The sequence below is a fragment of the Capricornis sumatraensis genome, chromosome 2 (genome assembly GCF_032405125.1).
Source record: "Capricornis sumatraensis isolate serow.1 chromosome 2, serow.2, whole genome shotgun sequence".
Lineage (NCBI taxonomy): Eukaryota > Metazoa > Chordata > Mammalia > Artiodactyla > Bovidae > Capricornis > Capricornis sumatraensis.
Genome location: NC_091070.1, coordinates 143023710 through 143095798, shown reverse-complemented (window position 1 = coordinate 143095798; position 72089 = coordinate 143023710).

Sequence of the window (72089 nt, the reverse complement as noted above, 5' to 3'; positions counted from 1 at the left end):
GTCCTCAGGCACAGCTGCCTGCCCCCTGGCTCTCCAGGCTGCTGTCCCATCCACTTGGGCTGCTGGCCCTGTGAGTGTTTGTGGCCGACTTTGGTGGGTGTGACCTATGGTTGATCTCCGCCTGGTCAAAGTCTGGTGTGAGCTCTAGCTGACCTGCTCTCATTTCAGTTTCCCTGCTCCTAGAGGGCCCTTTGAAGTCTTGCTGACTTTTTGCCTGCCTCTGAGGAGCAGAAGGGCCTGAGGTTTCTGCATCTCTGCATCTCTCTGTCTGGCTGTCCTGCCTGGATGGGGGCAGGCTGGGTCCCTGCGCTTGTCTAGGGATTTCTCACATGCAGGACTGCCTCATTCAGGGTCCGTAGAGGGGGATCTGTTCAAGAGTAACCTCTGCTCAGCCTTCAGAAGTGACTAACCTTCCCTTCCCTGCCTGAGCCAACCTTGAAAGAACTGCAGAAGGGGAGATGAGGACCACTTTGGCCATTTCACTCCTCTCTCCTCCTCCCTTGCTACCTCCCACAACTCCCCACATCAGCAAAGACCAGATATCTTTTTTCCTGACTTCATTCACCGGACAAACAGGTTACTTTTTTTTTTTTCTTCTTATTGTGGTAGACCTCTATGATCTGAAACCTCCATGCCTGGTGGCTAAACTACTCAGGCCTCACAAAGGATAGAGTGAATTCCTTTTTAAGAGGCTTGCATAACCCGATTTTTTTGAATGACAGAAACAGAACATGACTCTGTCTTGTTCTCCTTGTATAGTTAAGTTCTAATCTTCCTTCTGGGCACAACATTACCTCAGGCAGACCAGTGCAAAGATTTCCACTCGGGAAGATAAAAAGAGAAAAACACATCAAAAATGTAAAAATTTACCCTTGTCACAGAATCATGACTGTGGCAGTGAAGGAACCCACTGTTTATTGGCTTTGTGGTTCAGGTGACTAGCCTGCACTCAGATGCTGATGGTCCTGCAAAGGTCGCTCACTACATTGATTTGGAGTCAGTGGCAAATTACATGCTTCTAAGTCACACTTCTCCTCCACCCAACTGAGTCTTTCTTCTTCCTCTTCATTATCCTTTTCTTGCTGTTGGTGTTTTTCTCTTTGCTCTCATACTGGACACACTTCCAGGAATGCACACCCTTTCTCTTGTCCACGTGCCCACACTGACAGCCTGTTCCCTTCAGCTCTTCTTCCAGGCCTTTGTCCTTCTATGTGTGTGAACATTGATTCCTTAATGTGCTGATAATCACTGCTATACTTTATCCCGAATCTTTTACTTAGTAGAGGTGAGAAAGCTCCTATTATTTGGCTCCCCCATTTAATCCTAAGAATCCCCATTGTGTGCAGGAAGAAAGTGAGGCTCAAAGAGGTTAAAACATTTTTGTTCAAGACAATAGAACCATCCTTTCTCTAGTTCTCCATTTTATCCAAAACTAACTTCCAGGCACATTTCAAATAATCTCTGCCTTTTTTAAAGCTTCATACATTTTGGCAGATTTATTTTCTCTGTGTTCTCATAGAGATCTGTTTAAATCTCTTTTATAGCATGTGTTAGAGTCTGGCTTGCTTGATATTTAATTGTATGAATTTCTCCTCTACCATATTATAAATCTTTGAAGGCAAGGATTAGCTTTTACTCATCCATCCCTTGCTCCAAGAACATAATAATATAGTAGCATTGAACATAATGAACACATTAATACTTTTAAAAAACTCAAATATCAGGTGAAAAAAATGAATAGATCATCCATTCATTTGTTAAACGTTATGTAGTACTTACTCTGTGTTAACCACTATTAAACAAATGACAAATGAATGAAAAGCATGATTAGAAATTATCTCTGCCCTTGAAGAAACTTCATTTACTGGGCAAGGCAGACTATCAAATAATCAACTCAATAAATTGAAATAAGGAAAAAAAAATACTGCTGAAACAATAACTGGAAGAGCTAGACCCCGAACCCAGATTTCAGTGGCCTCAAAACCCACTCCACTAAGGCAAACTGCTCTGAAAAAATTATTTAGGCTTTAGGTGAAGATTTTATATAAATTGAATTATCCTACAATAACTCTGAAATGGAACTCAAAAATTATCTTATGATAACTAGCCTAAAAATCATTACAGCTGGCCCTCCATATCCATGGGATCTGCGTAAACCACAGATAGAAAATATTTGGAGAAAAAAAAAATTTCCAGGAAGTTCCAAAAACCAAAACTTGAATTTGCTATACACTGGTGACTATTTCTTTACATAGCATTTACCTTGTATGTACAACTACATAGTATTTACATTGTATCTCGTACTATAAGTAATTCAGAGATGACTTAAAGTATAGTGGAGAATGTGAGTGAGTGAGTGAGTGAAAGTCGTTCAGTCGTATCCGACTCTTTTCTACCCCATGGACTGTAGCCAACCAGGCTCCAGGCAAGAATACTGGAGTGGGTTGCCATTTCCTTCTCCAGGGGATCTTCCTGACCCAGGGATCAAACCCAGGTCTCCCGCACTGGAGGCAGACTCTTTAACCTCTGAGCCACCAGGGTTATATGCAAATACTACACCATTTTCTTTAAGGCACTGGAGCATCTGTGGATTTGGGTATCTGTGGGGGAGTCCTGGAACCAATCTCTTGTGTATACCAAAGGGTAACTGTACTTTGAAGGGAAGAATGGGGAACTCCTTTTCAGAGATGATTAATCGTTGATGCAATTCTGTTAGAAGTGCTGACTAATGGTCTGATGACTCCTTATTTTGCTCTTGGTGTTGGTAAAGAGGGCAGTAAAGTCAGGAAATGAAAAGAACTCACAGATTTCAGCCACGCAAAACTGCTAACAGTGGAGATCTCCTTATTATTTTGGTTCCATCGGGCTTTTTTTTTCCTCTGGGCTAATTTAACCACTTCCTCTTCCATCCTTCTGTTTTGTCCTTGAAGGCCAAATTACTTTTCCCTCTTCTGTTAAGGTTATTATTAATTTTTAAAATCATGTTCAATTTCCCATTTTTAGCATTTTTTACCACTCTTATTTTTTCCTTTTCTTTATGTTTTCTTGCTTCATTTCTTATATCTTTCCTCACATACTCTGCCCATTAAGTTATTGAAAATAAGATACACTGAAATCCTAATCTCTAAAATCCTGGCTACCACAAGAAGGGCCCTTTGAACTTTGCTTTCAACCTCTGTTCATGGATGGCCAACTCACTCACCAATTATAATTGTGCTGTTATAGCATTTGGAGGTGGTGTGTGGAGCCGTGCCAGTATATTTTTTTATTCTCTGAGGTTTTGCTAAAACTAATGGATGGCTCAATAAAAAACAAAACAAAAACCTGTATGTGTGTGTCTTCGGGAATGAGAAGAAAGGTGGGTTCTATCTAAAAATGCATAGCTATTTGCTATGAGTTCTTTCTTAGCATCCTCTTGAATCTAGGAAGAATTTAGTATTAAATCAAAATGGAGTGGTTAAGTGTTTGACATCTTAAACATTAGGGAAGGGAGGGAAACGAAAGGAGTGCTTTCGAAAAGAGTATGTACACTAAAACTGAAGCATATTTCATCTCTTTCCTCTCCTGCTGCCATTCCTTTTCCCTTCTGATTTCCTCAATTGGCTTGTTCTTAAGGGAAATGAGGAGGATTCCTAATGAGCTCTCTGTCTCAGAGCAAAGAAAGATCTCCAGGTTCCTGTTTCAGAGGAAAGGGTTGGGGGTGCAGAGCCTTTATAGCTTGGGAGAAGTCAAGGCTAGTTCCTCAAGTTTCTCTATTATTTTGAGATACATGATTCTTTGTCCTCAAGATGCTGTGCCCTTTCAGGAAAAGTCACTCCTAGTGATGTCAGAGGCACTTGGAAGGAATAACTGGTTACTGATGGGCATGAGGTGTTAGTGAAGACCAACTTCAATGTGTAATGTTTCTTCACTGTTAAATTTTAAGAAATGTTAAGAAAATTTTAAGAAATTATTTGTATAAACAGGGATATTGGTGAGTCACATAACATCTATATCCATGAGTTTTGTGTCCATGTCATTTAATAACAGGGCCCCTGCAAAACTGCACGTACATTTAGAGCCATCCATGATATACAACCTGAGGTGACAGACAGTGGTGTGTGTATCTGGCTGAGACTGTTTACTTTCTCTCTCTCTTTTTTTAAAAAATAACTTTATTTGTTTATTTATTTGGCTGTGCCATTTATCTGCTGCATGTGGGGTCTTTCAGTTGCAGCATGCAGGTTCTAACTCCCTGATCGGGGATTGAACCTGTGCCCCCCACATGGGAGCCCGGAGTCTCAGCCATTGGACCACCAGGGAAGTCCCTTACTCTATTTTTAATTGAAGTATAGTTGATGTACAACATTATGTAAGTTATGGGTGTATAGTATAGTGTCACAATTTTTGAAGATTACCCTTTTAATTCCTACGAAGAATTGAGCAGAGAAGAGGTGTGTTCAGTGGGGATCTGCTTCTGGCGGGCTCACCAATGCTCCATTTTACTTGCTTTGAGAGATGCCAGAACTGATGGCGGGGCAGGAAGGCAGAATGCAGTGAATATGCCGAGCTTCACAAAGAAGCAGTCATCAATCCCCTTGGAAAAGGGCTTGCATTCTGAGTCATGTTTCTAGCTGTGACCAAGGTTTAGTAGGCTCCTTTACCAGGTCCAGCCCTGCCCTTCTTAACCAGAAAATGGACTTTCGGATTGAAGAGGAGGAACACTAGTTGACTAATAGGAGTAATCAGTCAGACAATCGCCGGGAAATCAGTAATCAGAAGCAAACAGGGATACAGAGGAGGTACCAGGGAGCAAATAAAAAACAATTTAGCCTCTCTGTGTTTTCTTGTACTTTTTTTCTTTTTCCTTTTCAGTTCAAATTAGCGTTTTATTCAAAGGACTTAAGGGACCAAGAGTCACTTCCCAAAAGAAAATTTAGACTTCTTTTCCTATAAGTCAAATAAGCATAATCATTTCAGGAAAATAACTCCCTGGGAACCATGGCAAATAGCATCATATTAGGAAGATCAGCCAAGAGGGTGGTCCAAAAACCTACTGGACAAATCAGGAAACATGGTTCTAGTGGTTCTCTGGGCCTTTCTTTTCTGGCAAGGATTACAAACACTCCCTCTCTTTAAAATGTCACCTTCAGGGATGTGTTGCCAGCCCTTTCAGTTGTGATCTCCAGAGGAAAACAGGGAAACAATAGGAGCTGTGGGATGCCAATATTCAGATAAATCTCAACTTCTGAAGAGAAAAATAGAACAAAGATTTCCAGCAATTTTAACAATATGCCCGTCAGTGTCAGCAGCCTTCACTGAATCATGCGGTTCTCAACATTTAGGAGGCAGGCCAACTCTATAAGAGGAAACTAAATTTATAGAAAACAGAGGTTAAAAAAAAATTTCCAAAACCAAAACCTCTGCTGTTATTTGGTTGCCAGGATAACTTTTTCTGATTGGAATAAGACTCCTGCCAAGGCAGGAGATCCTAGAGATGTGGGTTCAGTCCCTCGGTTGGGAAGATCCCCTGGAGAAGGAAATGGCAACCCATTGAAGAATCTAAGCTACTCCATTTTGTTAACAGAAAAACTCCATTTTGTAAGGTTCTGGGAAAGGAGCCTTTGGAAATCCCCTGACCTCACCCCACCACCCACGAGCCGATCGGACCCCAGACCAGAATCTCCTGACTTAACGTTCAAGAGCTTGTGGTCTACCTAGGTAACAGGGACCAATCAAAAACCAACACACAACCCTGCGAAAGAAAGTGACCAATCAGACGTCCCCCTACCTAGAAATTCTTTTTTCTTTTTTGAACACTCCCTATATAAGCAATGTAATCCAAAACCCGGGGCTCCTCCCTATAGCCACTGCGACGGTAATGGCGGGAGCCCCAGCTCCAACTTGGTAATAAAAACTCTCTTGCTTTTGCATCAGATATAGGCTCCCTAGTGGTCATTGGGAGATTTCGCGACTTGGGCATAACACCATTCCAGTATTCTTGTCTGGAAAATTCCATGGATAGAGGGGCCTGGTGGGCTACAGTTCCTGGAGTCACAAAGAGTTTGTCATGACTGAGCACACACACACACACACACACACACACACACACACACACACACACACCACACACTGTTGCTCTGCTTGTGAGATTGGTTGTTAGTAATATACCCAGGAGATATTCAGCTTCTATGGGACATTCCAAACTCAGCCCCAAAGCAATGACACATGTTAAAAAGAGCAGAGCAAAGTCGCACTAATGCAGGAAAAGGAAAGAACTCCTAAACTTTATGTCTGATACAAGTATAATTTGCAAGCAGAGAAAAGAGGAACCACAAAATTTGTATGTAAATGATAGGGTTTACCAGGGACTCGATATTGGCCCTAAAATGAACTTCTAGTTATTTTTTTATTTACAAAAGTAATGGATATAGAAAACAATAACTACTGATAAAATTTTGAAATGAAAACATCACCTTCATTTTAAATACTCAGAGCTAACTTTATATCTAGATCATAATAATCACTCAATATATGCTAGCCATTTAAAGATACATAAATGTTTCCATACATATGTATCTATTGACCTACATTTAAAAATTCTGCATCTATTGCTAAATAATGTATTAGGACTATTTCCCATGTCTATAAACACATTTTATAGTTATATTTTATATCCTTTGTCTTACCACAAATATCTGTATGCTTTACAATGTAACAAGATAGAATGTAGACCAATTTGGCTATATCTGGAAACCAACAGACCTTATCTGTAAATGCAGTGAAATCCCCTCTAGTCAGGAAAGAGATGATAAAACCAACAGAATCTCAAAGGAAAAAATTTGTCAGAGATTGAAGTGTGAACTAAAGAAAGGAAGATCCATTTTGAGCCCAGACAAGAGAGAGGAGCCCCTCCCTTCCTTGCTACGGGACTCCTCCCTCTTCTCCTTCCCCTCCCTCCCTTCTTTGTCACCCCACAAGTGCTCTTGCTGACTTGGTCACTCCAGGATTTCCTGATTAAATGAAGAAACGCAGCTGATCAAGCCAATGAGTTCAGATTGAGATCTGTCACCTTTCGACCTTTAGCCCCACCCTCTGTTTACCAATCTGAGAGTTGGCACAGATGACTCTAAATGGAAGAAAAAAGAGAAGGCAGAAAAGCAAAGTGACATGTGCCCAGGGCTACCAGCTTTGTAAGCCACACCTTATTCTCTCTTCCTGTGTAGTGATAAGAAGCAGAGCCTTGGGCCATTATATTGATGGTTTAAGGTAGGAAGAGAGCTGCAAGTGCAAGCATATTATTTACCCTGAAGGCAGTTATATTTTATTCAGAGAATATAAGGCAACATTTATTGTCTCCCCATCAAATCACTACTTCTGCTCATATCTTTCCCCATCTTCTTTTCTCCTGGTACTGCTGTTCTTGGCAGAATCTCTCTAGTCTCTCCAATTCTGCCCTGGGACCCACTGCCTCTGCCCACTAGACTTTGGCTCTATTTCTTCTCTTACCTGTTCTCTAATATCATCCATCTCTTCCCTCAACATGGAAACATCCTATAGTAGCTATCGAATGAAAAAGCAAGCACAAATTAAAAACACACAAAAATCCTCTTTGAACTGTTATCTCCTTCCAGCTACTACCCCCCACATATTTTTGTTTCCTTTGCCAGTAAAACTCAAAAAACGTTTTGCCTAATATTCTGTTTCTCCTGCTTGAACTGCATTTTATCCTTCAGACACTCTAATCTGGCCTCTGTCTCCACTGGCCACTAGAAGAGATTTGGTCATAGTTAACAATGATCTCCCGGCTTCCCTGGTGGCTTAGTGGGTAAAGCATCTGCTTGCAGTGCAGGAGACCCAAGTTCAATCCCTGGGTTGGGAAGATCCCCTGGAGAAGACAATGGCACCCCATTCCAGTACTCTTGCCTGGAAAATCCCATGGACGGAGGAGCCTGGTAGGCTGCAGTCCATGGGGTCACAAAGAGTGGGACACGACTGAGTGACGACACCTTAACAATGATCTCCACGCTGACGAGGCAATGGGCACGCTGTGTCTTATATGTTCAGCCTCTCAGTATCACTCCACATGGTGAACCATTCCGTTCGTCTTAGTTTTAGTAACATTTTTTTCTTTTCCTCTTTTTTTCTTTGTGTCATTTATTTATTTATTTAAATGGAAGTATAGTTGGTGTTCAATATTATGTTAGTTTCAAGTGTACCAAATAGTGATTTGACATTTGCATACATTATGAAATGGTCACCATGATAAGTCAAGTATCCACTTATACAAAATTATTACAATATTATTTACCATATCCTTATGCTGTGTATTACATCCCCGTGGCTTACTTATTTCATAACTGGAGGCTTGTGCCTCTTAATCCCCTTCACCTATTTTGCACCTTCCACCCCTACCTGCTGGGTTTTCTTCTACCATACTGGCTGCTCTTTCTCCATTTTTTTTCACCAGCTCTCTAGCTAGCTCTTAATAGTTTGACTTAGGGCTAGGTCTTGACTCCTTTTTATTTCACTCTCTGCTTTTTCTCCCCAGTGAGCCCATCCATGGTCTAAATGATCATCTACATGCTGATGACTTTTATTATGGAGACTGTGGTTCACCACCCAGATATTCCCTTCAGGACTAAGGCACTCATTTCCCTAGCTGAGCGGCTGGCAGCTTGCAGTTCATTCCCTCCTTGAGTATTGTCCTCAGCCCAAGATTATACCCTTTTCCCCAGGACACCTGCCTCCAATGATGGTTGAAGCAAGGGTACAAAGGCCATCAGTTCAGGCCAACTCCGAAGGGCCACGCCAGTTGCAGAGCTCCCTGTAGAATTGGCAGAGCTCTCTGTTACAACTTAACACAGTTCAACTTCTCCTTCTGCCCAGTCATACTTCCCCTACTCCCTTACCAACATGGTTTCCAAGAGCATTTCTGTGGTAGACACTGTGATGTACCACCCAAATGTTCCTTCAAGAACAGAGGATTGCATGTACTTGTATAAGTTCCCTTCAGGGCAGCTTGCATCCAGTCACTAATCAACATGGGGACAAACTGGCTTGACCCCCTTACCCCAGCTTGGGATAGCACCGAAGAATCAGCTTAATTCAGGAGCTCCCTAGGGAAATGCAGTATCTCATCACTGCAGGGAATAGAGTCTGTGATGATACTCAGAGACCCAGGGAGTGTTATCCTGGTGGCCCCACCATTAGAGTAGAGATTTATAAGAGCTAGGGAACAAACAATTTCCTGGCTAAATTCCAGCGACAGGGGATCCACTAGGTCCCCAGACCCACCCATTCATTTCTCAAATCCCCAAGTAGATTGACACACCAGCAATTAAAGGCGTATTGAGTCATTGGCCTGTGGAGAAAGAAATACCACAGTAAAGAAAGACAAGTGGAAACCTCTGAAATTGCCCCAGACCTCACCAACAAAAATAGCAAGCAAAGGAAAATCGCATCTTGGGAGTGGAAGGAGGGCAGAGATTCATGCCACCGGTAAAGGCCCAAAGGATGCAGGGGTGATGGTCACTACTTACTATCACATCTTTATTTAAATCACCAGGCCCTGCAAAAGCTGGGTGTTTCTGGGAGTGATTGCAGAAAACCACAAGCTCATACAAGGGTACCCTGATTGCAGCTACTAGGCTGGATGAGGTTTTATTGCTAGATAAAGAAGACAAAATAGGTCAATAAGGCCTTAGATAAATGGCGTATGGAAATCGGTTTAGGAAATATGCTTTTAAAAATTCCAGTTAGAAAGAGGATCAGAAACAGTTTTTACTTATGTGACATAATATTCAATTGCAGCTTTCATCCAGGACTATGCTGACTCTCTTCTTTCTCTAGTTCTGTAGTCTGAAGATGCTTGGAGAACTGGGAAATCCCACTGAAAAAGATAAGGTTTCATTCTGTCAATTACATCATGCTGATTGAAGTGTGCGCTGCTGTACTGTGCTTAGTCCCTCAGTTGTATCTGACTCTTTGCAACCCATGGACTGTAGCTCGCCAGGCTTCTCCAGGCAAGAATCCTAGGGTGCATTACCATGCCCTCCCCAGGGGATCTTCCCAACCCAGGGATTGAATCCAAGTCTCCCAAATTGCAGGCAGATTCTTTACCTTCTGAGCCACTAGGGAAAACCAAAGAGTATGCTAGAAGACTTCATAAGACACATGGAAGATAAATATGCGCTATGAAGATTCAAGGGACTTCCCAGGTGGTACAGTGATTACAAACCGTCCTGCCAATCTAGGGGAAATGGGTTTGACCCCTGGCCTGGAGGATCTTACCTGCTGCAGTGCCATGCACCACCGCTAATGATCCCATGTGGTGCAACTACTGCAGTCTAGTGCCTAGAGCCTGTGCTCTGCAACAAGAGAGGCCACCACGATGAGGAGCCTTGCACCACAGCAAAGAGGAGCCCTCCTCCCTGCAACTAGGGAAAGTCCACACACAGCAATGAAGACCCAGCACAGCCAAAAATGAATAAATGTATATGTATGGTGTATATATATATATATATATATATATATATATATATATATATGTGTGTGTGTACATAGGTGTTGCTGGTGCTGCTGCTAAGTTGCTTTAGTCCTGTCCGACTCTGTGCGACCCCATAGACGGCAGCCCACCAGGCTCCCCCGTCCCTGGGATTCTCCAGGCAAGAACACTGGAGTGGGTTGCCATTTCCCTCTGCAATGCATGAAAGTGAAAAGTGAAAGTGAAGTCGCTCAGTTGTGCCTGACTCTTAGTGACCCCATGGACTGCAGCCCACCAGGCTCCTCTGTCCATGGGATTTTCCAGGCAAGAGTACTGGAGTGGGGTGCCATTGCCTTCTCCTGTACGTCGGTGTATGTATATACAAATGAATATATGTGTATATACATATATAGATAATACCAATAACTTCAAGGTCTACAATTTAAAATACTTTAGAAAAGGGTTTTAAGGACCTGATGCTCCAGTGATGCTTTCATGGCTCCAGTGATCAGGAGTGTGCTGGACTATCCCCTCCAAAGTAAAAGACACATCTTGTACCTTCTACAACAAAGGAGGAGATATAGTGCCTTCTTTAGGTTCTGGGGGCACAGTAGGTATCTTTGGGTTTTGAGGGCAGTGTGTTATACACCTAGGAATACCCCTAGCTTTGAATAGGGCCCAGAGCAGGAAAGAGCACTTCAATAGGTCAAAGTTATGGTGCCAGTAACTTTGTCATTGGGCCAAATGGTTGACACCTAACTACACTGGGAATGTCAGTCATGGGACTCATGAAATCATAAATTGGGCCCAGACCAGCAGCAGTCTGTCAAAACGGTTCATCTGTGATCAAGCCAGAGTGCGACCAGAGGGCATGAGTACACAGCATTGTCGCTCTGTAGAGTGCATAGGTGCTCCTGCTTCAGCTCACAAGTATGACCTTATTAGGGATCTCCCGTCAGCTGAGGGAGGATGAAAACGCCTGAGCTTCCTCTGTCAACAGTTGGTCTTGGTTACGTGTGCAAGCTAAAAATAAACAGCAGTTGCATTATAGCTCGGAGAAGCCAGTGGCACCCCACTCCAGTACTCTTGCCTGGAAAATCCCATGGACGGAGGAGCCTGGTAGGCTGCAGTCCATGGGGTCACTAAGAGTCAGGCACAACTGAACGACTTCACTTTCACTTTTCACTTTCATGCATTGGAGAAGGACATGGCAACCCACTCCAGTATTCTTGCCTGGAGAATCCCAGGGACAGAGGAGCCTAGTGGGCTGCCGTCTATGGGGTCGCACAGAGTCGGACACGACTGAAGCGATTTAGTAGCAGCAGCATTATAGCTACAATCGGAGTTGCCCTTGAAAGATAGTGAAGAAGAAAAATCTTCCCAATGGAAAAAGTTGCTAGAGATACATCAAGTAATCCACATTGCATGAAAAAAGAAGTAGCCTAGCTAGTTTCAAGGACAAGTTCTGTCAAATTAAAGCAGAAATAAGACAAACTACTTCAAAATACAGTTTGATTAATGGATATAATGCAATTCCAGTCAAAATCTGAAAAGATTTTTTTGTCTTGAATATTCATGTGGAAATGCATATTGAATAACCAAGAGAAACTTGACACAAAGAGAGAACAAATACATTACCTGATTTGAAGACTTATTATAGTTACAATAATAAACCCACTGGGATGTTGAAACTGAGTGGGGCTCTGTGGGGCTCCCAGGCACTGGGGTCTTTTTAGTCCCCCATTCCTTGTGGGCAAGACTCCAGCCTCCATGACCTTCCGTGAGATCTGAAGGACAAACAGGAACAGTTGCTAATCAAGGGAGGAGCAGCCAAGAAAACACCTGAGGCAAGATTAAAGAAACCAGAGATGCTCATAAAGATTAGGAGACTGACCACCTGAGATTAAAGGAGTGTAGACTCTATTCTGTCTCCTCTGGAGGTATGGGTCAGCAGTGGACTGCCGAAGGGGCATGGGCTCTGGGTGTAGCAGACCTGGGTATGGCATAAGCCCCCTTGGTGGAGGTCACCATCAACCCCACCATAGAGCCGCCAGAACTTACACAGGACTGGGAAACAAACGCTTGGCAAGCACAAACGGAACCTTGTGTGCACCAGGACGCAAGAGAAAAGAGCAGTAACCCCACAAGAGACTGACCCAGACTTGCTCCTGAGTGCCCAGTAGTCTCTAGCGGAGGTATCAGTTGGCCGTAGCCTGCTGCAGGGTTGGGGGCACTGAGTGTAGCAGTGGGACCTTTTGGAAGAGGTTGCCATTATCTTCACTACCTCCATCATAGTTTGGCCCCAGGTAAATAACAGGGCTGAAGAATTGATTTTTTATTTTGGGGGGGCTCCAAAATCACTGCAGATGGTGACTGTAGCCACGATATTAAAAGACACTCCTTGGCAGGAAAGTTATGACCAGCCGAGACAAAATTAAAAATAAATAAATAATAAATAAAAATAAATAAATAAAATGCAAAGACATTACTTTGCCAACAAAGGTCCATTTAGTCAAGGCTATGGTTTTTCCAGTAGTCAGTCATGTATGGATGTGAGAGTTGGACTGTGAAGAAAGCTGAGTGCCAAAGAATTGATGCTTTTGAACTGTGGTGTTGGAGAAGACTCTTGAGAGTCCCTTCGACTGCAAGGAGGTCCAACCAGTCCATCCTAAAGGAGATCAGTCCTGAGTGTTCATTGGAAGGACTGATGTTGAAGCTGAAGCTCCAATACTTTGGCCTCCTGATGAGAAGAGCTGACTAATTTGAAAAGACCCCGATGCTGGGAAAGATTGAAGGTGGGAGAAGGGGATGACAGACAATGAGATGGTTGGATGGCATCACTGACTCAATGGACATGAGTTTGAGTAAACTCCGGGAGTTGGTGATGGACAGGGAGGCTTGTCATGCTGCAGTCCAAGGCAAAGAGTCAGACACAAATGAACTGAACTGAACTGAAATAACAGGGAGGGAACACAGCCCCATCCATCAACAGAAAATTGGATTAAAGCTTTAATGGGCCTCGCCCATTAGAACAAGACCCAATTTCCCCCTCTGTCAGTCTATCCCATCAGGAAGCTTCCATAAGCCTCTTACCCTTCTTCATCAGAGGACAGACAGACTGAAAACCACAATCACAGGAAACTAATCAATCTGATCACATGGATCACAGCCTTGTCTAACTCAATGAAACTATGAACCATGCCGTGTGGGGCCACTCAAGACAGATGGGTCATGGTGGAGAGTTCTGACAAAACGTGGTCCACTGGAGAAGGGAATGGCAAACCAGTTCAGTATTCTTGTCTTGAGAACCCCATGAACAGTATGAAAAGGTAAAAAGATAAGACACTGAAAGATGAAATCCCAAGGTTGGTAGGTGCCTAAGATGCTACTGGAGATCAGTGGAGAAATCACTCCAGAAAGAATGAAGAGATGGAGCCAAAGCAAAAACAACCCAGTTGTGGATGTGACTGGTGATGGAAGTAAAGTCCAATGCAGTAAAGAACACTATTGCATAGGAACCTTGAATGTTAGGTCCATGAATCAAGGTAAATTGGAAGTGATCAAACTGGAGATGGCAAGAGTGAACATCGACATTTTAGGAGTCAGTGAACTAAAATGGACTGGAATGGGTGAATTCAACTCAGATGACCATTATATCTACTACTGTGGGCAAGAATCCCTTTGAAGAAATGGAGTAGCCCTCATAGTCAACAAAACACTCCGAAATATAGTACTTGGATACAATCTCAAAAACAACAGAATGATTTCTGTTCATTTCCAAGGCAAACCATTCAATATCATAGTAATCCAAATCGAAGCTCCAACCAGTAATACTGAAGAAGCTGAAGTTGAATGGTTCTATGAAGACCTACAAGACTTTCTAGAACTAACACCCAGAAAAGATGTCCTTTTCATTATAGGGGATTGAAATGCAGAAGTAGGAACTCAAGAAACACCTGGAGTAACAGGCAAATTTGGCCTTGGAATACAAAATGAAGCAGGGCAAGGCTAATAGAATTCTGCCAAGAGAATGCACCAGTCATAGCAAATACCTTCTTCCCACAACACAAGAGAATTCTCTACAAATGGACATCACCAGATGGCCAATACCAAAATCAGACTTACTGATTATATTCTTTGCAGCCAAAAATGGAGAAGAGACTGGGAGCTGACTGTGGCAAAGACCATGAACTCCTTATTGCCAAATTCAGGCTTAAATTGAAGAAAGTAGGGAAAACCACTAGACCATTCAGGTATCAGTCAGTTCAGTTCAGTCGCTCAGTCATGTCCGACTCTTTGCGACCCCATTAATTGCAGCACGTCAGGCCTCCCTGTCCATCACCAACTCCCAGAGTTCACTCACACTCACGTCCATTGAGTCGGTGATGCCATCTAGCCATCTCATCCTCTGTCAACCCCTTCTCCTCCTGCCCCCAATCCCTCCCAGCATCAGAGTCTTTTCCAATGAGTCAACTCTTTGCATGAGGTGGCCGAAGTACTGGAGTTTCAGCTTTAGGATCATTCCTTCCAAAGAACACCCAGGACCGATCTCCTTTAGAATAGACTGGTTGGATCTCCTTGTAGTCCAAGGGACTCTCAAGAGTCTTCTCCAACACCACAGTTCAAAAGCATCAATTCTTTGGCACTCAGCTTTCTTCGCAGTCCAACTCTCACATCCATGCATGACCACTGGAAAAATCATAGCCTTGACTAGACGGACTTTTGTTGGCAAAGTAATGTCTCTGCTTTTCAATATGCTATCTAGGTTGGTCATAACTTTCCTTCCAAGGAGTAAGTGTCTTTTAATTTCATGGCTGCAGTCACCATCTGCAATGATTTTGGAGCCCCCAAAAATAAAGTCTGACACTCTTTCCATTGTTTCCCCATCTATTTCCCAAGAAGTGATGGGACCAGATGCCATGATCTTCGTTTTCTGAATGTTGAGCTTTAAACCAACTTTTTCACTCTCCTCTTTCACTTTCATCAAGAGGCTTTTTAGTTCCTCTTCACTTTCTGCCATAAAGGTGGTGTCATCGGCATATCTGAGGTGATTGATATTTCTCCTGGCAATCTTGATTCCAGCTTGTGCTTCTTCCAACCCAGCATTTCTCATGATGTATTCTGCATATAAGTTAAATAAGCAGAGTGACAACATACAGCCTTGATGTACTCCTTTTCCTATTTGGAACCAGTCTGTTGTTCCAGGTCCAGTTCTAACTGTTGCTTCCTGACCTGCATATAGGTTTCTCAAGAGGCAGGTCAGGTGATCTGGTATTCCCATCTCTTTCATAATTTTCCACAGTTTATTGTGATCCACACAGTCAAAGGCTTTGGCATAGTCAAAGCAGAAATAGATGTTTTTCTGGAACTCTCTTGTTTTTTGATGATCCAGCGGATGTTGACAATTTAATCTCTGGTTCCTCTGCCTTTTATAAAACCAGCTTGAACATCTGGTTCAAATCAAATCCCTTATGATTATACAGTGGAAGTGAGAAATAGATTCAAGGGATTAGATCTGATAGAGTGCCTGAAGAAATATGGATGGAGGTTTGTGACATTGTACAGGAGGCAAGGATCAAGACCATTCCCAAGGAAAAGAAATGCAAAAAGGCAAAATGGTTGTCTGAGGAGGCCTTACAAATAGCTGTGATTAGAAGAGAATCAAGAGGCAAAGGAAAAAAGGAAAGATATACCCATTTGAAGCAAAGTTCCAAAGACTCGCAAGGAGAGATAAGAAAGCTTCTTCAGTGATCAATGCAAAGAAACAGAGGAAAATAATAGAATGGGAAGAGATCTAGAGATCTCTTCAAGAAAATTAGAGATACCAAGGGAACATTTCATGCAAAGATAAGCTCGATAAAGGACAGAAATTGTATGGACCTAGCAGAAACAGAAGATATTAAGAAGAGGTGTCAAGAATACACAGAAGAACTATACAAAAAAGATGTTCATGATCCAGATAATCATGCTAGTGTGATGGCTCTGGTCTCACCTAGAGCCAGACATCCTGGAATGAGAAGTCAGGTGGGCCTTAGGAAGCATAAGTACGAACAAAGCTAGCGGAGGTGATGAAATTCCAGTTTTGCTATTTCAAATCCTAAAGGATGATGCTCTGAAAGTGCTGCACCTAATATGCCAGCCAATTTGGAAAACTCAGCAGTGGCCACAGGACTGGAAAAGGTCAGTTTTCATTCCAATCCCAAAGAAAGGCAATGCCAAAGAATGCTCAAACTACCACACAACTGCAGTCATCTCACATGCTAGCAAAGTAATGTTCAAAATTCTCCAAGCCAGCCTTCAGTAATACATGAACCATGAACTTCCAGATGTTCAAGCTGGTTTTAGAAAAGGCAGAGGAACCAGAGATCAAATTGCCAACATCTGCTATATCATCGAAAAAGCAAGAGAGTTCCAGAAAAACATCTGCTTTATTGACTATGCCAAAGCCTTTGACTCTGTGAAGCACAGCAAATTCTGGAGAATTCTTAAAGAAATGGGACTACCAGACCAGCTGACAAGCCTCCTGAGAAATCTGTATGCAGGTTAAGAAGCAACAGTCAGAACTGGACATGGAATAACAGACTAGTTCCAAATAGGGAAAGGGGTATATCAAGGCTGTATATTGTCACCCTGCTTACTTAACTTATATGCAGAGTACATCATGGGAAATGCTGGGTTGGATGAAGCACAAGCTGGAATCAAGATTGCCAGGAGAAATATCAAAAACCTCAGATATGCAGATGACACCAGCCTTATGGCAGAAAGTGAAGAAGAACTAAAGAAGCTGATACTCCAATACTTTGGCCACCTGATGTGAAGAGCTGACTCATTTGAAAAGACCCTGATGCTGGGAAAGATTGAGGGCAGGAGGAGAAAGGGATGACAGAGGATGAGATGGTTGGATGACTCAAAGGACATGGGTTTGGGTGGACTCCAGGAACTGGTGATGGACAGGGAGGCCTGGTGTGCTGTGTTTCATGGGGTCACAAATAGTAGAACATGACTGAATGACTGAACTGAACTGATGTCCTCTAGTCTAGCAAAACCATTCCTAGGAATCTGTCTCACAGAGGTGAAAGCCTCACAATGTAAGGAGGTTGCAACAATAATGCTTACTGAGGCAGTGTTAATAATAGTAAATGGATCGGGAACAAATTAATGTCCATCAATTAGGGAACAGCTGAATGATTTATGATGCATCTGTTTCCATGGACCATGATAGAGTGATGAATATGATGAATTAGACTTGTACCAGTTATATTAAAGGGATTTCTACAAGACAGTCTTGGTTGAGAACAACATGTATATAATATGATTTAGTTCTTCTAAGACAAAGACAAAAGCAAATCATGTTTATGTATATGTCCATAAATCCAAGTGTGCCTCTTTAGGATGGTGTCGTAGGAAACAGTGAATTGCTCCCACATGTTATCTTAGGCAGGACAAGTTAGCAGTGTGAGTCAAGAAAGATAAAGAATCAAGAAGAAAGCAAAAATACTTAACTAAAAGAAAAATGTGTTTTTTTTCTATTGCATTCTGCCTTTATTTTATGATGTATTTGTCTCGATATATGAGTAAAGACATCTATTGTATGTGTGCATGGTCAGTCTTTTCAGACTTTTTGCAATCCTATGGACTGTACCCTGCTAGGCTCCTTTGTCCGTGGGATTCTTCAAGCAAGAATACTGGAGTGGGTTGCCGTTTCTCTTCAAGGGATTTTCTCGATCCAAGTTTGAACTCGTGTCTCCTGCATTGCAGGTGCTCTTTTCCATTGTGCCACCTTCAAAGTCTCAAAGACATCTATTAATCTTTATTTATTCATTTAAAAAACCAATGTGTTCATTCAGTTCAGTTCAGTCGCTCAGTCGTGTCTGACTCTCTGCGACCCCATGAATCGCAGCACGCCAGGCCTCCCTGTCCATCACTAACTCCCGGAGTTCACTCAGACTCACATCCATCGAGTCGGTGATGCCATTCAGCCACCTCATCCTCTGTCGTCCCCTTCTCCTCCTGCCCTCAATCCCTCCCAGCATCAGAGTCTTTTCCAATGAGTCAACTCTTTGCATGAGGCGGCCAAAGTACTGGAGCTTCAGCTTTAGCATCATTCCTTCCAAAGAAATCCCAGGGCTGATCTTCAGAATGGACTGGTTGGATCTCCTTGTAGTCCAAGGTACTCTCAAGAGTCTTCTCCAACACCACAGTTCAAAAGCATCAATTCTTCAGCACTCAGCCTTCTTCACAGTCCAACTCTCACATCCATACATGACCACAGGAAAAACCATAGCCTTGACTAGATGGACTTTTGTTGGCAAAGTAGTGTCTCTGCTTTTGAATATGCTATCTAGGTTGGTCATAACTTTTCTTCCAAGGAGTAAGTGTCTTTTAATTTCATGGCTGCAATCACCATCTGCAGTGATTTTGGAGCCACCCAAAATAAAGTCTGAGACTGTTTCCACTGTTCCCCATCTATTTCCCATGAAGTGATGGGACTGGATGCCATGATCTTCATTTTCTGAATGTTGAGCTTTAAGCCAACTTTTTCACTCTCCTTTTTCACTTTCATCAAGAGGCTTTTTAGTTCCTCTTCACTTTGTGCCATAAAGGTGGTGTCATCGGCATATCTGAGGTGATTGAGATTTCTCCCGGCAATCTTGATTCCAGCTTGTGTTTCTTCCAGTCCAACATTTCTCATGATGTACTCTGCATATAAGTGAAATAAGCAGGGTGACAATATACAGCCTTGATGTACTCCTTTCCTATTTGGAACCAGTCTGTTGTTCCATGTCCAGTTCTAACTGTTGCTTCCTGACCTGCATACAGATTTCTCAGAGGCAGGTCAGGTGGTCTGGTATTCACATCTCTTTCAGACTTTTCCACAGTTTATTGGGATCCACATAGTCAAAGGCTTTGGCATAGTCAATAAAGCAGAAATAGATGTTTTTCTGGAACTCTCTTGCTTTTTCCATGATCCAGGGGTTGTTGGCTATTTGATCTCTGGTTCCTCTGGCTTTTCTAAAACCAGCTTGAACATCAGGAAGTTCACAGTTCACATATTGCTGAAGCCTGGCTTGGAGAATTTTGAGCATTACTTTACTAGCATGTGAGATGAGTGCAATTGTGTGGTAGTTTGAGCATTCTTTGGCATTGCCTTTCTTTGGGATTGGAATGAAAACTGACCTTTTCCAGTCCTGTGGCCACTGCTGAGTTTTCCAAATTGGCTGGCATATTGAGTGCAGCACTTTCACAGTATCATCCTTCAGGATTTGAAACAGCTCAGCTGGAATTCCATCACCTCCTCTAGCTTTGTTCATAGTGATGCTTTCTAAGGCCCACTTGACTTCACATTCCAGGATCTCTGGCTCTAGATGAGTGATCACACCATCATGATTATCTGGGTCGTGAAGATCTTTTTTGTACAGTTCTTCTGTGTATTCTTGCCACCTTTTCCTAATATCTTCTGCTTCTGTGAGGTCCATACCATTTCTGTCCTTTATTGTCCCATCTTTGCATGAAATGTTCCCTTGGTATCTCTGATTTTCTTGAAGAGATCTCTAGTCTTTCCCATTCTGTTGTTCTCCTCAATTTCTTTGCATTGATCACTGAAGAAGGCTTTCTTATCTCTTCTGACTATTCTTTGGAACTCTGCATTCAGATGCTTATATCTTTCCTTTTCTCCTTTGCTTTTCACCTCTCTTCTTTTCACAGCTATTTGTGAGGCCTCCCCAGACAGCTGTTTTGCTTTTTGCATTTCTTTTCCATGGGGATGGTCTTGATCCCTGTCTCCTGTACAATGTCACGAACCTCAGTCCATAGTTCATCAGGCACTCTATCTATCAGATCTAGGCCCTTAAATCTATTTCTCATTTCCACTGTAAAATCATAAGGGATTTGATTTAGGTCATACCTGAATGGTCTAGCGGTTTTCCTTACTTTCTTCAATTTAAATCTGAATTTGGTAATAAGGAGTTCATGATCTGAGCTACAGTCAGCTCCTGGTCTTGTTTTTGTTGACTGTATAGAGCTTCTCCATCTTTGGCTGCAAAGAATATAATCAATCTGATTTCAGTGTTGACCATCTGGTGATGTCCATGTGTAGAGTCTTCTCTTGTGTTGTTGGAAGAGGGTGTTTGCTCTGACCAGTGCACTAATAGGCAAAACTCTATTAGTCTTTGCCCTGCTTCATTCCGCATTCCAAGGCCAAATTTGTCTGTTACTCCAGGTGTTTCTTGACTTCCTACTTTTGCATTACAGTCCCCTATAATGCAAAGGACATCTTTTTTGGGTGTTAGTTCTACAAGGTCTTGTAGGTCTTCATAAAACCATTCAACTTCAGCTTCTTCATCATTACTGGTTGGGGCATAGACTTGGATTACCGTGATATTGAATGGTTTGCCTTGGAAATGAACAGAGATCATTCTGTCGTTTTTGAGATTGCATCCAAGTACTGCATTTTGGACTCTTTTGTTGACCATGATGGCTACTCCATTTCTTCTGAGGTATTCCTGCCCACAGTAGTAGATATAATGGCCATCTGAGTTAAATTCACCCATTCCAGTCCATTTTAGTTCACTGATTCCTAGAATGTCGATGTTCACTCTTGCCATCTCCTGTTTGATCACTTCCAATTTGCCTTGATTCATGGACCTGACATTCCAGGTTCCTATGCAATAGTGCTCTTTACAGCATTGGACCTTGCTTCTCTCACCAGTCACATCCACAGTTGGGTATTGTTTTTGCTTTGGCTCCATCCCTTCTTTCTTCCTGGAGTTATTTCTCCACTGATCTCCAGTAGCATATTGGGCACTTACTGACCTGGGGAGTTCCTCTTTCAGTATCTTATCATTTTGCCTTTTCATACTGTTCATGGGGTTCTCAAGGCAAGAATAATGAAGTGGTTTGCCATTCCCTTCTCCAGTGGACCACATTTTGTCAGACCTCTCCACCATGACCCACCCATCTTGGGTTGCCCCATGGGCATGGCTTGGTTTCATTGAGTTAGACCAGGCTGTGGTCCTAGTGTGATTAGATTGACTAGTTTTCTGAGTATGGTTTCAGTGTGTCTGCCCTCTGATGCCCTCTTGCTACACGTACCATCTTACTTGGGTTTCTCTTACCTTGGCCGTGGGGTATCTCTTCACAGCTGCTCCAGCAAAGCACAGCCGCTGCTCCTTACCTTGGAAGAGAGGTATCTCCTTACTTCCGCCCTTCCTGACCTTCAACATGGGATAGCTCCTCTAGGCCCTCCTGTGCCTGTGCAGCCACAGCTCATACAAAGTACCATTTTAAGTGCTTTCCAGATAATAACTCACCTAATCCTTTTAATAACACTCTGAGGCAGGTACTGTTGTGTGTGTTAGTTGCTCAGTTGTGTCAAAGTCTTTGCGACCCCATGGATGGGAGACTGCCAGGCTCCTCTGTCTGTGGAATTCTCCAGGTAAGAATATTGGAGTGGGTTACCATTTACTTCTCCAGAGGATCTTCCCACCCCAGAGATTGAACCAAGGTCTCCTACACTGCAGGCAGATTCTTTACCATCTGAACCACCAGGGATGCCCCATGGTACTGTCAATTTCTGCTTTTATTAAATTTTGATTTTGATTTTATTAAAAAAAAACCAACACATTTATTTATTTATTTGGCTACACCAGGTCTCAGGTGTAGCATGTGGGATCTTCAGTATTCATTGCACGTGGGTTCTTTAGTTGCACCATGTGGACTCTTAGTTTCTGCATATGGGTTCTAGTTCCCTGACCAGAGATTGAACCTGGGCCCCTTGTATTAAGAGTGTTGAGTCTTAGCCAGTAGGGAATTCCCAGTTTCTGCATTTTAGAAATAAAGAAGCTGAGGCATGGTGAGTTTGCCCACAGTCACATAGCTAGTAAACTATCGGTCAGGATTTGAACACAGCCATCTTGGTTTCAGGGCTTCCCTGGTGGCTCAGAGGTTAAAGCGTCTGCCTGGAATGCGGGAGACCAGTGTTTGATCCCTGGGTCGGGAAGATTCCCTGGAGAAGGAAATGGCAACCCACTCCAGTACTCTTGCCTGGAGCATTCCATGGAGGGAGGAGCCTGGTAGGCTACAGTCCATGGGGTCGCAAAGAGTCGGTACTGTTGCGACTTCTAATTACCACTCTATGCTTTCTCTATTTTTAAATTAAAAGCAAATCTACTTAGCTCTACTTCTCGACAACCTCCAATAGCTTTCCATGGCATTTAGAAGACAATTCTAACTCTTTTGATGGGATTTACAAAGCTTCTTCATCTTGTTTGGGGAGGCGCACTGACTGAAACCCCCCTCCACCGCCCCTGGCCAGGCACCATAGTAACCATCTGCATGAGTTGTTTTATGACCAGAGGTCCTGGTAAGGAACTAATAAACCACCACCAACCAGAAGAGTTCAGGAAAGGTCAAAAGGTGACACCATGTGTCCAACCGCCTCCCAGAATCCTTCTCGCTGGCATCCATCTTGGCTGAGCAATGTGTGTTCCAAAGGGAAGGACTCTGAGTTAGAATGATTGGGCAAAGACAACCTGGAAACTAATCCCGTCACCATAAAACCCAAGACTTCGAGCCACTCGGCAGAGCAGTCCTCCTCAGTTCCCCTCACCCTACTGCTCTCTGCGCAGAATCCCTTCCCAATAAAGCCTATCGCTTTGTCGGCACATGTGTCTCCTTGGACAATTCATTTCCGAGTGTTAGACAAGAGTCCACTTTCAGGTCCTGGAAGGAGTTCCCCTCCCTGCAACCATCTGGTCCCTGCCACTCTCTCCATAGACACTCAGTCACACTGAGCTCATCTCTTCATTGAAAGATCTGTTCTGGTCACGCTGCTCCCTTGCCTCTTCCTCAGGTCACCTCACGGCTGGCTCTGTCACATTTTTCAGATCTCAGTGTAATGAGGGACCTTCTCTGACCATCAGTGTATGAGGTCTCTTCTATGCGTCTCTCCTATAACATTGCATTTATCTTTTTAAAATGCATTTAATGCAAACTGTACTTATTTTTGTGGAGTATTTGCTGTTCATCTACCTCCTCTGTGGGGTGGAAGCTCCATGGGGCTCCATGTATCTGCACGCAGTGCAGTGCTTGGTTAACCATGGGTTTTCAGATGCATTTGATGAAGAAATAAATACATTAGTGAATGACAATACTGAAAGGTAAGCAAGAACTTGAGTCTAGTATCAGACACACAAGCGTCTGACTTAATCGTCTGATTTTGAGACTTGTGAACCTTCATCTGTAAAAGGGAGATAATAATAGTATCTACCTCAGAGAGCTGTTGTGAGGATTAAATGAGATAACCTATCTACCAGCACACTGTAAGCCCTCAAGGCGTCAGAGCTGTCATTGTTGCCATCATCATTGTCATCACTCTTGGGTAGCATCACAGGTCACTGTCCAACCTGGGTTGACAGCCCTTGAGTCAGATTCTATCCCCGTTTTAACCAGCTCAGGTTGGCAGTGAGGGACAGCCTGTGGGGATACCTTCTAGCTGAGCCCACGGGGAGGCCAGGCACATGGCATTAGGCCCACAGTCATGCTCAAAGCCAGTGATATTTCCCATAGAGCCTCCTCCCCGCTCCTCCCTGGCATGTCTCATCAGCCTTTCCCCCAGTCCCTTCCCTGTCTGTGCTGCCCTTCATATTGGCTGAATGTAGCCAGTCCCTTGTGTGGCTCCAGGTCTGCCGCTGGAAAGCATCTTTGGGAAGTAAAGGATTCTGTTCCCTCAGTGAAGAGGCTGTGCTTAGCAGAGACAGGTATCTGATGTTTTGCTGAGATAAGTTAACCAGACTTCTAAGGAAACTCATAGTGGCTTAATCATAGTGCAGAGCAATTACCTCTTGTTTTCTCTTCTTCCTGGGCCAACAGGAAACCCTGACTACTCCACCCTTCCCAGTGGTTATCAGCAGCAAACACTGATGTGGATTCATAGGTAGGGTAAGTACAGAAGACGGGTGAAAAAGAACATGCCAGGAGGGGTTAAAATATCTCCATCAATGGAAAGCATTGGAAATTGGAAAATAAAAGAGAAAGAGTAGGAAGCCTTGGTTGCTTTATGTTTATTCAAAGTGAGAGAACCAAAGCTATTGCTTCTCTAGGGATAAGATGAAGAAAACTTCCTGGAAAAGTACCGAATTATCCAGGCTCATGTTTGCCAACTCCCAAATAACTTCCTGTCTCCAGCCCTTCTGAACTAACTTGTAGTTATCTGAGCATTTGTTTTCTTCAGTGTGTGATGCTATTCTCTCTTCCAGGAATGACTTTTAAAAATTCCCTGTTCCGCTAATGAGCTCAAGTACTCCTCTGGTAACTGTTCCATTATTAACTTCAGCCTGCAGTACAGTGACTGATGCACTCACCATCTATAGGCATCTTGTAAATTGCTTGTTGAATGAATGATGGATATTCAGAAGTTTCTTGATGCACATAGAGATTGTGCTAAGTCAATTCAGTCATGTCTGACTCTTTGCCACCCTATGGACTGTAGCCCGCCAGGCTTCTCTGTCCATGGGACTTCCCAGAGAAGAATACTGGAGTGCAGTGCCATTTCCTTCTCCAGGGGATTGTCCCACTCAGGGATCAAACTTGTGTCCTTTACATCTCCTGCACTGGCAAGCAGGTTCTTTATCACCAGTGCCACCTGGGAAGCCTGAAGAAAAAATGGGATCCTCTGGACCAGCTACCCTGTCAGCCACCTGGTGTCCCCAAAGTGCAGCAGGTGTTCACTCAAAGTGTGCTCAGAGTCACTCAGTCGTGTCTGACTCTTTGCCAGGCTCCTCTGTCTGTGGGATTCTCCAGGCAAGAATACTGGAGTGGGTAGCCATTCCCTTCTCCAGGGGATCCTCCCAACCCAGGGACTGAACCAAAGTCTCCTGCACTGCAGACAGCTTCTTTACCATCTGAGCCACAGGGAAGCCACAGTGGGGTTGAGTCTTGAGAATTAATTATCCCAGAAAGTGATATAAGCTAAGAAAGGAAATATGTCAGACAAAAGGTTAGGCATAGTCTTGGAGGATAATTGCATTCAGGGTGACAGAGGAGAGCTTGAGCTGGCAGAGGCTTGGGCAGGGAGTTGGGGAGCGGGGTTGCAGTGACTGGAGATTGTGCTCTGCCTGAGAGTCTGGCAGAGGATAAGAAGGTGAGGCTGACATTCAGCCCTCTTTCAGCTGGTTAAGTGGTCAAGCTGTGTGCCACAGAGGGGAGACTGTGACAGCTCTGAGGATGGGACATCTTTTCTAAAGGACCCGTTGGAATAGCTGAGTTTTTGTGATTTGCACAAAGTCCCAAGTTAGCCTTGGCCCTGGAGGGGCCACAGTTTGATACCTTTAATGCTGATGTTGTTGAAAAACAACAACAACAACAACAACCAAAATAGAAACCCTTGCCCCTTTTCAGATAAGTGTCATCATCAGAAACAGTATGGGACCACAGACTCTCCTGGCTGTTTTTTTTTCTCTGTGTTATTGAGGGGTGAAGAGTTACTTGGTGGGTGAAGAAAAAGGGACAGATTCTCCGTAGTGAGCTAGGTAGTGGCATTCTACAAATCTCTTTTTCTCTCGTCCCTCTATCATGGGTAGGTGTTAAAATCATTATGTGAAGAAGCTCTTGGACTTTCATTAGAGATCATTAAAAGGAGCGCAGATTGTAATCTTTTCTAAGATGGTTTCCATAACGCTAGGCATGACTTTAAAGGGATATACTGACCACTTCATATCTCTTACAACCTTGTGTTGTTATCTGATTCTAGGATTTCAAATTTACATGTACTGAATATTCATATATTCATCAGCTTTGATTATTCTGGGGCAGAGTACGCATATTGGTTGGGTTAGTGACCAATTCATAACCACTTTTGATTTCAAGTTCTTATTAAGATAATCAGACTCTGCTTAATTAATCCTTCTTGACATTATTGCTCTTGGTGTTTATTCCTACATGGGAGTTAATGCAAGGATGCTTTTCTCATGCAAAACAGTGTTTCCTCTGCCCTTTCCTCTCACTGCCATTTCAGGGGAAAGAAGAAGGCAAATAAGACCTTTATATTTGACTGAGGGGGTTGTTGTTTATGAGAGGCGTATGATGCAGTAGAGAGCAGACCAGGTAGGAGTCATTCATTCACCTATTGAGAGCAACTATTGCAGTACTAAGGAGAAGGAAATGCAACCCACTCCAGTATTCCTGCCTAGAGAATCCCACGGACAGAAGAGCTTGGTGGGCTGCTGTCTATGGGGTCACACAGAGTTGGGCATGACTGAAGTGATTTAGCAGCAGCAGCATTATAGTACTAGGGCTTCCCTGGTGGCTTAGACAGTAGAGTCTGCTGCAGTGCGGGACACCTGGATTTGATCTCTGGGTCGGGAAGATCCCCTGGAGGAGGGCATGGCAACCCACTCCAGTATTCTTGCCTAGAGAGTCCCCACGGACAGAGGAGCCTGGCATTGCAGAGTCAGACACAACAGCAACTAAGCACCGTATAGTACTAGGTTAGGTGCCTTGGTTGCAAATCCTATTGACAGCTCAGTCTCTTACTAGCTATGTGACCTAGCCTGGCTAACCATCCAGTTTTCCCAGGACTGTCCTATTTTGGGCTTCCCAGCTGGTGCAGTGGTAAAAGATCTGCCTGCCTATGAGGAGACATGGATTCAACCCCTGGGTTGGGAAGATCCCCTGGAGAAGGAAATGGTAACGCACTCCAGTTTTCTTGCCTGGAGAATCCCATGGATAGAGTTGCCTGGCAAGCTACAGTTGATAGGGTTTCAGAGTCAGACATGACTGAGCTGGCATGTATGTCCTGGTTTCAGTGCTGGAAGTCCTGCATGCCAGGAAACCTCTTAATCCTGGGTACGCTGGGACAGTTGGTCATCCTGACTAAGTCACTTGCACTAATCTATAAAATAGGGATGTTGATTCTTTTTTACATCATGACTTTAGTGTGAAGGTCAAATGAGATAATGCAAAAGATCTTCGTAAATTGTTAACTGTCATAGAAACATAAAGTATTGCTTTACCTCAAGAAAACAAGAAAAATCTCTAGTAAACTACTTAACCCTCACCTAAGACAACTAAAGAGAGAAGAAGAAAAACCTAAAGTTAGTAGAAGGCAAGAAGTCATAAAGCAGAAATTAATGAAATAGACATGGAGAAAGCAATAGAAAAGATCAGTGAAACTAAAAACAGGTTCTTTGAAAGATAAGCAAAATTGATAAACCTTTAGCCAAACTCATCAACAACAAAAAAATTCATTTATTCAAATGAATAAAAATAGAAATGAAAAAGGAGAAGTTGCAACTGACATCACAGAAAAGCAAAAGATCATGAGACTACTACAAGCACGCTTTTTTTCATCCCAGGTACTTGTAGCAAAGGACTTGGATCTAGAATGGGATTGTCACACTAGGGGTGAGGCAAGTTCCAAGGGAAGGGGGGACCCCAGAGTCATCAGGTACTGGGATAAGTTTCCATCTGACCACAGAGTTTGGTGCCCAACAGCTATGGCAATACTACATCAGAGTCCTGTAGGCAAACTGTAAAGAGGCCCAAACAAGGTGGCGATGGGTTCTGGTTGTTCTCCAGGGCATCTGTCTGCAAGTAGGTTTCAGGTAACAGCCATGGGGCAAGGAGTTTGGGAGTCTCCCCACCAGAGGAAATTGGCCAGAGGTGCCCAGGTGGTCTAGCAGAGGGACCTGGGGTATTGGGTGAGTACCTCCCACATGAACAGGACCAAAGGGGCACCAAAGAGAGCCCTATTATCAGATGAAGATCCAAGGCTGGGGATGGACCCCGGACAGTGAGGATGACTCGTAGGCTGGGGTCACAGAGTGTGGGACTGAGGCTGGAGTTAGAAGGAATATAGACTTTACTATTCTGCTGGGGACAGAGTTCATGATTTTACTCTTTTCACAGAGTTTGATATTCCAGACTAGCTAACCTACGTACTCCCAACTCTGTCCTTATTCATATTACTCTCTCTTTTTTTTAAATAGTCTTCTCATCACCTTTGAGCTTATTTTTTTATTTTATTTTTTAAAATAAACATGGGTCATTAAGATAAGTATTTAATTAATTAATTAATTTTGGCTGTCCTGGGTCCTCGCGGCACAATGCGGCACAAGGCTGTTTCTAGTTGTGGCAGTCAGACATAATTTTGGCATACAAACTTTTAGCTGTGGCAGGTGGGATCTAGCTCCTTGACCAGGAATTGAACTTGGGTCCCCTGCGTTGGAAGCATGGAGTCAGTCACTGGAGAACCAGGCGAGCACCAGAGCTGATTATTTTTTTTTTTAATGATACGCAACACATTTTCAATAAGTGCTTGTTCTGTACCAGCTCTTGGGATTGATTAGCAAGCACCTGCCATGTGCTGTGTTGTGGGCATTGAGTCCCTGTGCAGCGGGTGTTATTCCGTCCACTTTACTTACAGGGAAGTGAGGTTCAGAGAGGTCAGCTAACAAGTTTGCACTGTATATCTGGACATTGGCATTTGAACTCAGTTCTGCTTTACTCAAAGCCATGGTCAATTCCACTCTAGGATTTGGCATCTTAACTTGAGCCCTCAGAGATTTAATTCATGTGCCGCCCCTTCTCACTTTGCATTACTGGTCTTTTTTTAGAAGCATCATCTTGTCTCTCTCCCTTTCCTAACCCATCATGACTTCGAGCTTCTCACTCTGACCCAAATCACCATTGGTTTGGAAAGTACCCCGAGTTAGTGTTGCTCACATCCCGGGTCTGCGAACTCTTTGTTATGGGTCTACAAAGATAAAGTACTTGGGCCAGAATATAAATCAGCTACATCACTAAGCACACTGTTTAGTTCAATTGACGCTTTCAAAATTATTCCTAAAGCAAGACTTTCTTGATGAAGTGAGAAGTGCCTAGGGTTTACTTTCTGGCACAAGTTCCTTATCTCATGCTGCTACTGATGCTAAGTCACTTCAGTCGTGTTCGACTCTGTGCGACCCCATAGACAGCAGCCCACCAGCCTCCCCTGTCCCTGGGATTCTCCAGGCAAGAACACTGGAGTGGGTTGCCATTTCCTTCTCCAATGCATGAAAGTGAAAAGTGAAAGTGAAGTCACTCAGTCGTGTCTGACTCTTAGAGACCCCATGGACTGCAGCCCACCAGGCTCCTCCGCCCATGGGATTCTCCAGGCAAGAATACTGGAGTGGGATGCCATTGCCTTCTCTCATAGCGGATCAGTAAAAACAGTGGGAAGACAGACGTTGATCCAGAAGTTGACCCTGGTCCAAAGACAACACTTTGAGTGATGCTGCTGCAGCTAACATCACGTCTCCTTCTCCCTCACTGCTGTCAACTTTGGATTATTGCAACAGTCCTGGATGGCCTCCTGCCATTTCCAAATCTGTGTGTGACACTCGCCTACTTAAAACCCTTCAGTAGCTCCCACCATCTGCTGATAAATTCCAAACTGCTCTCCAAATTCCAGTCCAAAAGCTCTTTGTGACCTGGCAAGCCGGAGCACTCTGGCCAGCTTCCTCTCTCTTCCTCCCTTGCTCACTGGGCTCCAGCTTTACTGGCTGGTCTGCAGTTCCCCTGGCTCAGTGGTATGAATCTGCCTGCCTGTGCAGGGGACACGGGTTCAGTCCCTGGGTCCGGAAGATCCCCTAGAGAAGGGCATGGCAACCTATCCCAGTATTCGTGCCTGGGAAATCCCAAGGACAGAGGAGCCTGGAGGGCTACAGTCCATAGCATCGAAAAGAGTTGGACACCACTGAGCGACTGGGCAGATGCACTGAAGTTCCCCAGACAGGCCATTTGCTCACCTCGCCCTTTTGTCTGTGTTGCTCTTTCTCCCTCTGTTGTCGTCCCTTCCCCTCTTTTCCTTGTCAGACAGGCACACATTTCCTCCTTGACAATAGCCACAAGGAACTTGAAAGACCACGTGGGAACAGGGGCGGGATTGGATAGATTATTGTTTCAACTTTTGGATTTGAATAGGTGGAGAGGGTAGGGATGGCAGGAGATGCTGAGCACGCAGGATGGATTAGGGAGATGTTCTAGAAGGCTGTAGCGGCACAAGAGGTGCCAACTGCCTAAGAGTCTGAGAGTTGGGCAAGGAAAATAAGGAAATGGAATGGAGACAGGGCTTCCAACAAAACTAGGTGCTCAGTGTGGATACCTCATAGGAAGAGGGGTTATATTTCGCAAAGAGGTAGTGTGACGTGTTTAACAAAGGCGGTTCCTACAGAGAAAGTTCCCTGGGTGCTCTGAAAGTGGCCGCACAGCTCAGGAGGACTTCTTTTCTTTAGTCATCAGAAGTATTCATAACTCTGAAAGCCTTTAAAGCAAGGAATGGCTCCTGGCAGCCGGGGGAATGGTGATGGGTTTGGCAGGCTGGTGAGGAAGCTGTTACTGTACCCAGCCCCTAGTTCTATGCCCCCGGACCGTGGTGGCTGTGGACGGCAAGGATTCAAGAGTTGAAGAGACCTGGCTCCTCTCCCTCACCCAAGGGCAGGCAGGGTGGTCTCCGTGGTCTCTGTTAGTCTCTGATAAGCAAAACCTTCAGTGGGAAGAAATCATTCCCCTCTTTTTACTGACTCAGAGAGAGTGAAATGTCTGTCTTGTTCCCACTTCCAGAAGGCTAAGATTTATGACAATCAGCAAATTGCCTCCTATCAGAAGACATGATGTGAAAGGATTAACTGCCTAGCAGGTGTTTTAGTCTGATGCTGGTTCTAGAAAGACATGAATAGGAGTATGCCCATTTTATGTTATCCTCATGCTCCATGAAGATTAACTTATTCATCCTCATTGCCTGCTTGTGATGATTGTTATCCTCTTCTTTCAGCCTAGGAATTGAGACAAAGTGGGGCATGAGGGGCCTTGCCCAAGGCTATGCAGCTGGTAGAGGCAGAAATCAGGGCTCTGCTGACCAGCTCACCGGCAGGCTTCCCCTCTCAGGGAGGGAGATGCCCTGGGCCACTGTCAAGATAGCTGGCATTGACTAAAGAGGGCTGCTCGAAGCCCCAGCCCCAAACCTCAGGAAGACAAAAATCCAGCAAAACAGACCGATTGTGGGTCCAATCAATGAGAATGTGTGATAAGGCAGAGGGCAGCTGGGTGGATGGAGAAGGAAATGGCAACCCACTCCAGTGTTCTTGCCTGGAGAATCCCAGGGACAGGGGAGTCTGGTGGGCTGCCATCTATGGGGTCACACAGAGTCTGACACAACTTAGCAGCAGCAGCTGGATTGAAGATCACCTTCCAGAGCTCTCTGACAGCCACAAAACAACAGTCCAATGAATGGTGCTGATGACCTCGTAAGGGAATGCTTAAGCAACTTGCATATGAATGCAGAAATGGTTGCAAAGAGTTGTTTTATATCTATTGTTTTATATATGTGCAGTGCTCTTCAACTCTGAAAGCACCCTCACATGCACGATGATCTTTTCATGATAGTTTTTTGAAGGCAGGAGGTTGGGATCCCTGCTAAAATGTCTCTTAAATACACAATGACTCCACAACCGCAATCAAACTTATCTCCCCAGTTATCTTGAGCTTTCCCTGTGCTCAAGCTCAGTTGATCAATTGTGTCCGACTCTTTGTGACCCCCTGTCAGGCTCCTCTGTCCATGGGATTATCCCAGCAAGATTACTGGAGTGGGTAGCCATGGCCTCCTCCAAGGGGTCTTTCCAACCCAGGGATTGAACCCGTGTCTCCTGTAGGTAGATATTATGTGCTGAATTGTGTTTCTCCACAAAATTTATACTGAAACTAACTTCAGCACCTCAGACTGCGACTGTATTTGCAGATAAGGTCTTTCAAGGTGTGATTAAGTTAAGATGAGGCTCTTAGGGTTGGTCTTAATCCAATCTGATTAGTGTTCTTCTAAGAGGAAATTTGGACACAGGAAGAGACACCAGAGGTCAGCACATGGAGGGAAGTCCATCTGCAAATCAAAGAGAGATGCCTCAGAAGAAACCGAATCAGTTGTCACCTTGGTCTTGGACTTCCAGCTTCCAGAATTGAGAAGATTAACTTCTGTTGTTTAAGTTATTATGGCATTCTAGCAAATTATTATGGCACGCTATTTTGAAACATCCCTAAACATTTCAGAAGTACTTATTTTCCAAACCAGAAAATATCTATATTAATCAGAAAACTTTCATATTGTCTCATCAATAACATGAGAAATGGCTCACACTGAGCGTTTACCATGTGCCAGGCACTGTTGTAAATGTTCTATTTCATTTCATCCTCATGAAAGCCCTTCAAAGAAATAAGTAAGGGGGACTTACCTGGTGGTCCAGTGGTTAAGATTCCACATTCCCAGTGCAGGGGATGCAGGTTCGATCCCTGCTCAGGGATCTAGATCCTACCTGCCACAATTAAAAGATGCCTTGTGCTACAACCTGGTGGCTCAGAGGGTAAAGCATCTGCCTGCAATCCAGGAGACCTCGGTTCGATCCCTGGATCAGGAAGATCCCCTGGAGAAGGAAATGGCAACCTACTCCAGTACTCTTGCCTGGAAAATCCCATAGACAGAGAAGCCTGGTAGACTCCAGTCCATGGGATCTAAAAGAGTTGGACACAACTGAGCTTTACTTACTTTGTGCTGCAACTAAGACTTGGCAGCCAAATAAATACATAGTAAAAAGAGGAAGACAAAAGTGAGGGAGGAGGAGCAGTTCTTCCTTACAGTAGAATTTCAGTTAATGCATGTAGAAGGAATATGGAAAACAGAAGACAGCTGATGAGCAAACACCGCAGTAATAATCGTTGCAGGTAGGAGCTGTTGACAGTCACATAATTAGTGGGTGAAAGTATGGTCAGAAATGAGACATTGGCAGGGTCTCAAAGTATCTACCCAAATTTTTTTTTTAATTACGAAAAGGGAAAAATAGTAACTTTACAGTGGAGACATCCCCCCCCACACTACTTTATTCAAGTAATGGAAGTTAACCTCCCCAGTAATAATAGAACAACACCATATATTCCCACATATGATGTACTGAGGACACAATATTATATCCTTGCCTGAAAGTGCATCCTTTCCATTTACTTATGAGAAAATGTGAGACACATATTGTGAATAACTGCCCTGGACTTTCCAGAAGCATCTTGGATTGGAGGTGATGAAGAAGACATGGTACCTAGTTGCAATGTGAAATTCTAGATTGGATCCTGGGCCAGAATATTGAAAATAGTGGGGGAACTGGTGAAATACAAACGAAGTTGTAGCTTTAGTTAATGCTATTGTATAATACCAATGTCAGTTTCCTAGTTTTGATAACTGAACCACATTTATGTAAGATGTAGTTAGCTACCACCAGGAAGCTGGGTATAGAGAATCTTTCTACAATTTTTTCCACTTTTTAAAGTCATTTCAAGTTCAATTCAGTCGCTCAGTCATGTCTGACTCTTTGCAACCCCACAGACTGCAGCACTCCAGGCTTCCCTGTCCATCACCAACTCCTGGAGTTTGCTCAAACTCATGTCTATCAAGTCAGTGATGCCATTCAACCATCTCATCCTCTGTTGTCCCCTTCTTCTTGTCTTCAATCTTTCCCAGCATCAGAGTCTTTTCCAATGAGTCAGTTCTTTGCATCAAGTGGCCAAAGTATTGGAGCTTCAGCTTCAGCATCAGTCTTTACAATGAATATTCAGGACTGATTTCCTTTAGGATTGACTGGTTGGATCTCCTTGCAGTCCAAGGGACTCTTGAGAATCTTCTCCAACACCACAGTTCAAAAGCACCAGCTCAGCTTTCTTTATGGTCCAACTCTCACATACATACATGGCTACTGAAAACCATAGCTCTGCCTAGACGGACCTTTGTCGGTAATGTCTCTGCTTTTTAATATGCTATCTAGGGTTGTCATAGATTTTCTTCCAAGGAGCAAATGTCTTTAGGTAAAATATTAATAAAAACAAATATTCTGAAGCAGGTGCTATCATTATTATTAGCAGGTGAAGTAACTCACTCAGGGTTATCCAGCTTGTTCAGGCTGAGGCAAATATGTGTATCCAGGTTGTCTGAGTCTTGAGGTTATGAAGAATCCCATGATACATCCCCTTAGTACCTGGAGGAGACAATGAAGTTTTAGCTCAGCTTTAATTTTTCATATATTTCTGGACTTCCCTTGTGGCATGGTAGACAAGAATCTGCCTGTCAATGCAGGGGACACCAGTTTGATCCCTGGTCTGGGAAGATTCCACATGTCACGGAGCAACCAAGACCAAGTACCACAACTACTGAGCCCAAGTCTAAGCCTGTGCTCCGTGACGAGAGAAGCCACCGCATTAAGAACCCCATGCGCTGCAATGAAGAGTGGCCCCCATTCACCACAACTAGAGAGAGCTTTTGCAAAAACAAAAAACAAAAAAACAAAAAACACAGTGGAGACCGAGCTTAGCCAAAAATAAATAACAAGAAGACAGCAAAAAATATTTCTTTCATGATATTCTCAAAAAGGCTTTTTTCTAAGCCACGCTATCGCCTATTAGTCTTCATTAAGGAAGCATAGTTTTTGAGTTGGAAGAAATCAAAAGCTGGGTAGGGCATTGTACAGGGTACCATTACACACCCACACACACTCACTAAGTAACAGACCTCTTTGCTTCCTTCAGAGAATTTACAAATAGCAGAGACATGAAAACTAATGGAGCAGAAAATAAGCTCAAACTAAGTAGTACAGAGTGTGTGAGTCTTGGGAGGTCAGAGGGGGAAATACGCTTCTGTCTGCTGGACTGAGGAAGGAAGAGGTGACACTGAATCTGGGCCCTCAAGAATGAGAAGGATTGCAAAACAGTGCACATGCCACGGAGGGAGGAGTCGGTGTGGAGGAATGACTCGAGAAAAACCAGCTGGAGGTGGGAAAGCCCAAGGACTTCCCCAGGAGCTCAGCAGTAAAGAATCTGCCCGCCAGTGCAGGAGACGTAGGAGAGCCAGGTGTGATCCCTGGGCGGGAGATCCACTGAGAAGGACATGGCAGCCCACTCCAGTATTCTTGCCTGGAGAATCCCATGAACAGAGGATCCTGGCGGGCTACAGTCCAGGGGGTCGCAAAGGTTTGAACAGGGCTAAGCATTTGAGCAGGAGCAAGCAGGGATCCTAATCTCCTGCCTTCAGAGACCGTGCAAATGCATGGATAAGCCCCGAATAAGACAGAGAATGGTGAGTGTTCTGGGAAGGCCTGCTCCACCTAAAGGCATTTTGGATTAAAACACAATAACAAAAGCAAACACTGCTCTAGGCAAACGCATCTCTGCTGACCAGATTCCACCCACGGGCAGTTGATTTGAGCCTGCTTTCTGATGTAAGCGAAAGCGTTCCTGGCTACTGCGATAGAGGACATAACCCATCAAGAGACAGGGGAATTACTTGTACTAATAATTCTGTCTGTTCCTCAAAGCTGTGTGTAGCCAGGTGGGTCAATTGTGGGATGCTCAGGGTTTCACTTACCAAGTGCTAGGCTTGTGGTTTCACTGTTGTTAGGACACTACTGCCACCTAGTGGCCACTGGGGCTGTGCCAGCACCGACAAAAAGCAACAGGTTTGCTTTCTATATATGGTGCTTTCCTCTTCCAGATGTTTGTCCTGTGACTCATGCTAAAAAATATCCAGATAAGCTCATAATCCTTTAATAGTGTAAGCTTTCACTCATGGTGAGGGTTGTTATTGCCATATAATCAATACTGTGATAATGAGGCTTGTGATTATTTATTTGGTGTCTGGTCAGTAAGTTTTCTCTGCCACTGATGTGTGCATGGTATCTCTTAGGCATAGCTGTAGAAGTTCAACAAATGTATCATCTGCTCTGTTGAAGGGATTATATTTGAGGACTCATGAAAAAAACACTGAAAAAAGAATCAAGAGATTTATGTATATTTGGTAGTTGCCTGGCTTTGAGCCACTGGGCTTGAAAAGGTTCAGCAGTTCTCTTAACAGAATCCTGTGGAGGGGGTTGGGGTGGGGGGCATGCTTGGAGGAGTTTCAGGGGTTTGAAAGCCCTGAAGGATATTCATTTGGGGAGGGGGTGGTTAGAGTGAGTGGAAGAGAGGGCAAGGTGAGATCCTGCCTGTTCCAACTAGAACAGCTCCACTATTAAAATTTTTTTTTAAAAAATAGGTGATCCAAGGACGTTATTCAAAATCCAAGAGGTACAAAAGAATATGGAGGCAAAAGTCTCCTTACTACTCTGTCCCTATTCCCCATGTTGTAGGAAACCAAGGTCACTATTTCTTATCTATCTTTCTAAATATGACCCACCCCTGCCCTTGTTGTCTCACCTCCTTCTTTCTTTTCCATTTTTATTATTTTTTTCTTTTTATTCTGGCTGCACTGCATAGAATGCAGGATCTTAGTTCAGGAATTTTAGACTAGGGATGGAACCATGACTCCTGAGTTGGAATCGTAGAGTCTTAACCACTGGATCTCCAGGAAGGTTCTTCACTCCCTTTCTTTCACTAACACAAATAGTAATACAGCATTCACACTGTTCCTTGGTGTTGCTTATCTATTTTATATGTTGGACTTTCATACAAAATTTCACTTATATTTCCTGAAACTGAGACTATCTATCCATAAAATATTTAGCTAGCTTATCCATAAATCTTCTTTTTCACTAGGGCATTTCATGACGCTTTGAACCTGTATTTTTTATTTGCTATGAAATGAATGATTCATAGACTTGTAGCTGTGCAGAGACCAAGAAATCACTTGAACTTGCTCTTGGTGTCAGGCCTCTGAGAGACAAGAGGAAAGAGACCTCTAGGAAAGTGCCTGGTTCAGTGTTTTCAGTTCTAAGGATGTTTGACTGCTGTGACCACAGTGGTGATTCACAGTTAGCAAGGCATGGGGGAAGCAGAGCAAAGACGCTACTCAGACTCTGGGAATATCACCAGCAGTAAAAACATTCTGAAGGATTGAGAAGGGCAGAGCCGAGGGAGGACCAGTCAGAGCGGAAATCTTGCCAAGGTTAAGTTAACTGGAGATGAACTCCTCATTCCATAGATCCACCATGATAAAGTCTCTTCCTCCTTCACGTAGAATCAGATTCTCCTTAGAGAATGGCTCTCAGTCCTTATTGCGTGTGAGAATCACCTGGGCGCTTGCTTCGTGCCCGCAGTCAGGGTCCACCTGCAGGGATTCTGATTTAATCTGCAGTGTGTGGGGCCTACGGTCTGGTATATTTGAAAAGCTCCCTACCTAGGATAGCAGTCCCTAACCTTCTCGGCACCAGAGACCGGTTTGCTGCTGCTGCTAAGTCACTTCAGTCGTGTCCGACTCTGTGCGACCCCATAGAGGGCAGCCCACCAGGCTCCCCCGTCCCTGGGGTTCTCCAGGCAAGAATACTAGAGTGGGCTGCCAATTCCTTCTCCAACGCATGTAAGTGAAGTTGCTCAGTCATGTCTGACCCTCAGCGACCCCATGGACCACAGCTTTCCAGGCTCCTCTGTTTATGGGACTTTTCAGGCAAGAGTATTGGAGTGGGGTGCCACTGCCTTCTCCGAGAGACTGGTTTAGTGGAAGACAATTTTTCCACAGACTGGTGAGGTATTGGGAGGTTTGGGGATAATCCAAGTGCTTTCCATTTACTGTGCACTTTATTTCTATTACTATTGCATCAGCTCTACCTCAGACCATCAGACATCAGATCCCAGAAATTGGGGACCCCTGCCGGAGGTGATTCTAGAGGCAGCCAGGTGACAGCAGAGCTGTGGACTGTCTATGAAGGCCAGTGATTCAGTTCCTTCCTCCTCCAACAGGTGGTTGCTTTGGGCAAATGGCCAGATTCCTTCTTGAATTCCTTCCCTTCCTCTCCTCTTTTTTTTTTTTTAATTAAGTACACTCCATATTTTATAGATTTTATTAGTTTTTTTCCTGATGTCCTTTTTCTGTCTTTTTTTTAAATTACAAAAGTATGATAACACATTTACAGGAGTCTTGGAAAATACAGGGCAATGTTACATATAGTTCCACTGTATATTATAATGATTTTTAAAAATAAATTAAGATTTTTAGTTGGACTGTATGTATCTAACTCTTAAAGATTCATAGAATGAATATATAGAAAAGTAGGAGATATATATAGACCTGAAAATCACCAATTCAATGTAATTAAGATTTATACAGTTTTCACGCAGGAGTGGGATACAAATTCCACTCAAGTTCCCATAGACTGTAAAGTAGGAGACACTTCACTTTCTCCCCTTTCTATAGCACTGCCACTGCCCTGACTGCTGTTTTTTGATACTTATCAGTCTCCTGGCCACATAAAATCCCTTGCTTAGATTCGGCTACTGAAGACTTTGCCCGAGTGCTCTTGTCACCGAGGCCAAGCTCAGTCAGCTAGTCCCTTGACCGGCCTGTTAACCTGAGAGACAGGGTGTTAAGGCAGGGAATGTGACTACTCAGAACGTCAGCTGACTGAGGAGACAGCAGACTAAAGTCTCAAAGTAATCCATCTTCTCAGGAATCTAGATGCCAGGTTCTTTTATAGGACAGAGAGGTGGAGGAGTTGAAGAAGCAAGGACCTTGCAAATATCTCCTGGAATGGCTGACCTCAGGGAGCTGCCATCTGTGTTGAGTCACTCTATCGCGTCCAACTCTTTGTGATCCTATGGACTGTGGCCTGCCAGGCTTCTCTATCCATGGAATTCTCCAGGCAAGAATGCTAGAGTGGGTTGCCATGCCCTCCTCCAAAGGATCTTCCCAACCCAGGAATCAAACCCAGGCCTCCTGCATTGGCAGGCTGGTTCTTTACCAGCTGAGCTGCAAAGGAAGCCCTGCTTCGGGGAGGGGATCTGTTAATTTCCTCAGGCAGAGGGGTGGGGTTCCCTGAGGCAGGCCATTACATATGAGTGCTGTTGCTCTAAGTCAGCCTTGTCTGACTCTTTGTGACCCCATGGACAGTAGCACACTAGGTTTCCCTGTCCTTCACTGGCTCCCAAAGTTTGATCAAACTCCTGTCCGCTGAGTCCAATGATGCCATCCAACCATTTCATCCTCTATTGCCTCCTTCTCTTCCTGCCCTCAATCTTTCCCAGCATCAGGGTCTTTTTTAACGAGCTGGCTCTTCCCATCAGGTGGCCAAAGTATTGGAGTTTGGCCTCAGCATCAGCCCTTCCAGTGAATATTCAGGGTTGGTTTCCTTTAGTATTGACTGGTTGGATCTCCTTGCAGTCCAAGGGACTCTCAAGAGTCTTCTCCAGCACCACAATTTGATAGCAATTCTTGGATGCTCAACCTTTTTTACAGTTCAATTATCACATCTGTATACATGACTACTGGGGAAACCAGGGGCTTCCCTTGTAGCTCAGTTGGGTAAGAATATGCCTGTAATCCCAAGTTTGATTCCTGGGTCAGGAAGATCCCCTGGAGAAGGAAATGGCAACCCACTCCAGTATTCTTGCCTGGAGCATCTCATGGACAAAGGAGCCTGGTGGACTATAGTCCATGGGGGTCGCAAGAGTCAGACATGAATTAGCGACTAAATCATCACTACTGGAAAAACCATAGCTCGACCCTACTGACTTTTGTTGGCAAAGCGATGTCTCTGCTTTTTATGTATGATTATTGTAACAAAAACAGTGAAAAACAAAGTTTAAAAGTAAAGAAACACATCCAGCTTGGAGTCAAAATTGGCTCTTCCCTTGGCACTCTGGCCCATCAAGTTCTAGGTCAGTGGTTCCTAACAACATTGGCACTACCTGGGAAATCCTTAGGAAGTTAAACTCTTCAACCCATCTCAGACCTACTGAATCAGAAACTGAGGTGTTTTTAGAACTGTTTACCTCAGATTGGGACTTGAATCCATGTGCTGGGACTCAAACCCAGCCAAAACCTATGGTACCTGGTTTCAGGACCTAACGAAGCTCAGGTTCTTGATGTCTCATTGCAGAAAGAATTCAGTGAGAGACCAAGTGATAGGTAAGAAGTGGATTTATTTAGATTTGGAGAGAAGCACACTCCACAGAGTGTGGGCCACTGCAGAGGGTGAGTGTGGCTGAGAGAAAGGCATGTTAGTTTTTACAGGCTGGGTAATTTCATATGCTAATGAGTGGGAGGATTATTCTAGCTATTTTGGGGAAGGGGGGGAGGTTTCCAGGATTTGGGCCATTGCTCACTCTTTGACAGTGCCTGGGAACTGTCATGACACCTCTGGGTGTCATTTCACTTGCTGATTGAGGATCACGGTCTAGTCTTGTCAGCCATCTTGGTTTATGTTGTGTCCTTGGGCTATGTCATTCTTTCAAAAGTTGTGCCCCTTTGCCGCCTGTTACATTTTGACAATATCAGCAATCTGTGCTTTGATAAGCCCTCCAGGTCACCGTGGTGTTATCTCAAACTTGACAGCCACTCTTTTAAGGCCAGTTCTGACCAGGACAGGGAATTGTTTTGGTAGCCCTGGACTCCCAGCTGGTGGTGTTCAGAATTAGTTGTGGGGCAATGACTGTTCTGGGCTTCCTCAGTGCCTCAATGGTAAAGAATTTGCCTGCAATGCAGGATCTGCAGGAGACATAGGTTCGATGCATGGGTGGGGAAGATCCCCTGCAGAAGGAAATGGCAACCCACTCCAGTATTCTTGCCTGGGAAATGCTGTGGACAGTGGAGCCTGGCGGGCTACAGTCCAGAGGGTCGCAAAGAGTCGGACACAAATTGAAGTGATGAGCATGAACATGGCTGTTCTATCTTGAACCCTGATGTTGTTATCAAAAGCTTAGCCTCTCTGTACATCGATGCCAAATCAAATCCTGGAGACAGAGTTTTAGGTGAAGTAGAAAAGAATAGCTCTGTTCCTTTGCCAGGCAAAGGGAGACACACTAGGCTTCTGCCTTGAAAAAGCATGTGTCTCAACTCCAGAGAACTTGGTGAGAGTTCTTATAACAGTGGGTCAAAGTTGGGCTTCCTGACAAGATTAGAGTGGGAGCAGGGCTTGCACTCCCTTGTCTCAGGTGTCACCTTCCTAATCTTGATGAGCTTCTCTGTTCCTTTTAATCTTGTGCCAGGTGATTTCTTGCCTGCTCCTCCCTTGAATTTGCCTTTTGGAACTCAGGGAAGGTCATGGAAGCTGGAGTCTTGCCTACCAGAAATGGGGGACAGAAAGGCCTCCATGTCCTGGAGCCCCACAGGCCCCTGCTCGATTTCTGTGTTCATCTGGGGCACCCACAGGCTAGGCCTGCTGGGGTCTTCCTCTCAAACCCCCGTCACTTCCATCCTGTGTTGGTGCTGGAGAGTCCACCCGGCTTCTTTCTCTGTTTCTGTCCACCTCAGCTCTTCACAAGGCTGAGCTCTTTCCAAGCTCAGTCCATGAATCTGAATCCCTGCCACCTCTTCCCCCACTAACTCCTGACCCTCTGAGAGACCTCTCAAATTCCCCTGAGACAGAAATAGATTTTGCTCAAGAGGGCTTCCTGGAAGAGTTTATCTTTGTAGTCTGTAACCTCTCATGAGAGACTGCCCAGCAGAACTGATTCTCCTGTTGTTGGTCTGCTGATAACTCATTTGGTGCCCTGAAGCCTGATTTCTTCCCTTATTGGTGCCTACTTTTTCTCTACAGAAATATGTAAGTATCAGATGTGGTTATCAAGTTATGGAGACGGATGTGTGTTTTTGTGATCCTGGACTTTGAGCATTCCAGAGTGTTGTCCTTCAAAATACTCAGCTGGGGAAGCGACCTGTTTATTCTAACAAAGTCGGGTTGTTCCGAATATGCCAGGAAGTGCTCTCCTGGATCTGGTGCAATCCTGAGTCTGATGTTTATGTTCCCTCATCGTCCAGTTTCATCTTCCACCACCATCTCCCAAGTGCCTGTTGCCCCAACCACAGGACTATTTATTTCTTGAACTTACCCTGCACTTTCACATTGCTGTGATTTTGTTATTCTTACTCCATTTGGAATATTCCTTCCATTCCTTTATTTGCATATTGAGTCTAGTTATTCCCCACCTACCAGATAAATGCTGCTTTCCCTGTACCTCCAACCAAACTAAGGATTCAGTCTCTTCTCACACATCAGGTATTTCACTTTTTCACGCCAACCTGTGTAAGTACCGCCTTAATGTGTAAGTTTCCTGACTCCAGGGACCACGGAAACCATCCATTCCCCCTTTAGCGCCCAAGAGAGTAAAAAACAAGGGCTCTCCATAACACAGTTCCATAAGGAACCACATATGAAAGTCCGTCTATTAACTTTAATAACGATGGTATTTTACCCTGCCTGATCACATACTTTAGTCACCAGAACTTGAACCAAAGAACTCTGGGAAATTTTGCATAATCACATACTTCAAAGGATAAAGATTGAATAAATTTTGGAAATAATGAAAAGGCGTGTTCCTGCGTGCTAGCAGCTGGAACCAAGTATATACTACTACTTTAAAGTAATAGTGAAACTACTTAGAAACTACTTTGAAGAGCATCGCATTCCTTTTGGTTGTTAAAAACCCTTCCTTTTTCTTGACGGGTCTTCTGCACTATTACCACTCTTTGTCTTTTTAAGGAGTTTGAGTGCCCGAGACAGAGAAACGGTACAAAGTCCAGCACCATCCTGGAAAATACAGACAGATGAAGTTTCTTTACATTATTGAGTCTCTGTGGTTTCAGTTTTTTGACCACCAAAATGAGGAATTGGATTTGATGAGCCTGGTGACAGAAGTAGCTCTGGGAAATGCAATACAGTTGAAATTTTATGCTTCGGTTGGAATGGAGTACCCGATGCCACCCTTGGGAGTTTTCTTTGTGGTATTTGGTCTTTTCTCTTTGTGTGGGTTGTCTCTTACGAGCATATTTTCATTCCCCTGTTTTTCTTCCGAGAATCTAAATCAGTCTTGAGTCATGCTTGCTGTGTTTGGATTTCCAGCCGAGTCTGCCGCACTGTAGACTGGCAGGTCTGCCGTGGTGGAGAGTTGCCCCTCCCCGACTCTCCAGTGACTATGGTACTCACATCAGAACCCTCCAGCTCTCCTCCCTGATAGATGACTCACTATTTCCTATCTTGGTGCTGTCTTCCTTTCTCCTCTCTTGTCCACCAAAGAGAATATTGTCCTTTCTTTATTGGAAAACTGCAATCTCTCTTTACCTATTCCAGGACTGATTGAAAATCCACTTCTTCCAGGAACACTCCTCTGATAAATTCAAACGCATTTAAATCAATCCCTTATTATCTATTGTTTGAAATTTTATACATTCAATTTAGAAGATTTATCTTACAATTCCTTTTGTTGTAATCATTCTGAGGTGGTTGTATCTTATCAGAGTTATTACATCAGGCAAAAAGATGAATTAAGCTCTGATTCCTTGTGTCCCATGGAGCTCCTTACCACCCACCGCAATTTGTTATGCTGAAGTAGCAAATCTTTATAGTTCAGAATCATTGAGAGAGAGGGACTAGAGTTTGACACTGTTTAATTTTTTAATCTCTCCATCTCTTTTCAAATTTATTTATTTGCTTGGCTGCACTGGTGCTTAGTCACAATGTACAGGATCTTTGATCTTCACTGCGGCGTGCACATCTTTAGTTGCAGCATGTGAACCCTTAGTGATGGCACATGGGATTCAGTTCCCTGAGCAGACCTCCTGCAATGGGGGCACGGAGTCTTAGCCAGTGGACCACCAGGGAAGTCCCGACACTGTTTTAAGAAAGAGGTGACCATGTGACATGGAAGATGAGTGTACTCCAAAGTTAGGAAGAGTGGTTGGTGGTGGGAAGTTCTGGGAATGTCATGGACTTCTGTCAGCACCCCAGGAGTTAGTGGGACCACTGATGGGGACATGTGGCAGCCAGTGTCGACCTGGGGGCCTACAGAAGATGATCTCAGCCTGAAGGAGTGGAGCTGATTTAGTCTGATTTAGAGACATACACACACAAAGGCGTGCAACAATTTCTTGCACCGGAGTATTGTGGATTAATTCATGGATGCTACATGTCAGTTCCTTGAAGATGAGAATCATAACTTTTCATCCTCCCTGAACCGTACTGATCTCTTTATAAGCTAGTGGATTAACTCACTGACACGAACCTATTTATGGGAACTAGCACATCATTATCTATGTATAAATCGCCATCAGTACAGACTGGTGATCAAAAGACAGATAATAGGAAAGAAAGAAAATGTACTTTGCAAATCATAATTTTTTTCAACCCATTGCACCAAACCCCAAACCGCAGTTGAATTCTCACAATACTTGATCTCTTCTAAATAAGCTCAGAATGTTGTGTCAGTTGTCCTGTAAGTCAGGAATTCACCAACAAATGTTTATTGAAAGAAATATTGAAATATTTATTGCAAAGATTGGTCTCGATTACTTCATGGAGTTTTCATTCATTCTACCAGGATCTGAGGGAGAGAGATCAAAATGAAAAATAAAACTAAACCCCCCCCACCAAAACCATAACAAATAAGTAAATTATATGATACGTCACAGAGCATCATGTAGGGCAGGTATGTGGGCTTCCCGCGTGGCTCAGTGGTAAGGAACCTGCCTGCCAATGCAGGAGACTAAGGTGTGATCCCTGGGTTGGGCAGATCCCCTGGAGAAGGAAATGGCAACCCACGCCAGTATTCTTGCCTGGAGAATCCCATGGACACAGGAGCCTGGTGGGCTACAGTCCATGGGGTCACAAAGAGTTGGACATGACTTAGTGATCAAACAACAATAGGGCAGGCGTGTGTGGCAGGGTTGGGAATGCTGGGGCGATTTTAAGCGAGGTGGTTTGTTAGCATTATCCGTGTGCTTATCTGGGAAAAGAGTGCTCTAGAATGAGAGAAAAGCCAGTGCAAGGGCTAGACGTAGGAGCATGTCTGATGTATTATAGAAACATCAGGGAGGCCAGTGTGGTTGCCACTGGGTGAGCAAGAGTGAGAGGGGTGAAGAACAGGAGGTGGAGAGGGCAAATCATGTCAGCCCTACAGGCTGTTGTAAGAACTTTGGCTTTTTTCTAAGAGACATGAGACCTACTGGAGAGCCCTGAACAGTCACGTGACATGATCTGACCAATGTTTAGAGGGACCACTCTGGCTGCGGTGTTGAGAACAGTTGGATGAGGAAGTGAGTATAGGTAGGGAGCAAGGTGGGGACCAGTTAGGAGCATCAGCAATAAATCCAGCTGGCGGTGATGGTGATTTGGACCACGGTGATAATGATGGAGATGTGAGAAGTTCTAAGTTTCTGGATATATTTTAAAAGGGGCGTCAAAAGGATTTCTAGTCACAGATGTGGGGCATGAGAGATAGAGAGGAATCTAGGATGAATTCAACTTTTAGTGATTGGAAGGATGGAGAAGTCTTCAGCTGAGATGAAGAGGTCTGTGGGGAGGGCAGGTCTGCTGGAGATAGTGGGCGGTGAGCGGTTGGAATTTCAGGAAGTCAGATTTGGATAAATGATGTTTCCAATGTTCTTCTAATTCTGGATAGTTCTGTGATACTTGTTTGCCTATATAAATTGAAATGAATGAAATTCCATGAAATTCTAAGTGATTGCCACATTCTGAGCCCTTCAAGCAGCTTCAGGGAGCTCTCCTCACATACGTTGCCTCATGGACAGAATGGAGAGGGGCTGGGCACCCTGGCCATTGAGATCCTGTGGATTAGCCTGTGAGACTCACAGGTGCAAGAACTTGATCCAGGGGGAGCAGCCCTCACTGGTGATGCCAACCCCTTCATGTTGTCTCCGTGTGGAAGTCTGATGCAAGGTAGAAGGAAGGGAGAGGTGGCACAGGAGCAGCAAAGGGAAAGAAGCAGAGGAGGAGAGAGAAGCTTAGTCCTGAAGAGTCGACCAGAGGGAGAAAGAGAGGCAAAGATGCCTGAGCAGGTGACCAGGACTGGCTTTGAGCTGCAAAACAGAAAGGAACTTTCATTGCTTTCCTTTTGGACTCCTCAAGGGGAACTCCATTGCTATGTAATCCTATGATGCTTTCTTGCCTTCCTTTGTATATTTACAGTGTTAAAGTCAAACACAACAAGTAACCTAAAATGTAGGTTATTTGCAACAGGTAAATGCCTAAGTGACACATTATGAAACAGTAACCTAGCAAATGTGAAGATGACCTGGGAAATTAAACAGAGATCAGTTAAGGTTAGTTGATCAGTTGTATCTATTTGTGACCTGTGGACTGCAGCATGGTAGGCTGCCCTGTCCATTACCAACTCCCGGAGCTTACTCAATTTCATGTCCATTGAGTCAGTGATGTCATCCAACCATCTCCTCCTCTGTCGTCCCTATCTGTTCCTGCCCTCAATCTTTCCCAGCGTCAGGGGCTTTTCAAATGAGTCAGCTCTTCCCATCAGGTGGCCAAAGTATTGGAGTTTCAGTTTCAGCATCAGTCCTCCCAGTGAATATTCAAGATTGATTTCCTTTAGAATGGACTGGTTGGATCTCCTTGCAGTCCAAGGGATTCTCAAGAGTCTTCTCCACACAGTTCAAAAGCATCAGTTCTTCTGTGCTCAGCTTTCTTTATCGTCCAAATCTCACAGCCATACGTGACTACTGGAAAAATCATAGCTTTTACTAGACAGACCTTTGTTGACAAATTAATGTCTCTGCTTTTGAATATGCTATCTAGGTTGGTCATAACTTTTCTTCCAAGGAGTAAGCATCTTTTAATTTCATGGCCTGCAGTCATCATCTACAGCGATTTTGGAGCCCACCAAAATAAAGTCTGTCACTGTTTCCCTTGTTTCCTTATCTATTTGCCATGAAGTAATGGGACTGGATGTCATAATCTTTGTTTTCTGAATGTTGAGTTTTAAGCCAACTTTTTCACTTTCCTCTTTCATTTTCATCAAGAGGCTCTTTAGTTCTTCTTTGCTTTCTGCCATAAGGATGGTGTCATCTGCATATCTGAGGTTACTGATATTTCTCCCTGCAATCTTGATTCCAGCTTATGTTTCATCAAGCCCGGCATTTCTCATGATGTACTCTTCATATAAGTTAAACAATCAGGGTGACAATATACAGCCTTGATGTACTCCTTTCCCAGTTTGGATTCAGTCTATTGTTCCATGTCCAGTACTAACTGTTGCTTCTTGACCTGCACACAGATTTCTCAGGAGGCAGGTCAGGTGGTATGGTATTTCCATCTCTAGAAGAATTTTCCATAGTTTGTTGTGGTGCACACAGTCAAAGGCTTTGGAGTAGTCAATAAACCAGAAGTCGATAATTTTTTGGAACTGTCTTGTTTTTTTCCTGATCCAATGGATGTTGGCAATTTGATCTCTGCTTCCTCTGCCTTTTCTAAATCCAGCTTGAACATCTGGAAGTTCATGATTCACATACTGTTGAAGTATTACTTTGCTAGTGTGTGAGATGAGTGCAATTGTGTGGTCATTTGAACATTCTTTGGCATTGCCTTTCTTTGGGATTGGAATGAAAACTGACCTTTTCCAGTCCTGTGGCCACTGCTGAGTTTTCCAAATTTCCTGGCATATTGAGTGCAGCACTTTCACAGCATCATCTTTTAGGATTTGAAATAGCTCCACTGAAATTCCATTGCCTCCACTAGCTTTGTTTGTAGTGATGTGTCCTAAGACCTACTTCACTGCTTATTCCAGGATGTGTGGCTCTAGGTGAGTGATCATACCATCATGGTTATCTGGGTCATGAAGATCTTTTTTTGTATAGTTCTTCTGTGTATTCTTACCACCTCTTCTTAATATCTTCTGCTTCTGTTAGGTCCATACTATTTCTGTCCTTTGTTGTTCCCATCTTTGCTGAAATGCTCCCGTGGTATCTCTAATTTTCTTGAAGAGATCTCTAGACTTTCCCATTCTATTGTTTTCCTCTATTTCTTTGCACTGATCACTGAGGAAGGCTTTCTTATCTCTCCTTGCTATATTTTGGAACTCTGCATTCAGATGAGTATATCTTTCCTTTCCTCCTTTGCCTTTAGCTTCTCTTCTTTTCTCAGATAATTGTAAGACCTCCTCAGACAACCATTTTGCCTTTTTGCATTTCTTTTTCTTGGGGATGGTCTTGATCACTGCCTCCTGTACAATGTCATGAACCTCCATGCATAGTTCTTCAGGCACTCTGTCTATCACATCTAGTCCCTTGAATCTATTTGTCACTTCCACTGTATAATCATAAGGGATTTGATTTAGGTCACATCTGAATGGTCTCGTGGTTTTCCCTACTTTCTTCAATCTAAGTCTGAATTTGGCAATAAGGAGTTCATGATCTGAGCCACAGTCAGCTCCCAGTCTTGTTTTCACTGACTGTATAGAGCTTTTCCACCTTTGGCTGCAAAGAATATAATCAGTCTGATTTTGGTGTTGACCACCTGGTGATGTCCATGTGTAGAGTCTTCTATTGTGTTGTGGGAAGAGGGTGTTTGCTATGACCAGTGTGTTCTCTTAGCAAAACTCTGCCAGCTTTTTTCCTGCTTCATTTTGTACTCCAAGGCCAAATTTGCCTGTTACTCTAGGTATCTCTTGACTTCCTACTTTTGCATTCCAGTCCCCTATACTGAGAAGGACATCTTTTTTGGATGTTAGTTCTAGAAAGTCTTGTAGGTCTTCATAGAACCATTCAGTTTCAGCTTCTTCAGCATTACTGGTTGGGGCATTGACTTGGATTACTGTGATATTGAATAGTTTGCCTTGGAATTGAACAGAGATCATTCTGTCATTTTTGAGACTGCATCCAAGTACTGCATTTCAGACTCTTTTTTTGACTATAAGGGGTACTCCATTTATTTTCTAAGGGATTCTTGCCCACAGTAATAGATATATTGTTCATCTGAGTTAAATTCACTCATTCCAGTCCATTTTAGTTCACTGATTCCTAAAATGTCAATATTCACTCTTGCCATCTCCTGTTTGACCACTTCCAATTTACCTTGATTCATGGACCTAACATCCCAGGTTCCTATGCAATATTGCTCTTTTCAGCATCAGACTTTACTTCCATCACTGGTCACATCCACAGTTGGGTGTTGTTTTTACTTTGGCTCTGTCTCTTCATTCTTTCTGGAATTATTTCTCCACTGATCTCCAGTAGCATATTGGGCACCTACTGACCTTGGGAGTTCGTCTTTCAGTGTCCTATCTTTTTGCCTTTTCATATTGTTCATGGGGTTCTCAAGGCAAGAATACTGACGTGGTTTGCCATTCCCTTCTCCAGCGGACCACGTTTTGTCAGAACTCTCCACCATGACCTGTCCATCTTGGGTGGCCCTACAGGGCATGGCTCATAGGTGCATTGAGTTAGATAAGGCCGTGATCCATGTGATCAGATTGGTAAACAGAGATAGTGAGTTTAAACTTTGCTTTCCAAAGAGAACAAGTATGGTTCACAAGTATAAGGATTATAAAGAAGCACACCTGATAGTTTCTTAATACCTTCATCCACAAATATTTTACTCAGTACCACATGAGGCACTGACCTGTCCTGGGGAAAAGCCAGACGTGGCACTGTCATAAGGATCTTGATGAGTCCTGGTGTTTTTGTGCCTCTGGGTTAGATCATCCTGTGTCTTTTACATCTAGATATTACACGTGTCCAGCCTCCCTTCCTCCAGACCGTTTTCATCTTTTCTTCCTGGTTTCCTCATCCAGTAACTTCTTCCCCTTTATCCTGATCACTTTCTCCACCTTTAGCTCCAGCTTTCTCTAATTGCTTTCAATTGTAAGAATCCTTTCCCTGGTGGCTCAGACTGTAGAGAATTCACCTGCAATGCAGAAGATCTGGGTTTGATCCCTTGGTCGGGAAGATCCATTCCAGTATTCTTGCCTGGAGAATTCCATGGACAGAGGAGCCTGGTGGGTTGCAGTCCATGGGATCACAAAGAGTCAAACACGACTGAGAGACTAACACTTTCACTTTCACTTTGGGATTTAACCAGAAGGTGGATCAGCAGTTATGAATCCACCTGCAATGCAGGAGATGCAGATCTGATCCCCGAGTCGGAAAGATCCTCTGGAGAAGAGAATGACAGCCTGCTACAGTATTTTGCCTGGGAAATCCCATGGACAGAGGAGCCTGGTGGGCTACAGTCCACGGGATCACAAAAGAGTTGGACACAACTCAGCAAATAAACAGCAAAGTTCAGTTAAGTCGCTCAGTCTTGTCCGACTCTTCGTGACCCCATGAATCGCAGCACGCCAGGCCTCCCTGTCCATCACCATCGCCCGGAGTTCACTCAGACTCACGTCCTTCGAGTCAGTGATGCCATCCAGCCATCTCATCCTTGGTCGTCCCCTTCTCCTCCTGCCCCCAATCCCTCCCAGCATCAGAGTCTTTTCCAATGAGTCAACTCTTTGCATGAGGTGGCCAAAGTACTGGAGTTTCAGCTTTAGCATCATTCCTTCCAAAGAAATCCCAGGGCTGATCTCCTTCAGAATGGACAGGTTGGATCTCCTTGCAGTCCAAGGGACTCTCAAGAGTCTTCTCCAACACTACAGTTCAAAAGCATCAATTCTTGGGTGCTCAGCTTTCTTTATAGGCTAACTCTCACATCCATACATGACCACTGGAAAAACCATAGCCTTGACTAGATGGACCTTAGTTGGCAAAGTAATGTCTCTGCTTTTAATATGCTATCTAGGTTGGTCATAACTTTTCTTCCAAGGAGTAAGCGTCTTTTAATTTCGTGGCTGCAGTCACCATCTGCAGTGATTTTGGACCCCCCAAAAATAAAGTCTGACACTGTTTCCCCTGTTTCCCCATCTATTTCCCATGAAGTGATGGGACCAGATGCCATGATCTTCGTTTTCTGAATGTTGAGCTTTAAGCCAACTTTTTCACTCTCCTCTTTCACCTTCATCAAGAGGCTCTTTAGTTCCTCCTCACTTTCTGCCATAAGGGTGGTGTCATCTGCATATCTGAGGTGACTGATATTTCTCCCGGCAATCTTGATTCCAGCTTGTGTTTCTTCCAGTCCAGCATTTCTCATGATGTCCTCTGCATATAAATTAAATAAGCAGGGTGACAATATATAGCCTTGACACATTCCATGCCTATATAATTCCTCAGAATGGACTCAATACTAATTGTAAAATGAGCATATCATTTATCTTTTATTCTGCATATCTTTAGAAAGAATGAAGTTAGTCATTACAGAAATAAAGTGGAAGCCATTTGAAAAAGCTAAGCCTGAGTGTCATGAAACTTACTACTCAAAAACTTTCAGTGGCTATGTTAGCCCTGTCCATGGCCTGTTCTAGAAGAGCTGGTTGTGTGTCTTTCTCTACACAGGAATTGTGTTTTTGCTCTTTTTTTTTTTTTTTCAAGGCTGACAGTCTTATTCATTTCTGTTCTTATTCCCACTGTGCCTGGCATGCAATAGGCCCATAATAAATGCCTCCAGAGTATAATTTGAAGAGAGGAGGATGAGTGGTTCATGTTGAACATTACCAAGTTTAAACTTGTAGGTTTGGAAATGAGTTTGAGCCCTTGGGTAGCAACTTCCAAAAAAGAAAACATTCTTTTATCTTATAAAATTTTAGGCAGCTGATAATACTCACAGAGGAAACCACGATTCAGTTTCAGGAAGCAGAAAAGGAAGATAAGATTCAGTTTGACTATAATGAGTCCGGATGGGTGGACCTGAGGTTAAAGCTTCTGATGTCAAGACCACTCTGACTCATAAACTACTCCTTTGAATAACATCCTTCCAATTCCCAATCCTTAGCCACTTAAACATATTCCACCTTGATGTCGTCTTTCTCAGACCAACTCATCGACCTTGTGATAATTGTTGAGAATCTATAGAGGATTCTGCTTCTCAAATTTGCCAAAACTGATTGTAAGGCATCCTCCCATAGCGTCAAAAGAGACTGATAACATATTCTGGTTGGCATTCCAGTCTCCAAATCGCTGCCCAATCATGTTCTAAGAGAGAAATGAAAATTATGCAGTGAGCCAAAAAATAGAAAATAAAATCAAGAAAATAAGTCAGATCCTTGCATACTTTCATATCTAGCCGCCTCCTCCTCAGCAAGGAACTGTGTTTGGTAACATCGTAAATATCCAACTTCCTGATCATCAGGCAGCTTCTACTTGTTATCTTTCCCTCAACTGTCAGTTCCTGAGAGCTTTGCAAGAGTGTACGACTATCAGTTCAGTTCAGTCACTCAGTCGTGTCCGACTCTTCGTGACCCCATGAATCGCAGCACGCCAGGCCTCCCTGTCCATCACCAACTTCCGGAGTTCACTCAGACTCACGTCCTTCGAGTCAGTGATGCCATCCAGCCATCTCATCCTCGGTCGTCCCCTTCTCCTCCTGTCCCCAATCCCTCCCAGCATCAGAGTCTTTTCCAATGAGTCAACTCTTCGCATGAGGTGGCCAAAGTACTGGAGTTTCAGCTTTAGCATCATTCCTTCTAAAGAAATCCCAGGACTGATCTCCTTCAGAATGGACAGGTTGGATCTCCTTGCAGTCCAAGGGACTCTCAAGAGTCTTCTCCAACACTACAGTTCAAAAGCATCAATTCTTTGGTGCTCAGCTTTCTTTATAGGCTAACTCTCACATCCATATATGACCACTGGAAAAACCATAGCCTTGACTAGATGGACCTTAGTCGGCAAAGTAATGTCTCTGCTTTTGAATATGCTATCTAGGTTGGTCATAACTTTTCTTCCAAGAAGTAAGCAGGGCAATTTGAGACTTATTTCTAGATGTATTTGGACAAAGATGAAAAAAAATGAAAAGAATGAACAGAGTAGATGACTGAGGTTGGGAGGGAGAGCCTGAGTGAGCTATGTAGACCTAGTCTTTATTTCTTCATAAGCCTAGAAACAGGGATCATTCATTCATTCAACATCATTGTTGTTACTTAGTTGCTCAGTCATGTCTGACCCTTTCCAAACGGAAGGACTGCAGCACACCAGGCTTCCCTGTCCTTCACCATCTCCCATAAATTGCTCAACTCATGTCTATTGAGTTGATGGTGCCACTCAACCATCTCATCCTCTGTCATCCCCTTCTCCTCCTGCCCTCAATCTTTCATAGCATCAGGGTCTTTTCCAATTAATTGGGTCCTTGCATCAAGTGGCCAAAGTATTGGAGCTTCAGCTTTGGCATCAGTCCTTCCAGTGAATATTCTGGGTTGATTTCCTTTAGGACTGACTGATTTGATCTCCTTGCTGTCTAAGGGACTCCTGAGAGTCTTTTCCAGCACCACACTTCAAAAGCCTCAATTCTTTGGTCCTCAGCCTTTTTTATGGTCCAGCTCTGACATCTGTATATGACCACTGGGGAAATCCACAGCTTTGACTATATGGACCTTTGTCAGCAAAATGATTTCTCAGCTTTTTAATAGACTGTCTAAACATTATTGATCTTCCAACTATTGCCAAGGACTGGTCTAGGTACTAGAGATACTTCACTGAGAAAAACAACACAAAGCAAAATTCCCTGGCCCCACTGCATTTACATTCTGGTAGTGGAAAATCCTCCTGTTATTTTTTCTCCCTCGTGAGCCAGAGACAAACTTGTGAGGAAGGAAGAGAAGGTTGCCTCTACTCTGTCACTCTTTCCTCTCTACTCAAGAGGTCCCAGGGCCTTATGACATAGACACCTGATCCTGTAAATAAAGACAGAACATGAAAAGGTAATTCTCTCTTTTTGCAGTTTCAAAAGAGAATGTGGAAAAGGCAGGACTCATTCTTAGAGGGATAAACTCAAGTCATCATTTCTCATCAAAGCCAAGATCTTCTCCCCTGCTTCTGTGGAGGATGTTACCCCTGTGTTCCATCAGGGAGCTAGGTTCAAGATCTGAGGCTTATCCTTGGTTTCCTTCTCTTTCATCTCCCAGTCCAATCATCGGCAGAGATCTGCGGGAACTACATCCCATATCTTCCTCACTCTCCCCTCCCACCCTCACCAGTCACCCCCTTTCTCACTCGAACTCAAGTAACAATCTCCTAACGCCCATCTCTCTCCTCTCAGACTCATCCTCTGCAATGTTGTTAGGTTTGCTATCCAAGAACCATCTTTATCGGGGACGTCCCTGGCAGTTCAGTGGTTGAGACTTACATTCCAGTGCAGGCGATGTTGGTCCCATCCCTGGTTGGGAAGTTAAGATCCCACATGCCTCATGGCCAAAAAATCAGAACACAAACAACAGAAGAAATATTGTAGCAAATTCAATAAAGGCTTTAAAAATGATCATCATCAGAAAAATAAAAAGGTAAAAAAAGCAATCTTAAAAAAAAAAGAATAGCTTTAGTCATGCTACTTACCTTTCCAAAATCTTCATTGTCTCCCCACTTTACAGATACACTTACACTCTTCCAGTTCTACCCTAAATGTCATTTTAAAAGTTTTTGTCTCCAACTCTAATGTTTTATTTATCCTAAGCCTCTGTCAGAGGGGATGACCTTGTATCCTTCCCTTGTATCCTCCCTCTCATGCTTTCTGGTTTTTTCTTTTTGGCCATGCTCTGAGGCTTGTGTAATCTCAGTTCCCTGACCAGGGATTGAACCCTAACCATTAGGCCACCAGGGAACCTGCAGTCAGTTTTGTTGTTGTTGTTGTTTGCCTTGCCTTTTTGTTCCCTCATGTTTTCTAACAGCTAAGCCTTTGCTCCCATTCCTCCTTCCGTTTGGAATTCCCCATTCCCATGGATGCTACACATTGATTGAGATGAAATCCCAATGCCACTTCCTTCCCAAAGTCGTCTCTGATGCCCTTTGTTGCCCTCTCTTGGCGGCTCTCACCCTGGGCCTTTTGTTTGTCCTCTCGCCTGCTAACCATCAGGTCCTCCAGCAGAGTTCACAGCTGCTCCTTTTTTGTGTTCTTCCTATTGCTTTGTAAGTGGCAGGTGCTTTGCAAGCATTTTCTGGATTATGGAATCATGAGTATTTGAAGCACCTGGGTGGGTTGGTGAGTCGAGGGAGTGTAGTTTTTGTCTGGGACCAGGTGGGTTAGAGGGAATGTGTTTTTTTGTCAAGAGGGCTTTAGAGGTCATGTTTGTGGGACTTGGGGTCAGTCACGTCTGAAATATTTCCAATGGGAAATGAGGCAAAAAGGTCCATGGAGATAAGGGGACAATCTCTTGCTGTAATCCTCGTTTACGTAGAGGAACTGGAAAATAAAAGGTACTGAGTAATGTTACCTAACATTTCCCTTGGAGTTTGCCAAGAGAACAGGGGCAGAGAGAGCTCCTGTTTACTGTGCCTGTTGCATGCAGTGTGGACCCACTTGGTTCTTTACATAAAATGATAACAATAACACTCCTTGGGTGGTTACTATGTCAGGCACTGTTCTCAGCTTTTTTTATTTTTTCACTGTGCTAACTCATTTTATTATCATACAAATACCATTAATAAGTGTTATTGTTATGAAGAAATTGAGGAACAGAAGGTAAGTAACTTGTTCAAAGTCACACAGCTGGTGAGACACCATTCTGAACACAGGAATCTGAGGCCAATGAGCAGCTCTTAAATTCCACTGCTATGATGATGTCCATTTAATCCTCACCACCACTTTTAAGGCAGTTGGTATTGCCTTCATTTGACAGGTGAGAAAATGAAGTCTTTGTGAGGTTAAACAACTTTCCCATAGATGTACATGCAATAAATGATTGACCTGGGACCCTAGTTCAGTTTTATCAATTGCCACAGGAATTCTCATGAGGTTCCATTCCCGCGCTCCGCCCCCGCCCCCCCCGCCCCCCGCGCCAAGTGCATCTGGCAACAAGTCATTAACCTCTTTCCAAAAAGAGTCATGAAGACTGGTTGAATTATTTCAGGCTGATCCTCGACAAATGATTCTCTAAAACTAGGCAAAAGGTTTCTTCCAGGGGACATTATCACACCCTCTTCTTTCATGCTTATTATAGCAAAGATGATTCAAGGGCAGCAGATTTCCTGGAAATGAGTGTCCAGTTTAGGGCTAGTGGCATGACATATATGATCCGCTCAGCGAGTGGCCTCACTATAAATCTCCAGGAAATACCCCGAGAATTGATCACAGTTGCTCAGAGAAAGACGTTCCTTTTCCCAGGTTTTTATGCATGTTCCCAGAGGACTTCAGAAAGTCGATTTGATTCATGTATCAAGCTGGGAAACACTCTGTGACTTCTGGTCCATTACGTCTTCATCTGCTGATAATGTGTCCTGGATGAGATTACACTTCTCTGGGCAGCATTTTTGTGCAGGCTGGATTTCTATGGGCAGCACAGCCAGTGGCAATGTCATTTATGTGCATAACTGTCCATTACTCACCATAGAATTAATGAAATGACCTCTTTTATTCATTCAGCATCTTGGGAATTATTTTTAAACATCAATTCTCATCTGTTGGGAAGGCTTAAGCACGACCCTGATTAAAGGTGGTAGATAAAGTCGCTGCCTTCTTAGCCACCCTTCAGTTCCCAGGGATCTATAAGAGCCTAGAGGCAAAGAATGAACCTAATTCTCAACTGTCTTGGATGGCAGGAGCAAAAATAGAGTCACTATGTGGGTCAGTGTGTCCTTAGTTCTATGCTGACCAAGAAATATATCTTGGGAGCCAGATGGAACAAGAAAGGATGATTGTGGCAGAAGGCAGGGTTTTAAAGATATGCTTAGGCTGACCTTTTGGGGAGGCAATGAACAGTGTGAAGGTGGGTAGTGATACATTTTAAGATAGGCATGCATCTGAAATTTGGGCTGGCTGAAGAAGCTGGATTAAAATTATTTTGCAATATTGAATGGTGGGCTAAAGGAATCTATATGGCTGGTTTGTGTGGTTACTTTTTATTTTATTAAACAATTTTTAAAACCATTAAAAATTTATTTATTTATTTATATTTTGGCTGTGCTGGGTTTTCCTTGCTGCGCAGGCTTTCTCCAGTTGTGGAGACTAGGGGCTACTCCTCACTGGGGTGCGTGGACTTCTCATTGCAGCGGCTTCTCTTCTTGCAGAGCACAAATCCTGGGTGCTTGGGCTTCAGTTCTTGCAGCATGCCAGCTCAGTAGTTCTGGTGTGCGGGCTTAGTTTCTGCTCAATATGTGGAATCTTCCTGGATGAGGGAGCGAACCTGTGTCCCCTGCAGATTCTTAACCACTGGACCACCAGTTACTTTTTAAATTAATACCCAAAGGGCAGCTCCTGTAAGTGAGATGAATTACTGCAAACCTTCCCATGTTCTCACCTGGAGGTAGATCTCTCACTCTCTTCCTTTGATACCTTGAAGGTTTTCTGAGGTTGGACTTGGTGGGAAGATATGTGGGAGGTACATTTGGCTTCTCTCCTGCCTCTTTGGCAACAAGGGTGGACAGCTAGTGGATGGGCTAGAGGAATATTTGGGAGCAATCTGACCAGATAAGACTCCTCATTTTAGTTTCTTTCTCCTCACCTCACCTCAGGTTATTTAACCAAAAGGTTCTAGGATGTCAGAAGATGTAGATTTGAGAAGACCTGAAACTATAGGCATAGATAATTCTTTAAATTCTCCTTGCCTTTTTGAGGACATTTCACCGAAAGGGGCAGAAGTCTGGTGCTGGCAGTGAGCTAGTAAAGGATACTCAGGCCAAGGTTATGCTTGTGAGAGGGAGGGGCTGGTGTTTTGAATTTGATGCACTGAAAACATTCCCTAGGTGTCAAGGATGTGATTTTGTGTGACTGGTTGTGCTGCAGGAAAGAGAGTGGGGGGACTTCCCTGGCAGACCAGTGGTTAAGCTGAGCTGCCAAGGCAGGGGGCACAGGTTTGATTCCTAGTCGGGGAACTAAGCGCCCACATTGTGGCAGAGCAGTCAAAAAAAGAAAAAGAAAAAGGAAAGAGAGTGGGGCTAGAGAGATGTTTATATCTCAGGGAGTCCCTGGGACTGCCACCAAGAATGTGTTGATTTGCAAAGGAAAAAATTCAAGAGGCAGCCATAGAAAAGTGAAAGAAGGTTTGCTCAGGAAGATACACTCTCCATAGACAGAGTGTGGGCCAGCTCAGAGGGTGAGAGACCCCAGGGTACGGGGTTATCAGTTTTTATAGGGCTGGGTAATTTCATAGGCTAATAAGTGGGAGGATTATTGCAACTATGTTGGGGAAGGGATGAGGATTTCCAAGAATTGAGCCACTTTTCGACCTTTTATGTTTGGCTTTGGAACTGGGGATTCCCTGATAGCTGGGTTGGTAAAGAATCCACCTGCAATGCGGGAGACCCTGGTTCGATTTCTGGGTCAGGAAGATCCATTGGAGAAGGGATAGGCTACCCACTCCAGTATTCTTGGGCTTCCCTTGTGGCTCAGCTGGTAAAGAATCCGAGTGTAATGCGGGAGACCTGGGTTTCATCGCTGGGTTGGGAAGATCCCCTGGAGGAGGGCATGGCAACCCACTCCAGCATTCTTGCCTGGAGAATTCTGTGAACTTGTATAGTTCATGGGGTCACAGAGTCGGACACAACTGAGCAACTTTCACTTGGAACTGTCATGGTGCCTGTGGGTGTGTCATTTAGCTTGCTGATATGATACAATGAGCTCAGGCTCAAGATCTAGTGGAGGTCCATTCATTCAACATCTTGGACTTCATTTCAGTTCACTTCAGTTCAGTCGCTCAGTTGTGTCCAACTTTTGTGACTCTATGGACTGTAGCACTCCAGGCTTCCCTGTCCATCACCAACTCCTGGAGCTTACTCAAATTCATGTCCATCGATTTGGTGATGCCATCCAACCATCTCATCCTCTCTTATCCCCTGCTCCTCCCAATCTTTCGCAGCATCAGGGGCTTGTCAAATGAGTCAGTTCTTCACATCAAGTGGCCAAAATGTTGGAGTTTCAGCTTCAGCATCAGTCCTCCCAATGAATATTCAGGACTGATTTCCTTTAGGATGGACTGGTTGGATCTCCTTGCAGTCCAAAGGACCCTCAAGAGTCTTCTCCAACACCACAGTTCAAAAGCATAATTTCTTTGATGCTCAGCTTTTTTTATAGTCCAACTCTCACATCCAGGAAAAATTGTATTGGAAAACCTATAGCTTTGGAAAAACCATAGCTTTGACTAGAAGGACCTTTGCTGGTAAAGTAATGTCTCTGCTTTTTAACATTCTGTCTAAGTTGGTCATAGCTTTTCTCCCAAGGAGCAAGCATCTTTAAATTTCATGGCTGCAGTCATCATCTGCAGTGATTTTGGAGCCACCACCCCCCCCCCCCGGCCCCAAAATAGTCTGTTACTGTTTCCATTGTTTCCCATCTATCAGCCATGAAGTGATGGGACTGGATGCTATGATCTTAGATTTCTGAACGTTGAGTTTTAAGTCAACTTTTTCACTCTCCTCTTTCACTTTCATCAAGAGACTCTTTAGTTCTTTGCTTTCTGCCATAAGGGTGGTGTCATCTGCATATCTGAGGTTGTTGATATTTCTCACAGCAATCTTTTTCTTTTTTTTTTTTGCCTTACAGTACTGTATTGGTTTTGCCATACATTGACACAAATCAGCCATGGGTGTACGTGAGTTCCCAATCCTGAACCCCCCTCCCACCTCCCACCCCATATCTTCTCTCTGGATCAGCCCCGTCTCACAGCAATCTTGATTCCAGCTTGTGCTTGGCATTTCTCATGATGTACTCTGCATATAAGTTAAACAAGCAGGGTGACAATATACAGACTTGATGTACTCCTTTCCTGATTTTGAACCAGTCTGTTGTGTCCAGTTCTAACTGTTGCTTCCTGACCTGCATACAGATTTCTCAAGAGGCAGGTCAGGTGGTTTGGTATTCCCATCTCTTTAAGAATTTTCCACAGAAAACTAATCAAACTGATCACATGGATCACAGCCTTGTCTAACTCAATGAAACTATGAGCCATGCCCTATAGGGTCACCCAAGATAGACAGGTCATGGTGGAAGTTCTGACAAAACATGGTCCGCTGGAGAAGGGAATGGCAAACCAGTTCAGTATTCTTGCCTTGAGAACGCCATGAACAGTATGAAAAGGCAAAAAGATAGGACATTGAAAGATGAACTCCCAAGGTCTGTAAGTATTCAATATGCTACTGGAGGATAGTAGAGAAATAACTCCAGAAAGAATGAAGAGATGGAGCCAAAATAAAAACGACACCCAGTTGTGTATGTGACCAGTGATGGAAGTAAATTCCAATGTTGTAAATAACAATATTGCATAGGAATCTGGAATGTTAGATCCATGAATCAAGGTAAATTGGAAGTGGTCAAACAGGAGATGGCAAGAGTGAACATTGACATTTTAGGAATCAGTGAACTAAAATGGACTGGAATGGGTGAATTTAACTCAGATGACCATTATATCTACTACTGTGGGCAAGAATTTTTTAGAGAAAATGGAGTAGCCCTCATAGTCAACAAGAGTCTGAAATGCAGTACTTGGATGCAATCTCAAGAATGACAGAATGATCTCTGTTCAATTCCAAGGCAAACTATTCAATATCACAGTAATCCAAATCAATGCCCCAACCAGTAATACTGAAGAAGCTGAAGTTGAATGGTTCTATGGAGACCTACAAGACTTTCTAGAACTAACATCCAAAAAAGATGTCCTTCTCAGTATAGGGGACTGAAATGCAAAAGTAGGAAGTCAAGAGATACCTGGAGTAACAGGCAAATTTGGCCTTGGAGTACAAAATGAAGCAGGAAAAAAGCTAGCAGAGTTTTGCTAAGAGAACACACTGGTCATAGCAAACACCCTCTTCCCACAACACAAGAGAAGACTCTACACATGGACATCACCAGGTGGTCAACACCAAAATCAGACTGATTCTATTCTTTGCAGCCAAAGGTGGAAAAGCTCTATACGGTCAGCGAAAACAAGACTGGGAGCTGACTGTGGCTCAGATCATGAACTCCTTATTGCCAAATTCAGACTTAGATTGAAGAAAGTAGGGAAAACCACTAGACCATTCAGATGTGACCTAAATAAAATCCCTTATGATTATACAGTGGAAGTGAGAAATAGATTTAAGGGACTAGATCTGATAGACAGAGTGCCTGAAGAACTATGGATGGAGGTTCATGACATTGTACAGGAGGCAGTGATCAAGACCATCCCCAAGAAAATGAAATGCAAAGAGGCAAAATGGTTGTCTGAGGAGGTCTTACAATTATCTGAGAAAAGAAGAGAAGCTAAAGGCAAAGGAGGAAAGGAAAGATATACTCATCTGAATGCAGAGTTCCAAAATATAGCAAGGAGAGATAAGAAAGCCTTCCTCAGTGATCAGTGCAAAGAAATAGAGGAAAACAATAGAATGGGAAAGTCTAGAGATCTCTTCAAGAAAATTAGAGATACCACGGGAACATTTCAGCAAAGATGGGAACAACAAAGGACAGAAATAGTATGGACCTAACAGAAGCAGAAGATATTAAGAAGAGGTGGCAAGAATACACAGAAGAACTATACAAAAAAAGATCTTCATGACCCAGATAACCATGATGGTATGATCACTCACCTAGAGCCACACATCCTGGAATAAGCAGTGAAGTAGGTCTTAGGACACATCACTACAAACAAAGCTAGTGGAGGCAATGGAATTTCAGTGGAGCTATTTCAAATCCTAAAAGATGATGCTGTGAAAGTGCTGCACTCAATATGCCAGGAAATTTGGAAAACTCAGCAGTGGCCACAGGACTGGAAAATGTCAGTTTTCATTCCAATCCCAAAGAAAGGCAATGCCAAAGAATGTTCAAATGACCACACAATTGCACTCATCTCACACACTAGCAAAGTAATACTTCAACAGTATGTGAATCATGAACTTCCAGATGTTCAAGCTGGATTTAGAAAAGGCAGAGGAAGCAGAGATCAAATTGCCAACATCTGCTGGATCATGGAAAAAGCAACGGAGTTACAGAAAAACATCTACTTTCCCTTAGTGGCTCAGAGGGTAAAGCATCTGCCTGCACTGCAGGTAGACCTGGGTTCGATCCCTGGGTCAGGAAGATCCCCTGGAAAAAGAAATGGCAACCCACTCCAGTACCTTGGCCCGGAAAATCCCATGGACAGAGGAGCCCGGTAGGCTACAGTCCATGGGGTCACAAAGAGTAGGACACGACTGAGCAATTTCACTTTCACCTACTTTATTGACTACACCAAAGCTTTTGACTGTGTGAATCACAATCTTGGACTTAGTTACTCTAATCAGTTTATACATGTCCCGGGGCTATTTCATTCATTCAAAGGTTGTGCCCTGTCCAGTCCTGTCTCAGTTGTAGCATGGAGTTTGGAGCTAAAGGAACTTGCCTTAGAACATGAAGTGATGAGGATATTTAATAACATGGATGATACCAGTGTCTGTTGTCTCCATGGAAGCCCCAGGCTGAGCAGGAGTCTCTCTCCTGTGGGCAGATACTCTAAGATACAATAATGGCAGAGGCAGGGAGGAGCTGGGCCCTGCCCAGATAAAAGATAAAGAGACCACATATTTCTCATTCTTCAGGTCAAGGAGAACTTCCACATGCAGAAAGACTCTTTGTGGGTTAAAAAGGAGGTGGTGCCAGTTCGTACATAATTTCTCATAGGCCTCTGTACTAGGATCCATCTCAGCTAAGAGGTATACCTGTACACAGGGGAGGACCTTGAGTTATACCAAATATGGACTCAGGGCCAAGCAAAGTAAGATGGCTGCCCAGAGGAAACTGGGAAGAAATGCCCCATTGAAGTAATTTTGTTGCTGTTCAGTTGCTCAATCAGATCTGACTCTTTGTGAACCCATGGACTACAACACGCCAGGCTTCCCTGTCCTTCACCATTTCTTGGGAAACTCATGTCCATTGACTCAATGATGCCATCCAACCATCTCATCCTCTGTTGTCCCCTTGTCCTCCTGTCTTCAGTCTTTCCCAGCATCAGAAGCAAAGTGAAAGTTGCTCAGTTGTGTCCGACTCTTTGTGACCCCATGGACTATGGAATTCTCCAGGCCAGAATACTGGAGTTAGTAGCCTTTCCCTTCTCCAGGGGATCTTCCCCACCCAGGAATCAAACTGGAGTCTCCAGAAAGCAGGAGCTGGATTCATTACCAACTGATCTATCAGGGGAGCCCAGGGTCCCAACATCAGGGTCTTTTGTAATGAGTTGGCTCTTTGCATCTGGCGGCCAAAGTATTGGAGCTTCAGCTTCAGATTCAGAGCGAAGGCACAGCTCTCTCTCTCAGCCCACCTATATTTGTCTATTCACAGATACTTTCTTTTTCCTAAGAAACTCTTGTTTCACTGCTAGTTTACTTGTTTCACTACTTTTCTTCTTTTTGTTGAAATTTATTTCTAGAAAGCAGACAAGCTGGAGCCTTGTCACTGGCCACTTGCCTGGTGGTCAGTGGCTGGGACCCAGTGCTCACTGCCGTGGCCTGACTTCACTCCCTGGTTAGGGAACCGAGACTCTGCTTCAAGCTGCTGCAGGCCGAGGCCACTTGAGATCAAGGTCACCAGTAGGACCTTGGGTTTGACGCACTTGGTCAGTGGCAGGGACCTCGCTCCTCATCCCGCCCCCGCCTAACCCTGCTTTTCCTTTGTGTTTCCTCCCGTTATTTCTGGCTTTGGCTGCTGCGCCAGGTCCTCAGTGACGTAGAGGGTAAGGAGTTGTTACCGAATGTAAATTTGTGTGTTACACGCACAGTGAAGCCAAACAAATGCTGTCATTTGGGGCAGTGAAAGGTTTATTGCTGGGCCATGGAGAGAGAGACAGGTGGCTCATGTCCCCCAAACCTCAACTCCTCGAAAAGTTTCAGCAAAGCATTTTTAAAGTCAAAGTGAGGGAGGAGTTGCAGGTCTGTGATCAGCTCCTCCACAAATTATCTGATTGGTCAAAGGTGAGGTAACAGGGAGGTCATTATTAATCCTTAGGTGCCAGCAATTCTGGGAGCTATGTACTCATGATCATCAAGTAGTTAATTTCTTCCACTTGGTGGTGGTTTTTAGCACCTGAAAAACTCAGGAAATAGGCATGAAATTCTTTGATCTGGGTGCTTTGGAGAGGAGCTACCACAGAGGATATGGGGGAAGGGTCTGCCCCTGGCAAGGCCCCACAAGGTCCTGCTGAGTTAGAGTTAGGAGTACAAGAGGTTTAGTGAGGGGGTGATGTCTGTGAGAAATAAAAGGGAGAAGAAGCAGGCTTGGGATGGGAAAGCCCCAGACTGCTAAAGAGATTTGACCGTATCGGTTAACCCAGTTAGAAGTTCTTAAGTAACTGCTGCCCTCAGAGCAGTCCCATGTTAGCAGAAATGACTATGTCCCCGTCTCCGTGCCCTGCTGAGTCACTGGCTGGGAGTTTTTAGGAATGAGCCTGGCCAAGATGCGAAGCCTAGGTGAAGCCTGGGGGTGCTAACAGCGGTAAGGCGTCAGCTCAGTGCAGTCCTTGTCGCTGTCGGTAAGTTAATTTTTGAAGTGAGATCTGAGTTTTGTACCTTCGTGGCTGCCACTGCTGCACTGTCCTCTGGAGGACCCTGTTACTATTCTCTGCCCCACTTTTTCATCACTGGGCTTATCCAATATCTTGATGATAATGTGTGCTGAAAATATCAGATAATGAATCCAGAGGCCTGGGTACTACTTGTGTTGTTTTGCAGGGTTCCACCTAGCATGCTTGCAGCTTTCTCTTCCAGAAAGTGTGGCTTTTCTTGCATGGTCTGGGGGTTGAGAATGGTGATGCTTTCTCGGCCTTCAAACGCTCTTTGGGCTCACCTACGCACGCTGCTTTTCAGTTTATGTGGATGCATAATGTAGGAATTCTCCATCCTGCCTCCTCGTGTTCACTCTTTCTAGCATATGTACTGAGCACCCATTACATTCTAGGTGCTGAGCTAGCTCTGAAGGTGCCAAGATGAAAAAGTCATGGTCCTTCCTCCAAGGAGTCTAGTGGTATCCACCCGGCGGACGTGCAGTTGCCACGGGAGTGGGGAGCGCTGTGGGACTTCCCCGAGAGCTCAGCAGTGAAGAATCTGCCAGGAATGCAGGAGACTCAGGAGATGCGGGTTTGATCTCTGGGTCGGGAAGGTCCCCTGGAAGAGGAAATGGCAACCACTCCAGTATTCTTGCCTGGAGAATCCCACGGACAGATGAGCCTGCCGGGCTACAATCCATACTGTCGCAAAGAGTCGGACACAACTGAGTGAGCGAGCACGCAGACATGCTGAGAGCTGTATTTGGCCTGGGTGCTGTGGGAACTCTGTAGTACAGGTTCCTGCTCAGTCTCGGGGTGAGGGGTGTGTGTGTGTGTGTGTGTGAAGGGAGGTTGTCTGAAGACAAAATGGATGTTGAATCCTCATGGAAGGCAGGGGTTCTTCAGAAAAGGTGGTGGGAGGAAGAGCGGGTGAGGGGCAGGCATTCCAGGTACAAGGCCCACAGGCCCAAGGGTTCTGTGGGCAGACAGGAGAAACTGTAAATATATTCAGAGCATGTAAAACATCAAGTGAGAAGGAAGTGAAGTTGAAGGTGTGATACAGAGCTCTGTGAGAGAGCCTATCCTGAGGGCAGACTGGAGCCACAAAACACCTAAACCCAGCAACAACCAAGAATTGGCTTTCTCACACCTGCCACCACACACAGGAGAGCAGGGAGGAAAGTAACCACAGCCACACCCCAGGGTGCTTTGGTGCCACAGATCTTCAGAAGAAGGTGGGTGTTGCTGGTGAAAGCAGTCTGGAGGTGGTAGGTACGTGAGTGTGTGGTGAATTCTCCTGTCTCAGCAGCATTTGAGGTGTGTTTTTCCCCTAGGTGGCCGTTATAGACGTTGCTACACATCAAGGTCACGGCAGGATACTTGAGGTTCCTGCAGACTGTAAGAGGGAGCGCACTGGTGGGGGGCTGGACCTCTGGTCTTCAGGTGGTACCATTCACTACCTTAAGTGACACCCTGGCAAGTTGAAAGCTTTTTCAGTTTTCAAAGAGCTTGTTTAGAATAAAGTGTTAGTCACTCAGTCATGTCTGACTCTTTGTGACTCCATTGACCGTAGCCTACCAGGCTCCTCTGTCCATGGGATTTCCCAGGCAAGAATACTGGAGTGGGTTGCCATTTCCTTCTCCAGGCAATATTTCCCACCCAGGGATTGAACTCTTGTCTCTTGCATCTCCTGCATTGTAGGCAGATTCTTTACTGTCTGAGCCACTGGAAAACCCGAAATAAAGTGAATCTGACAATTTCAGGAAACATTCTTCTCAGAAAGTTTATTTGGAAACCTAAAATTAGCACCAATAATCCAGAAAATAAGGTCCACTGATTTTCTAAAGTGCCTTCCTACCTTGCCCAGTCTCTTGGGTAGACAGCAGACGTTCTGGGACTCCGCTCCCTTAACCAGTATCACCTGGAAACTCGCTAGAAATGCAAATTACTAGGCTGTACTCCAAACTTACTGAATCAGAAACTCTGGGGGCGGCACCCAGAAATCTTGTTTTTACGCTTCCCTCCAGGCGTTTCTGGTGATCGCTTAAGGTTGATAGCCACAGATACCGGGTAAATTTAATGAAACTTTGCTGCACCGGTAACGGGAAAAAAGCACGCGCTCTTTTTTCAGCTCTACCAGCTGCAACTTCGCAGTAGAATCAGGAGAGGGCGCCCACGGACCTGTCTTTGCCTCGCTCCTAGCCCAGCCTCACGACCGGGTAAGCCCTGGAACAGTGACTTCTTTCTGATGCAGAAGTGAATGACAAATATACGAAAAAAAGACTTCAAAAGACTGTGGTATCAAAGTGGCAGTTAGAGAGAAGGCAGCGCTCAGAGGCGCAGCTGTAGAGGGCAGCGGCGGCGGCTACATCAGCATCCGAAAATTCCGGAAGCATCTCGAGTTGAAGCTTCCCCCCTCCACCCCCCCCCTCAGCCCCCGCAGCATTTCTTCAAGCCCTTTTCTTTGATACTCGTGAGATTTCCGACTTTCCTTTGTTCTTTGTATACCCCACCACCACCCTCCCCTACACCTTAGGTTTTAGCGCCGGCAAGCTCCCGGCCTGGCCTCAAAGGCGTTATATCTGCCTGCTGCAGAGCCATTTCGGTTCGGCATTGTTTCTGCAGCCCTTTGCGGGGTTCACGGCCAAGTGTGAGAGGGAATGCCCCTACCCCCACATGCCACTTCCTCATGCAGACCCGCCACCTTTAGTCGAAGACCACTTTGATCTCCAGTTTTGCATTGGCGTCCCCGCCTGCCTTTTTTCTCCTGGAGTCCTCACTGTGTCTCTCACAGCACCACCCGGTTTTGAGAGAGAGGTGTGGCCAGCGCTAAACACAGCCCTGAACACTGGGGTGTAGTGGGGTAAGAACAGAAGGTCTCCCTCCACGCTTCCCTTTGGCTCCCCCTGGCACCTGCATAGCGGTCCTTTACACTCACATCAGGTGGTGTCAGGGGATGGTTTTCGCTTAACTATCCCCCAAAGAGAAATAGTTTATCTCCGGAAAAGAAGTCATTTGTCAGAGGCCTTATTATGGTGTTTGTGCTATTAAGTGGTTTAGAAACTTTTCTGCAACCCTGTCCTGTAAATCTCATCTCAACACAAAAGTTTGCATTTCCCAAAACAGTATAAAATTCAAAATAATGAGGCTTCATTCGTCTTTTTATAAGACAGTTTTTAAAGAGAAGTTTTAGATTTACAACAAAATTGAGAGGAAGATACAGAAATTTCTCCCTTACCACCCTCCCACCCCCACCATAGCCTCTGATTATTAACATCTCTCCCTAGAATGAAGTCCATAGTTTATCTTAGAGTTTACTTTTAGTGTTTTGCATTCTATGAGTCTTGACAAATGTATAATGACATGTAATCTGACATTATAGTAGCCTACAGAATAGTTTCACTGCTCTAAAATCCTCTCTGTTCTGCCTATTCATCTCCCTCCTTCCCCATCCTTAGTAACCACTAATTTTTTTAATGTCTATAGTTCCACCTTGTCCAGAGTGTCATATAGTTGGAATCATACAGCATGTAACCTTTTCAGACTGGCTTCTTTCACTTTGACATATGGATCTAAGATTCTCCCATGTCTTTGCTTGATTAGTTTTTAAATGTTCGAGGCATCTCCTACTTGTAGGGGAGCAAGGAAGATGATTGTGTAGGAATTGGTGCTAGGAATAAAATGCCGACAGATGTAAGGGAGACAAATGTTCTAACTTTAAGAGTACTACATGGGTACTACTTCTCAGTTTACCCTAAGGTACTCAAAATCTATTCTCAGCAACAAATTCAAATGGAAAATGCCCTGCTGCTCCCTATGAGAGGAGGAAAGGTGGGAAAAAGAAGGGCAAAATCTTTTAAGGCATGGCTCTGTGATGACAGATTTCAGGCAGTGAACTCGTATGATGTTTTGCTCCCTCGGGCCAGGTTGCGCTTCAGTTTGCAGTGAATATATACTTGAGTGATAGTATAAACTGCATGGTTATTATCTTCATTTTAGAAGAATAAGAAAGAAAATATAGAAGACGTATGTGTACTCCACAGCTGTTCTTGATTTGTCATTATGATATAATTGAGTTTTTTTCCTTGTGGTTTTTTGTTTGTTTCCGGTGCTTGACAAAGATTCTCTCCTTGACCAAACTCTAATCAGGCTCCTTTGAGCTCTTTTCCAACTAGGCCTTGACTTTTGGACTCCCCTGTTTGTCTCTGTGTTGTCCAATTTTACCAAGAATCCTCAGTCAGTTTAACAAGAGTCCCCCACCCTTAATATTTGATCAGGCTCAGAGTCTAATTAAGTTCCTCATCTTTCACCACCACCCTGGGTTCTGATCACCCTGGCTGCCTTCAGCAAGAATCCTGGGGAGTCAGCTTACTAGAACCTTCTTTTACTCCTGATGTTTCCTCTTAGCAATTTTGTATCCACTGACCTCACCCTGATTCTCCACCATAAATCTCCACTTTTTCTTGCTGTATTTGGAGTTAAGGCAGTCTTTCTCTCCCACTGTGGAACCCCATTGCAGTGGTCCTTCAACCCTCAAATAAAGTCTGCCTTAAATTTCTCTAAGAAGTGTCACGAATAAGTTTTTTTCCCTTTAACATCCCTCCGAATGAACTGAAATCTGAAGCTGCCCCATCATTTTCCGAATTACAGAGAACCTGGTCCCTTTAGCCCTGTTTGATTTTCATTTCTAGAAACTGGAGATTAAGATCCTTTCTTTTCACTTCCTGCCGATGAACCAGTGCTTACTGCTGCACCCCCTGGGGAGCGCCCGACATATAGTGGGAGCTCAAGAAATTTTAGATGAATACACAGACAGCCCCAAAGCCTGTTCTCTTTCTATCGTACCGACTTCCTTTTGCATCTTGGTTCTTATCACATGGCAATTTCCTTTCTGGGCAAAGGTGGGGGTTCTTCCTCCTCAGTAATCACCTAGGGCTTAAACCTCCTCCTGGAAACTATGCTGCTTGCTCAAGACATAGATGGCTTGTGCTGTGCAGCTCTCAGCACACCTCTCTGTCCTTGTGTTTGTTCATTGGCTCAGCTCTGTCCGACTCTTCATGATCCCATGGACTGTAGCAAGCTGGGCTTCCCTGTCCTTCACCACCTCCCAGTTTGCTCAAACTCAAGTCTATTGAATCAGTGATGCCATCCAGCCATCTCATCCTCCATTGCCCCCTTCTCCTCCTGCCCCCAATCTTTCCCAGCATCAGGGTCTTTTCCAGTGAGTTGGTTCTTGCCATCAGGTGGTCAAAGTACTGGAGTTTCAGCTTCAGCATCAGTCCTTCCAATGAACATTTGGGTTAATTTCCTTTAGGACTGACTGGTTTGATCTCCTTACTGCTCAAGGGACTCTCAAGAGTATTCTCCAGCTCCACAATTTGGAAGCATCAGTTCTTCAATGCTCAGCCCTCTTTATGATCCAGCTCTCACATCTGTATATGACTGCTGGATAAACCATGGCTTTGACTATATGGACCTTTGTTGGCAAAGTGATGTCTCTGCTTTCTAATATGCTGTCTAGGTTGGTCAAAGCATTTCTTCCAAGAAACAATGTCTTTTAATTTCATGGCTTCAGTCTCCATCTGAAGTGATTTTGGAGCCCTCAGAAATAGTCTGTCACTGTTTCCATTGCTTCCCCATCTATTTGGATTGAAGTGATGGGACTGGATGCCATGATCTTAGCTTTCTGAATGTTGAGTTTTAAGCCAACTTTTTCACTCTCCTCTTTCACTTTCATCAAAAGGCTCTTTAGTTCTTCTTTGGTTTCTGCCATAAGGGTGGTATCATCTGCATATCTGAGGTTATTGATATTTCTCCTGGCAATCTTGATTCCAGCTTGTGCTTCATCCAGCTCAGCATTTCTCATGATGTACTCTGCATACACGTTAAATAAGCAGGGTGACAATATATAGCCTTGACATACTCCTTTCCTGATTTGGAACCAGTCTGCTGTTCAATGTCCAGTTCTAACTATTGCTTCTTAACCTGCATACAGATTTCTTAGGAGACAGGTCAGGTGGTATAGTATTCCCATCTCTTGAAGAATTTTTCACAGTTTGTTGTGATCCACACAGTCAAAGGCTTTGGCATAGTCAATAAAGCAGAAATAGATGTTTTTCTGGAACTCTTTTGCTTTTTTGATGATCCAGCAGATATTGGCAGTTTGATCTCTGCTGCTTCCACCTTTTCTAAATCCAGCTTGAACATCTGGAAGTTCATGGTTCACGTATTACTGAAGCCTGGCTTGGAGAATTTTGAGCATTACTTTGCTAGTGTATGAGGTAAGTGCAATTGTGTGGTTGTTTGAGCATTCTTTGGCATTGCCTTTCTTTGGGATTGGAATGAAAACTGACCTTTTCCAGTCCTGTGGCCACTGCTGAGTTTCCCAAATATGCTGGCATATTGAGTGTAGCACTTTCACAGCATCATCTTTTAGGATTTGAAATAGCACAACTGGAAGTCCATCACCTCCTTAGCTTTGTTTGTAGTGATGCTTTCTAAGGCCCACTTGACTTCTCATTCCAGGATATGTGGCTCTAGGTGAGTGATCACACCATTGTGGTTATCTGGGTCATGAAGATCTTTTTTGTATAGTTCTGTGTATTCTTTTTTTTTTTTTTTACTTTATTTTACTTTACAATACTGTGTTGGTTTTGCCATACATTGACATGAATCCGCCATGGGTGTACATGAGTTTGTTCTGTGTATTCTTGCTACCTCTTCTTAATATCATCTGCTTCTGTTAGGTCCATCCCATTTCTGTCCTTTATTGTACTCATCTTTGTACAAATGTTCCCTTGGTATCTCTAATTTTCTTGAATAAATCTCTAGTCTTTCCCATTCTACTATTTCTCTATTTCTTTGCATTGATCATTATATCTTTATAATAAACTGGTGTGTGTGTGTGTGTGTGTGTGTGTGTCTGTCTGTCTGTCTGTCTGTCTGTGTGTCTGTGTTAGTCACTCAGTCTTGTCTGACTCTTTTGTGACCCCCATGGACTGTAGCTCACCAGGCTCCTCTGTCCATGGAATTCTCCAGGCAAGAATACTGGAGTGCATTGCCATTTCCTCCTACAGGGGGTCTTCTTGGCCCAGGGATTGAACTCAGGTCTTCTGCATTGCAGGCAGATTCTTTGCCATCTGAGCCATCAGGGAAGCCCATAATAAACTGGTAATAGTAAGTAAAATGTTTCTCTGAGTTCTGTGAGCTGTTCTGGCAAATTACTCAACCCAAAAAGGGGTTTATGGGAACCCCAGCCATGAAATTAAAAGACACTTACTCCTTGGAAGAAAAGTTATGACCAACCTAGATAGTATATTCAAAAGCAGAGACATTACTTTGCCGACTAAGGTCCGTCTAGTCAGTTCAGTTCAGTTCAGTCACTCAGTCGTGTCCG